The sequence below is a fragment of the Thermobia domestica genome, chromosome 10 (assembly GCF_964235325.1).
Source record: "Thermobia domestica chromosome 10, izTheDome1.hap1.1, whole genome shotgun sequence".
NCBI classification, from domain to species: domain Eukaryota; kingdom Metazoa; phylum Arthropoda; class Insecta; order Zygentoma; family Lepismatidae; genus Thermobia; species Thermobia domestica.
Window position 1 is genome coordinate 227,240,983 of NC_137463.1, and position 72,089 is coordinate 227,313,071.

The 72,089-nt window shown below is 35.8% G+C and overlaps 1 protein-coding gene across 6 annotated transcripts; it reads right to left on the minus strand.

Moving 5' to 3' along the window:
* Nucleotides 1-2,302: 2,302 nt before the first annotated feature.
* LOC145663024 (uncharacterized) lies at nucleotides 2,303-28,727 on the minus strand. 6 transcript variants are annotated; one of them, XR_014127133.1, is made up of 2 exons: nucleotides 14,211-14,322; nucleotides 2,303-2,641 (listed from the first exon to the last, which is right to left on the minus strand). XR_014127133.1 is itself a non-coding variant. In XM_081729157.1 (2 exons), exon 1 carries the CDS (start codon nucleotides 28,001-28,003, stop codon nucleotides 27,467-27,469), a length of 537 nt encoding a protein of 178 aa, XP_081585283.1. In that variant the 5' UTR covers nucleotides 28,004-28,727; the 3' UTR covers nucleotides 2,306-2,641; nucleotides 26,695-27,466. The 6 variants fall into 6 exon arrangements, 1 of the variants encoding a protein (XP_081585283.1); XR_014127135.1 differs by lacking the exon at nucleotides 14,211-14,322 and adding an exon at nucleotides 13,902-14,012; XR_014127134.1 differs by lacking the exon at nucleotides 14,211-14,322 and adding an exon at nucleotides 13,376-13,794.
* Nucleotides 28,728-72,089: the final 43,362 nt, after the last annotated feature.

Sequence of the window (72,089 nt, forward strand, 5' to 3'; positions counted from 1 at the left end):
TCTTCAAAACCTCAGATGAAACTCCATATACACTCTAAATACAGTACCCACTATTTCAGAGGTACAAAACGGCCGTTTTGTACCCACTAATTTAGCAGGTACATTGTACCCAAGAGTTAGCAGGTACAACGTACCTGTGATTTCTTAGGTACAAATAATTTCATGGGTACAAAAGCTCCTAATTTCATGGGTACATGTACAGTCAGAAACAATATTAAGTATAGGTTGGAGCTATCATTTCATATACCTCCAACCTATACTTAATATTGTTTCTGACTATACCTATCATATGAAGCCGCGGTGACTCAGTGGTAGAGCGTTCACCTCTGGTGCATGGGGTCCCTGGTTCGACCCTAGCTCTTGCCGAGTGAACTTTGTGGTGGACAAACACCGTGTGCATGGGTTTCCTCGGGGATTTCCCGTTTCCTCCCACTTTCTTTATTCCACCATTTCATTCATTTCTCATCATCACCGTCTTCTTTAGCCTAACCGGCATAATCGAGGAACGTAAAATTCAAAGATTTCATTTCATTTTCTACCTGTGTCATTGAGAAACACCAGTACATATCTAGATTACAACATTTGCTATTATAGCTCGTAATCTAAGCATTTCCCAGTCAACATTAAAAGTCACAACCATTCTGATTAACGTAAATGTGGTAAAAATGTGACGGTTCTGTATAAAACTTAGGTGGGCTCGGGAAAATTTTCTGGTGAGATAACGTGTTGTCCATTACACAAGTAGAAATATTGGTTTAATCTATTTTTTAAAAAAAAACTCTTAAATGGAAACAGGGGTCATCTGACGCATCATCTTAAGACGAGATTTCAATATAAATTCAAAGGCGAAGTCAGTTTCTCAGTATTTGTACCCTGTTACTTTTCAGCAATGACTTTATAAATGATACTAAAATTAAGAACAACATGCAATTGGTTACATAAACAGTAATAATGAAACACTCACTTCTTCAATGAACTTCTCACGAAATACTAGAACAAAATGAGATGGGCTCCTTTTTCCATCTAAGATTAGTTTTAGACAAATCTAACATGGCTGCCTCCAAAATAGCTTACAGAACACACTGCTAGAAATTTCCCGCATCCACGTAAACCCATTTACAGTTATACCTCTTTTACTTCAGAGTATACAGTAATCAGGGTGGCTCTAACTTTGACTTACCTAGCATCGTATCATATATGAATATGCCTTGTACTTTGAACATTAGTAACGATAATGATACCTCTAATGTCATACCTCTAATGATAATTGATGTTAAGGGCTTCACTCATTCCGACATCAATGTACTGTGTAATAATATTTTAAATAATACCTATACCATAATTAAACACAGAGATTGGAAGCCATGCTTCGCCCAATAGTGTACAAAAGGATAAAAAAAAAAAAAACTCAAATACATCAACCCTATATTTCTCCTTATTTTAAACACGGATATTTATTTGATTTGAAATACTTGAATACATTTTATATTAATTATAAAAGTACGGCCATTCGTCCTACGCGCCTTCTGATTGAAAAAAATATAGAGAATTTGTCCTTCCAGAAGAATGTGGACCTCCCATAAGAGTGAATATGGGTGTGATCTTATCCATGAAACATTACCTTTGGAAAGCATCTCACCTTTAGTCAACGAACATTTTTTTTTTTTAAAGATTGGATGCCATACAGAACTTAGTCTTCCTTTCTTCTTAGTGATGCTTTCTATGCTGCCACAAATATGCGAAGTCCTCTTAACTGTGGGCAAATATTGTAGGACCTTTCGGACATTCAGCCTCCCCTGAAGGATATTTAAGTTACAAGTTTTCTTATTAAAATAATGAAAATACATAAAAATACCATCGATGATATTTTCCATATCAAAGCTTTGCTTTTATGAACCCGAATAAAACAACATAATAGCTGAGCAATGCAAATACCTTTCATTAAAATCTAAGCTTTTAGTTTTCAATAATAAGTTTTCTTTGCTCAGCTATTATTTTAGTTTACGTGAGGCGAAATGTCACATATTCTTCTTCAAGCTGTGCAATGGGAATGAAGAAAAATACTTCAGTTTGCGCGTGAGGACTCACACCGAATAAAGTATAACAAATTGAATAAAGCAAATCTTGAAGCTAAGCGAAAAATTTCAAGAACAACCTCGGACCAAAAGGTTTTTTTTTGGGGGGGGGGGCGCTGGTAATGCAAATTTGATGTTTTAACAGATTATTGTTCACAATTTTTCTCTGCTACATTATATAATCTTATTAAATAATAAATAAACATTATTTTAAAATGAAGTGCTAAAATACGTGATATACAGGAACATAATTCGAGTGAAACAAAGTTAAGTTTATTGCTATTGTTTAATTGCTATTCTTACAATTGTTTTCGTTATAATTTATAGTATTTTATATGGTGTCTACAGTACGCTGCGTTTGATGTTTCGTTGTCACGTGTCAAAATACAGGAACAATCCAAACCAAGTTGGGTATATTAAATTTTTAACGTAATAAATACATAAGAGCAGCAAACAGGCCTCTTCGGTATCTCAGCTGTTTCTCCATTTCCTGTCCACAGAAGTTTGGACTCGGCAGTATAGAACAGGGTTGGTCCTTGAGGTTTCAAAGTTTCTTGAAACGATTCCTGTAATATATATATCCAAAAGGAATGAGTTCAGATATATTTAATAAAATATAAGGAATACAGTATTTACATAAAGAAATAAAATCACGAAATAACAGTGCTATGTAAAATATACAATAATTATCTTATCAAGTGTAGCTACATCAAAATTGAAAAGTTGTTTACATACTATCATTATGTAGACGACACGTTAATTATCTATAAAGACGACAAACAAATAGAGGTACTCCTTAGAATGCTAAACAATTAAAAAAAAAACAAATATATTTTTTATAAATATGTTATACTTTGGTACGCTTTATAGTGATAACATGCTACAAAAACTGATAATTTTATTTGGGATACGTTTGTTCTTGTTAAAATTCTGTATTTTCGGCAGGGTTTGCCCAAGTGGGCGCAGCCCAGCCAAAAAAACTGGTGTTTTTTTTCGGGTTTTACTCACCTGCAAAACCCCACCTGGGTTTTAAGCTTCTGGTGAGTGTATTAGTCATACAACTAAGCTGATCACATTGAAAGTTTTTTTTTTTTTTTAACGAAATTTAGACCTTTAGGCATACTATAACATTCAATATATATTAATTAACTCTTTTCTAGGACCTTTGTAAAGTACTGAATGTACTGATTGAATTAAAAAAACTCAGCTTGAGATAATTATATAATTAATTGAGATAATTATTCAAATTAATGTATAAATTATACTTATATTTGAAATAAATGAAATGAAGTCTTTGAGTTTTACGTCCCAGGGTTATAGTTTGTGGGCTAAAAATTAGGTGGTGATGAGAAACGAATGAAATAGTGGAATGAAGAGAGTGAAACGAAACGGGACAACCCCGAGAAAACCCATGCACACGGTATTTGTCCTCCACAAAGCCCACTTGGAGATAGCTGGTATCGAATTAGGAACCTCACGCACCAGAGGTGAACGTTCTACCACTGAGCAACACCGCGGCCCTATTTGAAGTAAAATATGCAATTTTATATTAAAAGTTTCGATGTACACTAAATTAAGTTGCGACTGGTCCCGGGCTCAATTCCCGGTGGGGGACACTTGATCGAAAAAGTGTAAAAGCTTTTCCAGGCCAGCCATCTTGAGTGAGGTTTCCTGGGTTTTTCTCATTCACACCAGGCAAATCCCGGGATGGTACTTGACATACAGGTCACAGGCCGCTTCCTTTCCTTTCCTTTCCTTGGATAGTGTGATCTCGAGAAACGTCGTCCTTCATGTTCATAGATGCCCACACCCAAGAACTCTAAATCCTAACCTAACTTAAATAAATTTGCATTATCGGAAATGAACCGTCTTGAAATAAGTTCTCGGGAATTTCCCGTAATTGAATGTACAAAGCATCGGAAGTGAATACTTCAACAATAAAATTATTTATTTTACATTGGAAGATATTTAATTTCATTTAAGACATTTTTAAACATTTAATTTAAAACAAAGATATAATTCATATTGTATAAATTAATATATTTCGTATTAATATTATTAGATACTCCTGTACACTTACCCCCTCAATCTTTTTTTTTTTAGATTGTACTTTTTATTGAGAAATTGGGATTTTAAAAAAAACTTTTAAATGTTAAGCGATTGGATACAATTTCCAGGATTTGGTACTTTATTGAATGCTTAATTCATTTTGGTTACCAGGTAGCATCAAAGTTAAAGTTGAACTCCCCGCTGGTCTAGTGGCTAGCATGGGCACTTTCGGTGTAGCGGGTTCCGGGTTCAATTCGCGGCGGGAAGTCTGGAAAAATTTGAACGATTCTGGTGGTTCAGATTTTACCTTAAACTGTAGGTCTACGTCCCATACAGGCCCGCTGCTGAATAGGGACACTAAACTTCAATAACCAACCAACCAAATTTAATGTCAACAGATAAATTTCAAAGTTAACAGATAGATAAAGAATAGTAATATTAAGGAGACGACGAGGCCTTTAGCTTCTTATTGCAGCATCTTAAAGAAAACATCTTTCACCGTTGGGACCAAAATTACGAACAGTATGTACTATTAGCTTCATAATACTTATTTCAATATAGGCCTAACTAATATTGGATTAGATTACAAGTTCCCAATGGTGGTTTCAGAATATTTCGCCCGAGACACTTTAAAAACACGAGAGGTGAAAAGAAATATTGCGAAAATATTGGTAACACATTGAGTACGAGCGGATTTATGACCCCAGGGAATTTTTTTCGAGTCGCCTCCTGAAACCATTACTGCAAGTTCGACTTAAGTTGGTTGGCTGTATTAGGAAAGGGGGTTCCATTGCCTCCCCCTCTCCTCTGCGTCGTCACTGTTCCTATTCTGAACGTGAGAGAAGCACGAAATTCAGTATCTAGAAAACAAAAATAGAAAATCTTGAAGAGATCTTTATGTAGCAGTAAGTAGAAAATTGTTGCAAATTGTGACAATGACAATCTTGAAATATAAATCACAATGTAACACTTTTACCCCACAGACATTTCGGTATTTCGAAAAATAAATAAATAAATAAATAAATCCGTGAAAACGCATATGAGCCCAGGTGGATTGGGTTTTTTCGAACCCTGAATTTTGGGCCCTAATTTTAGTAGCTCTTGACTTTGGCCGGGCACGGTACTCTTAGCTGTTAAGTTTCTAAAATCCACAAAAAAACATGCCCCAGTCAGAAGTCGAACCTGGAACAATGAAGTCGGCACTTGACACTTCAAAGTGTACGGCTACTGCGGTCTTACTGCGATACAAAACTTCTTTCAGAACTGCAAAAATGGTTTCAAAGTACTTTTAAATTTTCATCTGCAACAGATGTAATCTGTTGGTGGTAGAAGGATGTCAGAAGAAAAAGAAAAATTACACAATAAAATAAATATATATATATTATTAAAACTGCAGCAATTCCGTAGTAAAGCGCGGCAGATCGCGGAAAGATCTATGCAACTTTAGAAACGTATGGTTTAATGTGTTAAATTTAGCATTTCAATCAAAATACAATAAATTGTATATTGAGCATTTACTGACATAGTAATTAGAGCAATTTCTTCAAAGGTGTTGAGTGATTGGAAAACGAAACTGGTACATGTGATTAAGGGTATTGATACAGTAATTAACTAATTGGAAGTTTGCTAAATGTAATAAATGTATACACATACCTTTAATTATTACTGCTATTTAAAGATAGCAACATTTTCTCATTTTAATGGTAAGAGAACATTTACTTCATCTTCAAATATCAAAGCGAATATTTATTAAAACGGGCATTTTGCTACTATCTATGGCTCATAAAGTATGGGATTACTTATTGAAATCACAATGCAAAAGCGAAGAAAGGAAATTAATCAAATTGCGTTGTCCCAAGTCCTTTTATTCCAACGAAAAATAAAGAATTCCCTTCTGTGCCCTACTGCCATATAACCAGATTTTGCTAAAATACACGAATATTGCATAAACAGGTTATTGAAAATTCCTTTCTCAATTTACTATAATTACTGATGATGATCTTAGAAACAGCCGAAACATTGATGTTCCGATTTCTAATAAATGAATTTTCGAAATAATAAAATTTGCGGGGCCGCGGTGGCTCAGTGGTAGAGCGTTCACCTCTGGTGCATGGGGTATCGGGTTCAAACCCTGCTCCCGCCAAGTGAACTTTGTGGTGGACAAACACCGTGTGCGTGGGTTTTCTCGGGGCTCTCCTGTTTCCTCCCACTATCTTCATTCCAGCATTTCATTCATTTCTCATCTTCACCGTATCCTTTAGCCTAGCCGGAATAATCGTGGGACGTAAAACTAAAAGATTTAATTTCATGTTTTTAATTTGCAAAAGATAAAAATAAGAATAAATGGTTAAAGTGTCGTACATTACCTATGTTAAACGAGTTTTAAAAAGTCGACACTGGCCTTATTCAAGGCACCATTAGAGCATTTGCCTAGTATGACTGAGAGAAACCAGGGAAAGACTTCAGTCAGGATAGCAGTTGCTGAGCGCAATCCAGGACCTTCTCAATACGAAGCCAACGCTCTACTAACTGAGCTGCGGTTACTCGGTAATATAAAACAATACTTTAATATAATTACTTCTAACTCGAATAAATAGTCAGATACATTTTCTGTTGAATTTGCAGAGTTTAAGCTCTCATTAGGAACCGGCCAAGGGTTCATTTGGTACGACACAGGTTTGTTGTTTTTCTTTTGATTTCAGTTTTTGCCTTTTTCTTCGCTGTGCTAATCTTACGAAAATATCCTTCGAAGAAGCAGAGGAGAGAATTGTTACTTTTATTTTACCAATAATAAGCTAATTCATGATTATAAATGAAAATAAAAGTTACTGTGCCTTAAAGTTGAAGTAACACATTTGTATTATACTCCCGCTATTTATTTTTATTGCATCAGACAGCTACACATTTTCCTTGTAATCGATGTCTACTTTCGAAAAAAGGTATATTTTCTTATCACTGCGTTGCATAAGAACGTTAAGGCCAAATAAAATTATTTATATTCATATGTAATTTAAATAAATAAATAAATTTATTTAAACGAAAAGTCGGTTCAAATAAAAAAAAAACTGGTTTAAACCAAAAAATATTTTTTTTTAAAAAAGAAAGAAAAACCTTCTTACCAACCCTGTGTAGCAGACAGACACTGGTACCCAACAAAATATTTTCCACCAGTTGTATCGGGTAATATTAAATGTTATTAGCGTAAGTTATTTTGGGGTTCCTATAAACATAAATTACACACGGGTAGAACCACAGTACTTACAGACAAAATGTTGAACGGATCAGGAAAGCTTAATGAAGTGATATTTGCCTGTTTGTTTAGTTTGAGATATTGTAGTTTATATTTGAGTTTGCGATACTGAGCAAGGAATACTGAAATTTCGAAGCTACCGTATATTTATATTTTACTTACATATATATATATATATATATATATATATATATATATATATATATATATATATATATATATATATATATATATATATATATATATATATACCAATTTTAAGCTAGCACCGTTCACGAAAAGAAAAGAGAGCTGTTGTAGGTCCGGTTCCTAAATCTTTCTTTCGATCGTTTTTAAGTTTTTTTTTTTTTTTTTTTTACTTTGTACGAACTCTTGTGGAATATCAGTTAGGGCCAGCAGGTTATAAGTTAGGTGTAAGTCCTTTTAGTTTTCGTCGTTACTTTTCGTGATGTAAGAATATGAGATGGGGTATGATGGAGGGAGAACCCCTCCCCCATTATATTGCGAGTGTTATTGGCGCATTTTCATAAAAGTAGGCCTTTTCTGTGTTCACATTGTGAATGTTCTCTTTGCCATGTACTTGTATACGGACTTCGAGAGATCCGTAAAAGGTAGAAAGAGGGGCGGAACGTTATGATTGGTGTCTGAGGAAGAAGGGGGCATTTATGCTGTATTGAGGACCACACGAGATCGAAAAAGTACCAAAGTGTACTACTTCTTGGTTAGATTACATTACGTTACCTTAGGCTAGGCTAGGTTATGTTCAGTTACCTTCAAAACAGAGGCATGTAAACTTTTACAATTTAGCATAGAAAATTACTACGTTGGGCGTGATAAATTGTACCGAAATCATGGCGATCCGTCCTCTCATGGTTCGCCCTTTTAAAACTGAAACATGGCGTAAACTATGAGCGCTAGTTTACTGTACTTGATTTCTCATTGACCGTAATTTTATTTTTTATATCGGACTTCCGAAGAATAAATAAAATATCACGCCTTCAGTTTTTAAAATAAAGGAAGAAGAAAGAAGAAGAAGAAAGGGAAAATGAAAGAGGAGAAGAGGAAAAGAAGAAAAGAAATAGGGAAGGAAAATGAAAAGAGAGAAATACGGAATCATTACGGAAAAAAACTATAAAAGGTTATATTAATTGTTGAAGAATAACCAAATTTAATGAACTACTGACAGAGAATCCAATTTGAAGTGATTTAGAGTAGACACACGTTCCCACATACAACCCAGACCTGGATCCAGGTAAATACACAAGAGAGAGTTATCCGGACCCAGCCCCGGTGATGAGAAAATTTAATTAAATTAGTTGTTAATTATTTTGTAATGCCAAAAATCCAACTAATATTTAGCATTTGTTGATCACAGTGGAGATAGCCAGCACATTTGAGCTATGATATCATTATTTATTTAATTTAATAACTGTCCTTTCTTTTATAGATAAAATTCTGGACATTTGATGAGATCGGCGTTTATTTTAGTATGTCGTATCAATTTGGTTTAAAACTTAATTTAAAACTAAAGCCCGTCTCACACGGAACTGAACTAAGACCTCAACCCAGACTACAACTTAACAGTGTTGCCTAACTCAAACTTCTATGCAATTTCTTTTATCCTGAGGTGTTGTGGTCGCTTCTTCTTTTATCCTGAGGAGCCTCTCGTGGTCGCTTCATTAAAACAGACGAAAAACGCGTTACACACAAAGAAATCAACTGTCCTAATCGTAAATATTATTGTTTTTTTTTATTTCACGATATGAGTTCATCCGATGAGGATGAAATAGCCATAGCAGCGATATCTGCTCTGTTGCTGACACAAAATCCGCCCTCCCCTCCCCCCAAAAGAAACGTGAGAGAGAGAAAAAGTAAAGAGGGGCTGGTGGACCAGGGAGTGAATTCTTCGCCGCAATAATGCACAGGAAAGCACCGTATTTTCAATGGTGAATAATTAACTACTTACAGCAGATCCCGGTTCCTACAAAAAAAAAAAAAAAAAAATCTACAGAATGGATTATTCAGAATTTCATACGCTATTGAAATTAGTAACTCCGAAAATTCATCAGCAAGATACGAACATGGGGGAGTTTGTATCAGCTGAAAAATGGTCTGTAGATCCTTGGATCCACCAGATTGTAGAACTGAAAATCAAATGACTTGTCCAAATATGTAAATAAGGGAAGTTATCAGACGCGAAAAGCTAAAATAAAGAAGAAAAAGCAACTTTCTAGTATAGGTACTGAGTGCATCCGCTCAGCACAGTACACACAAAAAATGTCCACATAGCCCCTAAAGTAAACTTATACCGCGCCGGGAACCTATCTCATGCACTGCACCCGGAATTCTAGTATTGTGCCAGCATTGTGGACACTCTAAATTTATTACAAGTGCTTTACGACGGATAAAATAAGCGAGTTGATATGAAAGATGCCTGTATAAAAACTATTTTCCACCGGCGGTGAATTTCTGCACAGTTTACAGAAGTTGTATTTTGTTTACAAGTGAAACGCAACTAGTATAAAACCATGACAAATGCTATTGAAACTAGTATCATTGTTAAAACCCACTCGTTTTCACTACCCTCGCTTATGCGGATACCCACCTTTGCTGACGCGCCTGTTCCCTTCAGACGCACCTCCTCACAGCTTTGCTCTGCTACGACTCGGTTAGATAGCATTCGTGCTTTTTTGTGGCGACCTAGCGCAGGTTGTTTTGTGTTTTTGGGCTTTAATTTTTATGCATGCATCCGCACGCTGTATTTATACGTAAATCGTAAAAGAATTATAATTTTTACAACAATTGCTTATGATACCCCCTTGAATTTTAACTATGCCATGTGGATATTTTCATGTCGCCCAGCTTAAATCATTTAGAAAACAATAAGAAGGTAATTAGTGAAAGGATTCTAATTTTTGAACAATTATTTCCAGTGGTGCACCAAAAGTAAACCTGCACGCTTTTCTTAACATGTTACATTTTTTAGAATACAAATTACACAGTATAGCTACTTAAATCACCTATTTTTATTCTTTTAAAGGATGTAATTACATTTGTTCACACCAGCAGCGTTCGAGCGGATACCTTCACTGCATACCTCCTCTAAGGTCTTTTATAAATATTTTTATAAATAATATAAATCGTGCTACAAAAGATCATATTTTTCGTATGATTCTAATGTTGCCCTTGTCCAGGCAGCATTGTTTTGAAATTAGCGATAAACAAAGTTGAATGTCGTCAGGCGCTACTCTTTTCTGATTGGTAGTTGTATGCAAGTCCAGATGAAAATAGAAACTGTTTCTATTTCTTCCAAGTTAGGATCCAAATAAGGACAGCAGAAAATTTCAACCTGAACTAGGGGCAAGTTAGCTCTCACACGATCGTTAAGTAAGATCGTGAATTTTAGATCGTGAATCGCAGCCTTACTTCAGTCCCGTCTGAGACAGGCTTAAAAGATAATGAAAATGTGTGGCGGGGGAAAATTGACACCTGGGTACGGTATATCGAAAGTCTACTGTCTATTTTTATCTAATTTCTTGTTACCACCCAAATTATTTCCGCTTTGAGCAATATAAACAATAGTAAAATAGGCTTGTTGAGTGACGCGGAAAAAAAAATCTAAATTACAGAGTTACACTGAACCAAAATGCAGGGAGTTCATCAAACTATGTTTTCAGCTGGTCAATAAATTCCATGAATATTCTAAAAATGTTTTGTAATTCAACCATATAATACTATTTACAATGTCAGACCAAATTTTCAATGTTGTATGTCAATGTAAACAAATCTTCCCCCAAACTATGAAGTAGAAATGTAGCCTTCTGTATTTGCACAAACCTCTTCATACAGGACTCGGGTGTGAAAATCAATACCCGAAATAATCATAAGAATTCTAATAATCCCACATTACATCACATATATTTCTCGAAGTGCCTTCTTATTCGTAAATATTTACTTCACTATAATCAATAATCATATTTATCATTCATATTCATATGTACTCATAACTAATATGTCGTCGATTTACTAATAGGCACCCTATACTTCATATTACTGACTGTTCGGGGCAGTCACATTCATTTAATATACTTATATTCAACTAAAATTCAATAAAATCGTAGTATTGATTAACACACGGAAACCATGTATGAACTCAAGACCATTTAACTTCAATACCTAATACATTTCCCCTCACAGCCAGGGAAATTACATGTTTACACAGTTAAGAGAGAGAAATTATCAAAACTGATTCTTTATTTAATGCAATTTGCTTAAACTACAACAATGAACTTTCATTCTGCGGTTACGAATCAAAATAAAATTAATGTTATGGTCTGACTTGAAACACGAGTTTATATGGCTGAAATACTATTTAAGGAAATAAGTGAAGTTTATTAACGTTAATGTTTCAGTTGTTTGATTAGATAGAACGTCAAGATCTTCAGTAATGTTGTATCAAGGATCAATATAGCCATCAAATGGTTTATCTAAGCCAGGAGCGGTATAGAATTTTAAATAATAACTAATTTACCACGCATGTCGACGAACCTATTTCACTAATGAAGTACGAAATTTGGTCACAACGGCGCTGTACTCGCATGTGAATTCTCCTTGTACTCAGTCTATTAATTCGCTGCTAAAATTACTGAAATGCTTTGACATTCATATCCACGAACTATAATGGAAAATTTGGTAATGAACAACACACTGTCCAGTCCTGTACACTCATATCCCATACTCATCAACATACTACAATTAACTACCATTCACATCATTACACAATTACACCTACTAATACATATAGGTTAACTCGACACATACTACTCAAAATTAAATGCACACCAAAACCACAAATAAATCATCACTAAACCGGCTCTGAATTCAAAGAATAAACTGATCTAGGACCTGGTGGCCCTACTTATAATTACTACATCTTTACCAAAACAAGACAGAAGATGATTTGGAGATCCCCTTTCTGAAGAAAGTCTCCCGAAAACTGGTAATTCAACCCATTTTTTGGTGGGAAACGGTATTCATTCTAGAAATCTGAGCGGGAGCCTCTATCTAAATTTACTCAAACATAATCACTGAAATTACCCTAACAACATAAAATACTAGAGATACCGTCAACTTTATGTTTGACGAAGGGCTATAACAGTTTGACTTACCAGCACAGTATCCGATGCCAAAACACAGATCACATAGACCAAAATACGCAAGCAACCTCTTCATTACAAATAATCCCCAAATAAAATTGTATCAATCAAAGCAAGGAACTTGGTGTTAAGAAAATAAACCGAATAAATATTTACTAAAATTCTAAATATAACTGAATTTTAACATAATTAAAGTATATCAAACTAAGTGGAAGGGGATTTAAAATATTCTTTTAAATTCAGATTAGTGTTTAAAGCCAAAAATTTTACCCAATGGCGGATATATAATTTCAACTAGGAGTGAAACGGTACTACCCATAATTCTTTGTAATAAATGCGTCTGCTTCTAAAACTATCATATACTAATGTAAAATAAAAGTAATTTTCCCTCAAAATATAATTTCTACAGATTTATAGTTTAAATAAATACTAATTTGGAGAATAATAATAATCAAATAACTAAAATATACCGACCAAAAAGTATTTTAAAAATAGAGGTAAAAAGTGCGTTCCCTCCCAACAAAAATTCTGTACTATCAATGCTGTGACAGTATGTCATAAGTATTTGCTTATAAACACGGCGTCCGGATGTATACTACAGTGCAAAAAATCAAACCAACCTATGCTAGGTAGCTGCTAAAATGTAGGAATCCTATCTCACTGAGTCAGGGCAAGGCGAAGGTATTGAGCCCGTGCGGGGTGCATCCGATGGAAGCAGGCGTTTCAGTGATGATGGGTATGCGAGTGAGTAATGAAAACAGGTGGTTACTAGTTTTAATAGCACCACTTCATATTAGTAATCACTTAGTTTCAATAGCTCCACTTAAAAAAGCATTATACCGTACCTTTCATACAATTTCAACAACTGATGTTCGTTATTTTCGCATAATTCTATAAAACGCTAACACGATATGTTACAACCTTGACATACACACGTTATTTCCACACTGCCTTTTCCGACACTAAATCATAAGTGTGCTTCTCTGCCAAATAGCCTCTTTCGCCTTCACATACAGTATGCCTTGCATCAAACACAACCTACAGCAATCACTTTCTTAACTTCAACTATTCCCCTCGCCTCACTTTCACTCACTCTTCTTCACAAACCAAAATAAATGATTCAATTCACCCGGTAAATTTAAAAAAAATGGTCCGGCGATACAACACTTACTCCTCTCACACCTTCACTTATTTGCTCTTCAATCTACCTTCTATTGAATTCTCGAAGTCCTTGCACAAGTACAAGGTACAGGGATTTAGTAAACGTTCCCTTGAGCATAAGCACCAGAAGCCATATACACAATCTATGCAAACAAATGAAGTGCAGGGTGTACGTAAGCATGTGTGTGAAATCCAATTTCTAATACTTACCCTTGCACTCTATATTCAATAAATGATTCTTGATTTTTCTACGTACGTGAATGAACCACGGAAAAGTCGCAATACTATTCAGATAAAGTCACGAAAATTAGCATGTACTGCATGTTAAAAAAAAGGAAGAAAGAAAGAAAGAAAAGAAAAAGATAGGTTAAAATTTACATTTCGCAATAGGCTTAAGAATCGAATTGTTAATCGGCTTAAATTACTGTTTAACTACGAAATAATATAGTATACATTTTAGACAAGTTAATTCATTTACAATATCCAAATACAACTATAAATACAGAATATTCCACTTACTCTTATATATGAACCGTTTGATTGATTACTCGAATCTTCCCGATCTTAATTGAAATAATGTACACACAACACATCAACCGACAACACACAATATGGCGTATGTTTATGTTGGTATCATGTACCTTCTACTATTGTCATAGGTACATTCTTCGGTACGAATTTACTGTACCCATAAATCTTCCCTGTACCCACTAATTCATGGGTAAAAGGTTGGGATGTGGTGTGTACCCACTAAAGTCTTCGGTACATTGAATTTTCATAGGTACATCAGCGAAGTACCTTCTATTTCATGGGTACTTGTGCAAAATCATGGGTACTGTTTTTAGAGTGTACCAATAGAAGCAAATCTTCAGGTACAGGGTCGAGCAGGAAAAATCCGATTTTTTAAAAAAAAATCATAATACAAGGTTATTATTTGATATAAAAGAAAATTTATTGTTTTCAGTTATAGCAAATGAATGCCATTTATGAATTGTTTCTTTTAAAAAATTGAACGAAGAAAGTATATGGTTTGAAAATGGCCTCATCCAAGTGGGAACCCTTCTTTCGAACGCACTCTCGTAACCTGTTACCGAAATTCTGCACTGCACGTTAGACCATACCTTGCGGAATTTTCGCTGTTTCCCTACGTCTTTCAGTTCTTCTGCGTAGTTTGTTCATGGTTTGTTCCGTGGTTTGTCCATGAAAAGTTTCCTTTTGAGGCAACTCCATATCAAATGATCGCATGGAAGTATGCCCGGTAAGCGAGGAGGCCATGCATGTTACCTCGTTGAGAGATGAGATTTCCGGGTAACATTTATCTGGGAATAACTATCAGTATATTTCATGTATGAGCGGTCGCTCTATCTTGTTGAAACCGAATTTGTACGGGGTCATTTCGTTGACTGCATAGTTCTATCAAATCTTGCAACGTAGTAATGCGACCTTCAGAATTTACTCTCAGAAAATGTCCATTTTCTTCAAACATGTGATCCAATTACTCCGGAATAGGGTACCCCCACATCTAACGGTGACATCATTTTTGAACAGTAGATTCTGTTCATTCAGTTATCTTTGTTACGATCCATAAATGCCAGTAGTTAAACTTACCATATTAATACGCGGTTTCACTACATTTCGCTCTCAGAGTAACTCTGATGAGATTTGAAATGGAGTTATAGAGGTCATGAAATCAAGCAAGTGGAATGTTACACCATTTTTTCTCGACCATTGTTTCTCATGACCGATGTGGTTTAGCTGTGAGTTTTATACGCTGTCAATAACCTGGGACACTGTTCCTCGCGACATACCCAACTCCTTTGCCACTTTCGTCACATTTGCACAACATAACCGAACGCCAACGCCAAATATATGCAAAAAATGCTAATAGCCCTAGAATATGCACTGACTTTCAAAATATATATTTGCATAAGCACATACGTATATGCATTTTTAAAAGAAATCGGCCCTAGTAATTACACTTAACCTGGAAATAATAACACAGGTAGATTTCCTTGAATTGTCATATGTTCCTAACTTGAGTTTCATCCAGAGGTGCCCACCTTCCCGAAGTGCTTGGGCTCCATCTTTCCTATTGCCGCCCCAAAGGAAAGTAGTAGAACAGACTGGAGTTGTTGTGACAGAATCAAGGTAAACTGCTTTATAGTAGGGATAACCTTTTCCGAAAAATTTATTTTCTGATTTTCAGAGGTTTCATTTATTGATTTTTCGTTTCTTCGAAAAAAATTCGTTTATCGAAAAAGTTATAGTTTTTTTTGGATTTTTTTCGTTTTTTCGTAAAAATTTTTCGTTTACAAAAAAAATCATCTTTTGAAAAGGTAATTTTCGAAAAAATGTGGTCATCCCTACTTTACAGACTAAACTATATTCAATTTTGGATTTTTAGACCGCGGTGGGTCAGTGGTATAGCGTTCACCTCTGATGCATAGGGTCCTTGATTCGATCCCAGCTCGAGTCAAGTTAACTTTCTGGTGGACAAACACCGTGTGCGTGGGGTTTTTCGGGGTTCTCTGGGTTTCTCCCACTTTCTTCATTCCACCATTTGAAAATGAAATGAAATCTTTACGTCCCCCACGGTTATGCCGGTTAGGCTAAAGGAGAAGGTGATGATGAGAAATGAATGAAATGGTGGAATGAAGAAAGTGGGAGGAAACAGAAGAATCCCGAGAAAGCCCACGAGCACGGTGTTTGTCCACTACAAAGTCCACACGGCGCGAGCTGGAATCGAACCAGGGACCCCAAGCACCGGAGGTGAAATTCCACCATTTCATTCATTATTTCATCATCACCATCTCCTTTAGCCTAGCCGGCATAACTGTAACGCGTTAAAGATTTCAGTTCATTTCATTTTCAATATCGGATTTTCTTTTCGTTCGTAAAAGTATCATTATGGTATATTCAAAGTTCGATTGTGCCATTTTCAATGAAAAATTATGTCCCGGCCCCAAAGAAAAAATCTCACTGGCGCAACGTGTGCTGTAAAACCCACCTGCAAGCACCCCTGGTTTCATCTAAAATAAGGAAATGAAATTTCATATTACAGACATCTAAATTAAGATATTAGAAGCACACAGTCATCGTAAGGAAAATCTTTGGCGTCAACAAGTGGATGGGATGGTGTCTTGAGAATCTCCTGTCTGTCTGCCTACCCTTTAAATAAATCGGTGCTCTTCTTACATTTCCACATCTAACAACGAGAGAGATTCAACCCTTGGGTGACCTTCAAAGGGTTGTCTTCTCTTCTCTGGACTCCACCTACATTGTATAGAGGATAAGTATCTTTTCCAAATACCTTCGAGGGTTACCATCAGATAAAACAGACCTTCTATTCGTTACAGTGTAGCCTCTTTATTACGCCTTGGTCACTGCAGATCCAGTTGATCGCTGAACGAACACTTGGCGCTGCGTGGGAACACAATTTATTTGTTGAGAAAGGAAGGTGTTCATTCTTGTCTTGTTTGCCGCCTTCTCCTCCTTTCAGGCACGTATTCACTTACGCCCATAAAGTTCAATTATTCTTATCGAGTTCTTTTGAAACGTCATCAGATTTTGCCTTCATTATAAATCAGTTATTACTGATTGAAAGTTTCCTACATTTCCTCTTACCTTTGAAACGATCACAGAGGACAGCAAAAGGACATATTATCACAGTTTGTTTTCAACACTAGTCATGTCTGTTACTTGTCACTAGCTATAACAAGGAATTTTGATAAACGACCACCCTTACTGACGTTTTTTCACGGTTTTTCTTGTTCCATACCAGAATAGCCGTGGTAACTTTAGTTTTCCAAACCTCATTTGATGAATGGTTGTTCAATTATACAATTAAAGGTTGAAATGATACCTTGATAAAATTTCAAGGTCAGCAATGGCTATAGAGCTATCAGCAAGACGATGGATTGAAGAGTTGATAGCAGAAATTGGACAACTCCAAAAATGCAAATGTTCAGAAAATAATAAATAAATAATAAACTGCTGGTGTTCTACAATCTTTTTTGATGAAACTGAAACATTTCAAACATTATTTCAACCAATTGTTCCGACCTAGCCTTTGGCCCGCTGTACATTAAATTTTAAAATCATGCTTAATAAAAAGCTCTAATTGGTTACGTTGAACATATTTATTTATTTATTTTAACCTTACCCAGTAACCTCAAACTCCATTACTATGTTTATGAGGACGTCATTGCACACATGGTAAAATATTGTTGATGGACTTTAAATCATCATTATCCAGTTTGAAGTAGTAAATTGAACTGAAACAACACAGTTTTTGAGTCGAATCTAAATCGTCACAACAGTTTTAAATCAAGATATTGTCTGCAGAGTTTTAAACCCGATAGTACAGGTAGGGATGTCTATACTAATGCCACATTGACTTGATCCCTAGTCTTCCGTTGCAAGCGCTGCTATTGGCTGAAGGAATTCCACTCGCTTTCTCTCGCTTAGCAACAGCTGAACCCTTATTGGCTCAACGCGTGGGTGTGTGAGGGTGTGAGCTTTAGTTCGCATTTTTGCCACGGCTCAAGACATTTTGGCAGCACAATAGTAGCGTCAGAGAGATAAGCGATAACACAGGTAGCGATGTCTAGTAGCGTCAGACAGATAAGCGATAACTCAGGTAGCGATGTCTAGTAGCGTCAGACAGATAAGCGATAACGCAGGTAACGATGTCTAGTAGCGTCAGACAGATAAGCGATATCGCAGGTAGCGATGTCTAATAGCGTCAGACAGATAAGCGATAACGCAGGTAACGATGTCTAGTAGCGTCAGACAGATAAGCGATAACGCAGGTAGCGACACCTATTAGCGTGACTGTTCATTATTAGAATTTAGTATGACTTACAGAGCGAGACGTTTACCATTTGCTATTAGAATAGGATGGATTTTTTTTTTTTTTTTTTTTGTAGAAACGTTATACTTCATTAAATATTAACAAATAGAAACACAATATGTAATAATCACTGAATGTCAATCTCTGGACTTCGATTTTTATTCCAATCTTTCATTTATATCATTATAATCAATGTTCAACTATATCGGAACAGAGAATATCCGAACACTACAGTATCCCCAATGATTTTCTGTCTTCGTGTAAATACTACCGGACATTCTCTTTCATATTCTCCATCTTTTGTAATCATCTTAGTCTTTCCCGCTGGTGCATTAGTGCACGGGAGATTCTTGAAATTTGAAACCATGATGATGATTCGAAATCCACCTTCAACTATTATGTTGGGTTCACGTTCCATATAGCCCCGTTGTTAAAATGGGACGCTGAACTCCAAACAACTAACCGGAATCTTCTTCCTATAGACTCTTATTTGTTGTTAAATCAATAGGAATAATTGAATTTCAGGAGCTAGGATATATCCAATGATTGCAATCAATTGATCTTGACGAAAGAAATGCAATCTCTATGGGTATACCACGCCCAAAGAAAGTAAATTAGGTACTGTGTATGAAAAGTATTCAATATCAGTATTGATCGCTTTGTTACATTAGATTGAATTGATTAATATATACAAGGGTAAAATGCGCCCGCGGAAAGTAAGTTATTTCCAAAACGAGAACAATATAATACTTTTATGAACTTTTTCAGAATATTGTTTTTCTCAGTAAACAGATTATTTTGCTCTCTTTTTATTTTCATTCAAATATTCTTTTCACCCACATTTTCTCAAATATTTCTTATTGTTTATTTTTCATTCCGAGCAACTCATCTTCTTTCTCTGTTCTTCTCCATATTCATATTCTCGAAGGTCCACGTTTTTACCTCAGAAAAATTACATCATTATAAATATTTTATCTTGGTTGCGGTCGCTTGCCAAGGTGACCAGTACTTTTACTTTCAAAAACGGGACGCATACGAACCGGCGACCGCATGCCTGATTTCCACATTGCATTTTGGGACTCAGCAGTGTTTTCAATTTACAAAATATACAAGTAAGAATGATAATACACCGTTTCTAACTTAAGTATAACCCAACAATACTTTTAACTACTTGAACACTCAGAATTCCAACTCAATTTCCACTTGAACCACAGAACACTCAATTCTCATTTGATCATTCAGAAGTTCCAGACACGGCTGAACTTTCCCAATGAGTGTTGGTACGGAAGAGTGTAGAATTTGCATTGACCATTTATATTTTGAATAGTAATTACTTGACACTTGGGTCATTTTTGCTTAAAAACGGGACATTTAGGCGTCCCGTTTGAGAATAAGATAAAAACGGGACAACAGTGGAAAAAAGGGACTGTCCCGGCTAAAACGGGACGTCTGGTCACCTTGTCGCTTGCGGCAAATGAAGAAACTTTTAAGCACAGCATAACATGCTTCAGCTAACTTATTCGTCTTAGCATAGGAATTATCTTTTTAATATCCTCGATCAATAGCAATCTTTCTCCCCTTTCTCTTTTACTTTCACCATACCTTCTACAACGTTCTTCCGAATTTACAATAATCTTCTTCATAAACAATAATCTAACCAGTTGCTTTTCTCTGGATAGAAGTCTGGACAAGGATAGAAGTCTGTGATGGTTTCGAAACAATGAGCTAAAAATTGGGAAAATAATGTATGTAAGTTTACCTGTCAAAATAAAGAAAAAAAATATCCCGTTCATTTTAAGTCAGTGGCAACACTGATTCTGATAAACGAGCAGTCACGTGACCTGTCCAGCGCGAAGAGGACGTTAAGAAATTTTTTAAAACGATTTTTTTATTTCACTTTGATTTTTTTTCTGTTTTGCTAGAACTCGTGCTAGGGGGCGTGGGCATGCAGGTTGAAGGGCGCGGCCCCACAAACCCGGTTCCACCCCAAGTCAAGTTGTTCCCATGTAGGAGTGGAGCACAAGCCTGCCCTCTGGCCAAATGTCTTTTGAACTAAGGGTGGCGGTGTTGCCAAAATGAAGTCCTCCTATCACCATCGCGACCCTCTGGAGAACTTGACGCAGAAAACAAGTAGCTTTTTTATAAATGAAATCACTGCAGTTGATCCGTCTTTCACACCTTTTACAATAATAAACAGAAAGACGCACGTAATTCCGGCAAGTAAAATGAAATCCTTGTTTTTTCTGCGAGGTTTGCTTCTTGTTAAGATGATCTGTGAAGAAACATGAAGAGCAAGGTGCGGCGGCTAATTAGATTGGGCGTTGTGAAAAAAAAAAAAAAGTACTCTTCATTGGTTACCTTGGTGAAAGTAATAGCAGAGTATAATCGTACCATAAATAGAGAGAGGTAATACCTTCTATACCTGCCCCATTCAACTAATTCAGCGTTTGATTGATCATTTAACAAACGAAAAAAAAAGCGCCCACAGGTTCTTTTTAAATTGTCCAGGATGTCCTTCGAGCTGAGTTTGGAGCAACAATTTACGTAGTGCAAGCCCACACATTAAATGAACAACAACCTTAAAAAGTTACCTAATTTAGACGTAATAAGTATCGAGTTATCTCCACTATCTATCTTCATGATACATCCATCGTAAGCTTGAAAAAAAGGAATCCACATTTTTCAAACTTGATTTTTGTGCTTTATGTTGCGAAATTTGATGCTCAATTGTCTGTAATCTTTAAAACCTACATCGTGTCTTCTTCAGCCTTGATGAATGCGTTACAACATTGCGTGTGTAAGGAAAAGAGAAATTACATTAGGTAAAAGAAAACAAGTGTATTTTTTAAAATTCTTATTCCTTTAGTATCTAGATGGGGTTAGTTCTGTTCTTTGCTGCTTTTCGAATCTATTCGTACACACACCATAGTATATATATATATATATATATATATATATATATATATATATATATATATATATATATATATACTTTATCTGTAGATACATCCAGGCCCGTATCCACGGGGGTTTAGGAGGGCCTGGCCCCCATAAATTTTTACTGGTCTCCCTAACATTTTCACGGTAGGTTTGCAAATGAACTATAATATGGTTGGATCGGGCTCCCCCTAACTTCTACCGGGCCCTCTTACATTTTTGGGCTGGCTACGGGCCTAAAGTATATCTAAATTTATCTATCTATCTAGATATAGCTATAGACAGGTGCGGATTCAAGGGGAGGGCTATAGGGGCTGCAGCTTCTTCCCCCTTGACGCTCAGGTATTCACTGGAGAAATGGGCTTCAATCCTACTTTCTTTACACTGGATACAGCGGCAAACTATAGTTTAGTCCCTCTCTTGATCACATCATGGATCCGCGGCTGGCTATAGATATAGATATAGATATAGATATAGATATAGATATAGATATAGATATAGATATAGATATAGATATAGATAAAATTAGATATAGGGTCTACCCAGTGGCGGCGGTTGAACGTTAAAAGTGGGGGGGCAAGACATGATTTGAATATTTGCATATAAATGTTAGTTTTCCTGCTTGTTTCTAATATTTTGTTTGACGAAACGTTGTATAACTAATAGGATACTATATTTTTCAGTTAAAATACCGTATATAATATTTCACATTTTATTAAGTAAATTGACAAGAGCAACGCCAGTAGGTAATAGCCCTTTGTACTCTTCTGTCTGGAAAACTGTGTGATCATATTATTGAATAACAAATTTGCAAAACAAATAAATAGAAAGGATAATATTAATCATAGTAATAAATAATGATTAGGGGCACGAGTTTTTCGCACTAGGAATTTGAAAATTTCGCGTTTCGTTTTTTATATTTCGCGTTTTGTCGCATTTTCCAAATAACTTTGCATTCTTTAGCCCGACATTTTTATAATTGTTCCTTCTATTCATAGATCACTACAGAAATAAACCATTAATAACCTAAAAACAAAACACAGTGAATATTGCACTTGACATTGTAAATTTCAATTATAGAAAATTATATATATTTTTTTTTAAATCAAATGAAAGAAAATCAGTAACTAAACTTACTATGAGTAGGAAAGTTTTGCTGTCTTATGAAACACATAGGGACAAGTTACATTTAAGCATTAAACATAAGCATGTTACACATTTCCACATTTTCCTTCATTGCTGTACGTTTGCCACTTATCACCAGTCCATACTTGGGGAAAGAATACTCTCACAATGGACATTGCTTGTTGGAATCTACACATATGTAAGTGCGTTTACAACAAACTTCAAACAATCATCACTTCAGAACTTTTGTCCATTCAAAATATTCATTACACTGTACTTTCCAGACGAATCACTTGTCAGGAGTTCATAGGGTACTTTGTAAAACTCCAAATGTGGTACTTCATAATCAGATGCTTTCATTTTTTTAAATGAAGGCCAAGCTTAAAAAAAAAAAAAAAACTTCTTTAACGTAACAATGTCTGGTTCACTGCCGCAAGCAATTACAGAGGAATCAAATAGCTTTCCCAAAGCATCATATACTTCTATAGTTTTGGAGTCTTCTCTTTGCGAAGAAAGCTTCAAGGATGATCTTTATGCACATTTTTTAAAAGTCACATTCAACACTAGCCCCTTTTCACTGCGTAACAAACGTAAGCGTGCTTTAGTTTTTCAACCAAAAAGGTCCTGCAACATGTTCTCTATCCGAATTATCCAAAATGCACCGTTCATGCCACGTTCTACCGTTTCGACAGCGGAAAACTGGCGTTTCGAAATTAATGAAAACTTATGTTTATAATTTCGCATTATATCGCGAATTGTTAGAAATTTCACGCAAAACTGCTAATTTCGCGTTTAATCGCGCAACAGAAAACAATGAAAATACACATAGAATATCAAAACGTCAAGAAACTGAAAATTACTTAATTCTGATACATTTCATTTTGTCGCGCAATGCGAAAAACTCGTGCCTCTAATAATGGTTTGTTTTGCAAAAGTCATATTGAAACAGGGATTAATGAACAACTTAATTTTTAATTCCACACATGCTATTAAATGTATGTTATTACTCTTAGAAAATGAAAGACAGTAAATACTACAAGCATATGCTACGACATTTAAATAAATATTTGCTTTTGCAACTTCCCGAAACATGTTCGTTGCCATTAGGTGCAGTTTTAATTTTCTTGGGAGCACATCAAAACACAACAATACTTAGAATCACTCCATACTCCAGTTATACAAATTAACACTAAAACCTAGAATTATGTTGAATTCACTAAATTTAATTGTATATAGCTACACTCGTACACCTCTAACATATCACTTCATTCATACATTACACTACAAAACAATGGCAATGGTTGTTTCTTATTACGCTTTTTCCCCTTACTCTAGAAAGAAAAGACATTTTAGGAACTGTCAATTTTTGTGCAATTAAAAAATAATTTGTGAAAGACTCTTTTCTTTTGCGAATTGCTCTCTGAATTAGTTTCAAAGCGGCTGACTAATATATCGAGCCCTTGCAAGAAGTGGAAGTATGCTGAAATTGTTGTGCTCCAATAGGTTAATTTTGGGGTTATTTTCTGTGGCAATTAAAACGCATTTCCTGTAGTTTTCTTTACTACACGGGAAGAGAACCAATACCTACTCACGGAACGGCAAATATATGGCACCATTTTTTCTATGAACCAGTAATACATACAAAAACATTACATTTCTAAATGAAACTATATACATTAATGGGTTACTTCAAAAAAGTGGGGGGGGGCAACTACCCCCCTTTGCCCCCCCTAATCGCCGCCCATGGGTCTACCTATAGATATCAAGGGGAAAGACTGGGCAGAGGCAATCTTTTAAGTTTATAGTTACAATTACGAAACATTAAAATACTGATGAAATTAGCTGACACATAGAAGTAAGACATTCCTCATTTTGAGGTTTAAAAATAATAATATAGAAGTACACAGTTAACGGATCAACTCTAAGTTTCTAGAACAATATAGCAGAGTGAAAACATTTTTAAATAGAACTAACAGCACGTTTGTAGGTAACGCGGACGAATTTAGAAAAGTGAAAACAAAAACAATTCCAGTTCCGTGAAATGAAAGTATTATAAAAACCGTAGACAATTCAGTCTAGGGGTGCAGAAGAATCTATCAACCTCCTAGTTACCACTCTTGCTTCGTAGAAAAGTGACATTGGGAAGGAGTTGTTCTGTTACTGATGGCAATGGACGTAAAGACACTGTAAGTACGCTCGCATAGAGCTCTGTTAGTGACTCTGGTGAAAAATACACATAGACAGTCCTGACATGTAAGACGAGAATGTGAACCCTTCAATTATCTTGTAAATATCATTCATTTAATAAGCTCTTTTGGTAATGGTTTATCTTATATGCACTTTGTTATATATTGTTGTAATAAATTAGTTTTCTTCATGTAAAGCCTATAAAAGTGAATTTCTAACTCTATACTACCTGCCCTATGGCATGTCAATCAATCATACTATTTTTAAAGATTTGTTATGGCTCCCCGGCGGGGAATCGAAGCTCTCGTTGTTAAGACTGTCTTGTGTACATTTCACATACTTGTAAGGCAAGACTTTTATTTTCATATTTCATTATACTTATATTTTCTGTTATTGACAATTTCATTTCCTTCATTACTAATCAAATAATCATTCCCTTTGGTGTTCCTTCCTGTATTTATACTGACCGTCAGTCAAGCCACACTTCCACTTTATCCCTGAGCTTTCTCAAATCACTCAACATTACAGTTAAGTATGGATTACCATATCAGCACTTCACACTAGGAAAAGTTGAACAACGTTTGGGCACATTGCAAACTAGTCTTAAATTTCTGTGCCAATCTAACCAAAAACTCTGGCCAAAATATTTGCCTCACGCCACTTCCGCACTTAACAAGACTCCATTAACATCTTTAGGTGTCTCATCTCATGAATTGTTATATGGAGTACCTCCTCGCCTACCCATAGACAACTTGCTACATGTTGAGAAAGAACATCTAGATTTACAGGACCGCCTTTTGGCACTGAAAGACATGAGGGATTTAGTTGAATATAGGAAGCACCAAGCATTTCTTGACTTCAAGAAAAAAGTCGAATCAAGCAAACCGCCCACAGAGTTTATACCGGACTCTCAAGTTATGATTTTGGACACATCCACTCAGCCTGGTACTTGTAAACCACTGTCCAGAATTTATAAAGGACCTTATAGGCTCATATCAACTGTTTCTCCAAACGAAGTCCTCGTTGACATAGAGGGTAAACCCACCCTTATAGGAAAGACTCGTTTGAAACATTACGTACCACCAACAACACCTAATTCAGAGTTCGAAATGAAATATAAGCGTTTTTTGAAATCACCTAATTAAAGTTTAAGCTGGCAAAACTTCCGACTTTGTCTCTCGTTCTGCCATGGACTCATATTTCAAAAGGAACTTTATTTTCAAATTCCCTGTTAGGTAGGCAACACACTTCACACAAATCTTTCTCCCGTGCAATCATTTTCGGCCATACAATGCATTCATATCTCACCTCCCAAATCCTGATTTCATATTGAGGCATTGGTTCACTGCCCGACATACCACCTTAACCTCTTATCCCTTTTCCCCTTCCTTCCCTTCACGTACGTAACACGCCACTTAAACAATAGCGACACTGAATGTTCTCAACACACCTTTTCCTAAGCATGCAAGGAAAAGTACTTGTTTATATTCACGTATTTCCTTCCTGTATCTTAATCTTGAACAGCTGGTTCTGTTCAAAAACTTGAGCGCTCTAAGGATACATGAACGAAATCTGTTGAATACTTCATACAACTCACGCTCAATAGACATTGTTTATATCAGAATAGACACACCCACCCTTTACCATTTTCATAGCATCTTAATACAAAGCGACTAAAATTCCGTTTCTTTCGATTCAAATATACGGTTACGTCGTGACCCACCCCAACGAAATACTACTCCGCCACTATGTCCTTTCCTTTCCTACGACCCCTTTGCCTTCGGTACATCATAATCACTCACTAATTCAGCGTAACATACTGTTTATCTTTAAATTTAGGTGTTTACTTTATTTTCAACACACCAAAAAAAAAAAAAAAAAAGATTTCTAGGTAATACGTACCAAAATTCTTCTTCCGGACACTCACAACATCCTGTTCCAATATCACTTACACAAACACTACACTTTCACCCTTGAACCTTCCTTCTACTCGCACAAAATTACGGTACAAATCACCAAGAAAACACTTTCGCACAGGTCATTTACCCTGAATTCTCTATGATGCAGTATGACCTACTTATGCTAGTGGACAAAACCGCCTCTCCATACCGTTACTCTTCTACCAAAATATTTTGTTTCTGTTGAGGACCACAACAAAAGAACTACACCAGATTATAGGGACTACCATAATAATAATAATAATAATAATAATAATAATAATAATAATAATAATAATAATAATAATAATAATAATAATAATAATAATAATATAATAATAATAATTCACTCCTACTTCCATCCCTTTTCCTCCTTGCAGTTTATTGTGTTGTCCCTCGTTCCACAAATTCCTGCCTTCGACTCCCGATTAGCTCCAATACTTGCAATAATTATTGCCTCCTACAAACATCTTGCACTATTTTCTGTCTGTCGCCGATTACATTTTTTTCACCCGTGACCTTTGTCAACAGTAATTTTGTGGTGCATACATGGTATCAGACATGTCTTCTCATTATTTTTCTTTTCACCTTTCTTTCCATTTTTTTCTTCTTCTTTTCATATACTGAAATTTGATTATAAACAGCCTTGCCTACAACCTAACAGAGATACTCGTACACAGGCGTACTTTCATTTTTTTGATCCACGTCCTTTTTTTTGAGTTCCTTTCATTTACGTCCTATTTCCTGGACCCGTGCTCCACCCGCCCTGGGACAGCCATTTCCAGAACCCAGAGGGATGCAGCCAGAAATGTCTCCAGAGATTTCCTGTTCCTGAGAGATGCAAACAGCCCTGTTCCTGAGAAATGCAGCCAGAAATGTCTCCAGAGATTTCCTGTTCCTGAGAGATGCAAACAGCCCTGTTCTTGAGAAATGCAGCCAGCATGCCTCCAGAGAATTCCTGTTCCTGAGAGATGCAAACAGCCCTGTTCCTGAGAAATGCAGCCAGAAATGTCTCCAGAGATTTCCTGTTCCTGGGTATGCAAACAGCTCTGTTCTTGAGAAATGCAGCCAGCATGCCTCCAGAGAATACCTGTTCCTGAGAGATGCAAACAGTCTTGTTCCTGAGAAATGAAGCCAGCAATGTCTCCAGAGATTTCCTGTTCCTGAGAGATCCAAACAGCCCTGTCTCCAGAGACTTCTAGCTTCAGAGCGACGCAGCCAGCCCTGCTCCTAGTGCTCCGGTACGATATGCAACCAGCACTTCTCCACGGCATTCCAGTTTGCAGCCTTCTGCATTTTCACATGGACCTTCTTCGCATGTCAGTGTTTTTTTTTTCATCCCATGTGTTCACACCCTTTAGTGTTTTATTTTGAGGTTTAAAAGTCACTAGTTCATAAGAACAGATGACAGACATTTTTTTGAGCCGAGGATTAAGACATTCCTCATTTTGAGGTTTAAAAATAATAATATAGAAGTACACAGTTAACGGATCAACTCTAAGTTTCTAGAACAATATAGCAGAGTGAAAACATTTTTAAATAGAACTAACAGCACGTTTGTAGGTAACGCGGACGAATTTAGAAAAGTGAAAACAAAAACAATTCCAGTTCCGTGAAATGAAAGTATTATAAAAACCGTAGACAATTCAGTCTAGGGGTGCAGAAGAATCTATCAACCTCCTAGTTACCACTCTTGCTTCGTAGAAAAGTGACATTGGGAAGGAGTTGTTCTGTTACTGATGGCAATGGACGTAAAGACACTGTAAGTACGCTCGCATAGAGCTCTGTTAGTGACTCTGGTGAAAAATACACATAGACAGTCCTGACATGTAAGACGAGAATGTGAACCCTTCAATTATCTTGTAAATATCATTCATTTAATAAGCTCTTTTGGTAATGGTTTATCTTATATGCACTTTGTTATATATTGTTGTAATAAATTAGTTTTCTTCATGTAAAGCCTATAAAAGTGAATTTCTAACTCTATACTACCTGCCCTATGGCATGTCAATCAATCATACTATTTTTAAAGATTTGTTAGAAGGAACCATTAAACTGAACTTCTTTTCGCTACAATTTATGAAGGACTATGGGCGGCCGATGGGACTGGTTCAACTGGGTAATGTGTGGTCAGCGTACTGGCTCGCAGTCGCCTCAACGGGATATATTTTTTTCCACCTGAATCCGATATCTTGTAATTCAGATAATAGCTCCGCAGTTGCCTCATGACGCTGGCTTAATATCGGAAAATTTTAGTGGTCCCACCGGGAGTAGAGCCATGTTTGCTATGCCCTCTATAACTGACAGAACCCCAATGATCATTGTTTTCATCTTTTTCATATTCATTTTCGTCACAAATTCTTTTGACAACTTTTCCTCATATTTTCTAATATTTTAATTTTTCAATTCAGATTCCCGTGCTGCAAGACTATCAATGTTTTTGTTTCCTCTTCGCTACTGTTTTATCAACGTTAGGTTGCTCGTATTGCTCCTTGTGAAAAATGAAATCTTTAAGTTTTACGTAACACGGTTATGGCAGTTTGGCTAAAGGAGACGGTGATGATGAGAGATGAGTGAAATGGTGGAATGAAGAAAGTGGGAGGAAACGGGAGAACCCCGAGAAAACCCGAGCACGGTGTTTGTCCACCACAAAGTCCACACGGCGTTGGCTGGGATTGAACCAGGGACCCCAAGCACCGGAGGTGAACGCTCTACCACTGAGCCACCGCGCCCCCGGATTGCTCCTTGTGTCTGTCTGTCTGGATTACAAAGAATGAAAAGAAAAAAAAAAACTACGGGGAATCCAGTTGGAAATAATTGCTATAGGTCATAATTGTGAGAGACTAAATATTTCAGTTCCAGTTTCCTCGGAGAACTACTTATAATTTCCAGCAGAAACGTTGTTAAGTCTGTATTAAGCCAATAGATCATAGCATGTTTATCCTTATCTTTCCTATGTATTTTGTGTGGAGTGATAAATTCGAAATAATGCAATGATATTCAAGAGATCAATTTTCAAATTTTGTCCCAAAATTGAATCATTAATCAGGAAATAATCCGTCCACTTTTTCGGTATATTGTTTCTTTCATTGTTAATTTATTATTATTATTATTGAAAGCAGTTTCTGAAAGGTAAAATTAAGTGCTCTCAACAATGAATAGAACAAAATAATTAAACATTGGTCAGATAATTCTTTGATTACTGATTTGTTTCTGGACAAAGTTTGAATATCAGTCTCTTGAATTGGATTGAATTATTTTGAATACTGTCGCTCCTGACAAAATACATGCAACAGATAGGGGAAATCGTGCTACCATCTGTTGGTGATAGTCAAGTCTTTACACTCACCTTAAGAGATTGTGAAATGAAATAAAATATTAAAGGCTCCATGTTAATATTCTGTAGGATACAAAAGATGGAAGCAAATGAATGATAATGAAAAACTTGACAACATGCAAAAGGAAATGAAACAGGAAAATCCAGAGGAAACTTACGAACATTATGCACGCTGTCAATTATTTCAATTTTCCTTTCTTTATTTTTACAAGTAGTATAAGCGTTACTGTTAGAAGTATGTGTGTCACCGTTAGGAGGAGAAAAAGTAACAAAGAGATACAAAAAGCTACTAAAGGATAGTGTGAAGCCACAAAAAAAAAAAGTTTCCGTAGTAAGAGATGGCGTTGCTTTCACCCTATTTTTTCAACGTAAATTAACATGTGCGAGAAATGACTAATAACTTCTATGAATACTGAGATATGTCCTCGCTCTCAGCCTATTTGAACATAATGACTGTACGCAACAATATTGTCCCGTACAGATTTTCGAAGTGTTGACTCGTTTAATCAGGGATTTTTTAAAAACACATAAAGTAAATAAATAATTAAACAATCTCTTCCTCCAGAATAAAAACTATTCCGATTCCCATTATTACTGGCATTGAACGACGGACTTTCAACGCTATAAGAATTCATTTTCAACGAACTTAAAAAAAGTTCGATAGACCCTACTGAATTCTCTATGTCTATGTGTCCGTCTATATGCCTGTCTGTCCGTTTGTTTGTTATTTGTGATTTTTTTCAATTTTGAACCCTGCATTCGATAGAGCATCAAAAACTATCAGAGAAACTGATTCAATTTTTCGCGTCACTCTTACCGTTCCCGAGATATTGGCCAAAAAATAGTCGATTTTCAGAGATTTAAGGAGCCATACCTCGGGAACCCTAAGTCATAGAGAGATGTGTTGATCTATATCTAAAAGGATAATAAATATTTCGGTACCAAATAGTAACTGGTGGCCACTGTCCAACTGGCCACGGGTTGGGCAATGGCCAGTTGGCCAGTGGCCACCAATTAACACCGGTACCAAAATGTTTACCATCCTCTTAGGTATTGATTAACACCAATATAATCTCTCTATGACTTACCGTTCCCGTGATATTGGCCAAAAAATGGTCAATTTCTAGATATTTAAGAAGCCATAGCTCGGGAACCTTAAGTTGTAGAGAGATGATATTGGTGTTGATCAATACCTAAGAGAATGGTAAATATTGTGGTACCAAATAATAACCGGTGGCCACTGTCCAACTGGCCACCGTTCCCCATATATTGCCCAAAAAAGTTCGAAATTCTAGGTATGTAAGCAGCCATATCTCGAGAACTGTAAGTCATAGAGAGATGATATTTTGCTATTTTTTGCGAAAAAGAGAAGAAAGTGCGGATAAAAAGATTTACTTTTACATCTAGGAACAATGACAGTTATCTTTCCCGCACCATCTCTCCATTCTTTATAAGTTCGTTCTGGCAATGCTATTTCCTTAAAAGCTATGAAGGAGGATTTACTCTCAAACATTACATTTTGTTTAGTTGTCATCTAACGATTGATATACGAGGGGTAATCAGAAAGTAAAATACAAAGTCTGCAGTGAAACGTGTATATATTATTCCATAAACCAACAGATATTAAAAACATGTTTTTTCGACACAGTCTCCATATTTGTCGTTGAGGCATTTACCGCATCGTGGCATGAATTTGAAGATTCCTTCCAGGTAAAAATCCTATTCTTCGGTGCTCAACCACGTTGTCAAGAAATGTATATCACCTCCTCCTCTGAAGATAAGCGACGGCCTCCTAAGTGCTCTTTTAAGTGCGGGAACAGATGGAAGTTGGTCGGAGCGAGGTCCTGGCTGTAGGGAGGGTGGTCGATGATGTCCTAACGAAACTTTTTCAACTGCATCAACAGTTCCTCCTTATATTGGTTGGACAGATTGTGTAGAACCCATCGGGAAAGAGACTTTCCGGTACTGCAGAATATAGTGCACAATGCGACGAACGCTTCCGTACTACATTTCCAATTCTGCCATCAGATTCCGTAATGTGACCTCCGCCCACCCCTGTTGTCTTGAGTTGATTGAGTTTTACGTCCCGTTCAGCAGCGAGGCTGTATGAGACGTGGACCTACTGATTAACGTGGAATCCGAACCATATGCTTGTTGTCCTGAATCAGCTCCTCCACGCGAACTGTGTTTAAATCTGTTGATGCCGTGCTGAGTCGTCCACTGCGCTCCTCGTCGGTTACGTTTCCTATACCAACCGCAAACTTTCGACATCATTCTGCGACATGCTGACGAGATATTCCAGTCTATCCGTAAACCTCTACCAGCTGCAGGTGAATTTCAGCCGCGGTTTCATGTTTCGCCCACAAGAATGGAATAACTGAGCGTACTTCTCAGCTAGACCAGTTTTCCAAACGAGTCGCCATCTGTGTTCACATAGAACTAGCGCTGTAGGTGGTGGGTGGCTGGAATTCTGCAAAGTTGCCAACTCCATGTATTCAAATCACCGCACACTCCTCATTCCCCTATAACAGACGAAACGCTAGAAATTTCGGCCTGGTAACCTTAGTTTCTGATCCTCCCTCATATGCCTCTACCGTTAGTGGATTCAGAAGAATCGTTTGGAGAGGATGGAACTCCTGCTAGACGTTGATAATAAATATGATGTGTTAGAATAATTGTAATGTGCGTATTTCAAGCACTTAGCACCTGAACGTTACATCAACTACTATGATAGCGCACTTAAATAACAGGAGTACATGTCAGTTTAAAACATTAAAAAATAGCGTCAACATCTTGCCATTGCAGGTTAGTTTATTAAACAAGTGGTTGGGAGGAGGACATAGGACTCTACGTTTTGCAAAACTAACCATGGTTAGAAGAAAAAGGTAGCCTCGACCCAACCGCCCTCTTCCTGGTCTTACCTTTGGATAATATTAGGACGGCCGCACATTGACCAGAGAAATGTCAGCCAAGCCGAGGAAAAGGGTGGAAGGAGAGAGTGCAGAGAGAGAACTAACTCTAAGTTCATTGGCTGCGTCTTGAGTCAAACGTTGGAGAGACCTTTGTCTAGAAGGTGATCGAGCGAATGTGTGGTGGGAGGCTTTGTCGCATTGCTGGTGGTACTGAACTTCAGCTCAGCTGCCCTTTTCTCTGGTCAATATACGGCCAGCCTCATAGTTGAACAAAATTTAAAGTTTTAGACTTAATGATAATTTTGGGTTATAACTCATTAACCAATAACCATGTTTTGATTTTATTGATTTAAGTTTAGCGTTCCTTTCAGCAGCGAGGCTATATGAGACGCGGACCTATAGCTCAACATGAGCTCCCGCTAGGAATCGAACCCGAGTCTCCCAACCCAAAAGTGTGTACGCTAACCGCTTAGCCACGAGGGAGCTCTAATAAGCATGTTTGTTGCATTGCTAATTTCATAAGGAAAAGCATACTGAGCACGTACTTCAGTGTTACTTTTAATTTATAGGTGACATGGTAAGAGTACGTCAAGTTGTCGTGCAGTGTACAACTAACCGATAATAATTTCTCAGGTGTATTCAAAAAATTGATTAAATGTTTTATCATATGATATGATTTATTGATTTATTTCGGTTTAATTTTATTTTTTAGTTTGACGTCCCATGATTTCGCACCAAGGCTAAGGAAGATGGGAAAGTGGAGAAAAACGGGAGAAAACACGCGCACATTTTGTTTATCCACAACAAAGTCCATTTATCGGGAGCTAACATCGAATCAAGATCCCCACGCACCAGAGGTAAACGCTCTACCACTGAGACACCACGACGCCATAGTTAGTTATATCATTGTTTTTTTTTAAAAAAAACTAATATTCCTTAAAGCAGTGCTACTCAACCGGGGACACATGTACCTCTGGGGGTACGCGAAGATGTTTCTGGGGGTACATAATGCTGCTTCTGGGGGTCTGCTGGAAATGTCTGTTGACAGTTCACTGCAAATGAAATTCAATAATTTGTCAATTTGTGACTTTTGGATTTATGCTTGAAAAGAGTACAATGAAATTAGTGACAGTGCTATTTCACAACTTCTTCCATTTCCATCAACATATTTATGTGAACAGGGTTTCTCTGCACTAACATCAATAGAAATGAAACACAGAAATTGCTTGAATCCAGAATCAGCTCTGATTCTCACACTTTCGAAGATTCGACCAAGAATCGAGGAGTTGGCGTCCCAGGAATAAGCTCAGTCACATTATTATCAGGTTAATTCTAAAGTTACTTTTAGTTTTTGAATTTTTAACATTGTCCTCAGTGTACGAATTATCATGGAGGGTGGGGGAAAAAGTTCTCCTCAGTAGAACTGGATGTCTCCCATATGTTTTGAAATTTCCCTTGTTAATTTTTTTCGGATGTATACTTTATAATCCTGTAAATAGTCTTTTAATTGACACACTGATTGTCCTTTTGTTGGGCCTCTATTTGCCCCCTTTTTAATTAACAGAACATGTATATTAAGCTTAATAGGCTAATTTCGATTTAATTTCTTTTAAACAGCTTTATTGGTTGTTAGGATGAAATGCAATAAATAGATGGTTCATCAAAATGTTTCGTAAGTAAATGTATTATCTATGCTGGTGAAGATTAGAAGAAGAAGTGTAACAACACGCTGTGGTTATATCTATGGCTACAATGAGAAAATCTTATTTGTGAAGTAATTGTCATAATTTATATATGTATTCGTTTATATTTCTATATGGTTTTTACTTATAAAATATAATAATTATAATGTAACAAGAATACGTAAGTTTTTATGTATATTATGCTGCGACTGTACATTATATTTTACATAAATATATATGGTAAATCAAATAATGGTTGTTATGCCAAACACTTCATAAATGGAGCAAATCTTCATTGGCACAGTTCAATTTTAAATAAACCTAATATTGGTACACATTTGTACACACTCTCAATGAAACTATGCTTCTTTAACAGAAAATGATTCATGTAGCATGAAAATTTGATCTTACACTTCATCTGTAGGCTACTGTTTCTCTTATAAAAACAATCTAGTTCTATCATTTTTTTTTTCTGAAAATATAGATAGAAGTATTTTAGACTTACTTATCGTCTTTTCGGGGGCAGAATAATACTCATTCAATACTACATAGACGTAGTGGCTTATTATTGGACCCCTACCCCCTCCGCAAAGTTTGGACGCCTCCAAAGAAAATTTCTGGGTGTGGGCCTGTAATTTTGGTATTCTCGTTAAAACTAAATTATATAAATTCTATAAATAGAACAAAATCGTTAGTCCGGTACGGCCGTGGTCCCAAACGCCGGATTTAAAGAGTTCTTATTGTAATGTGGTTTAGATTCTACGTCGAAATAAAAAAATGTATATACAAACTTGCCTAAAATATTTGTGAGCATGAAGAACATTCACTACTGTCAGTTAAAAAGAAAAAAGTTTTTGTATGTAAAAATGTAAAAGTCTCAAGATATACGTGTTTATCTTTGGGATCACTAACATAATTTTGATAAATCTTTAGTAGAATTGTACACAATATCCTATATATAAGGGATTGATTATGAATTATAATTCATGATAATTCGAATAATTATTCAAATCCTTTGCTTGTATGTTAAATATGATTACTGAAAGTTATGCAACCAACAAGACGGTTTTCAATTTTGGGTTGTATAACCTTCCAGGAGGGAAAGTTACGGCGTGTGTGTTTTTAGGCGAATCTTCATTAAACATTAAAAATATATTTTGTAATCAATCTAATCAACAGCCATTTTGTAATTAACACTATGGCCACCTGACCTCGACAGACACGAATGTATATCAAACTTTATTGTAACAAGACGACTAACTGCAAACACCTTTAAATTTAGCGTAATTCAAGTGAACAATGTGCATGTCGTCTTCTGAAGGATATGACACTTAATAGTGTGTCAGTGTTTTATGTGCTTATTGGTTGAATATGGTTCTCGTTAATAATGCAGCTCATACGAAGAATTAATTTAGTTTGGAGCATTATATATAAATACTTACTTGGATGGTATTTTTTTCAACTTTAAAATCGAGTGCACGTGTAAAATACAGTAGAAGTATTGTATATCTAGCTAAGGCACTACCTACAAGCTTAACGCCACCGAAACGAAAGACCGCAAATGGATTATAAATGCCAATTCGATTAATTCAAAATAATTGGTACTACCCATCTCCCCAAGACCCTTTTTTATATAATGAATGTTTATAAAATAAATTGTAACGTCCTGATTGGAATATAATCTAGAAAAAAAGCTTTTTATTTTAAATTTGAAATAAAATTTTCACTTATTTAAGATTAAATTGTATCGAGTGATCTGAAACATATATAAGTGTAACTGAAACTTCTGGATTATATGCTTTAATTTTGTGTATAAGTCTACGAGGTTTGGATTCTATATTAAACTGTATATTTACATCAAATCTCGTGTAAGTCTCGTTGATGGAATGAGACGTTAATCTCAAATCAATAAATTATTTCAGTGTTACACATATTTATTTGCAAAATTTCGTATCTTCAACTAAGTCCAATAGAAACTTGTAAACACTGAAATCACATAACCCATTAGGAATTTTTAAATTTAAGTGAATTACGTCGAACTCTTGACAAAGTACAGGCCAGACGAAGGATTCACCGAAAAAGGTATTCATTTAACTGAATTTCACAAAATGTATTTATCAATTGGATAACACAGTATGTTGTTATATTCAATTTTCTGTACTAAGGGTTCTTCTTTCCAGAAATTATCCCTACGGTTTGTTGTTTTTTCTGGGATCGGCTCTGATATTCAGGCTATAAAGAAACTACATATTTTCATATAATTTATCAGCTTCCGTTTCCGAGCCTGACATACTAAAAGTAATACAAAATTTATCATTTTTTCGTTTGCTTGTTTTTCATAAGTGAAAGGAGATAATGAAATACAAGTTACCAGAATCATAGATAATGTTATTCTACAACAGAAAATATGAACCTGAAGAATTTTCAATGTTGCCATCCATACAAATTACAGTGTTGCCACAATAACATTTCCCTAAAAATCTAAGTTAAGGTAGAGACTAGAGGAAAGGAGTCAACCTGTCCTGTGAACTACTTTTTAAACAACGTTATTATTTATTTTTAATAACTGTATGTTAAAACTATTTTGTTCATTACAAACTAAATACAACTATTATTTAAAAAATAATTAACAGGATTCCAAGATAACATAATAGTGATCAAACACAGTTGAGTTCGTTTTTCTAGTCGCTGCTTTAACTTCTCTTACAAATGTTAATCTCACAACACTGTAATTTCTATGGATAGCAACATTGAAAATTCTTCATATTCATATGTTTTTGTTGTAGAATAACATTATCTATGATTGTGGTAAGTTGTATTTCATTATCTCCTTTCACTTATGAAAAATAAGCAAAAGAAAAATGGTAAATTTTGTATTATTTTTAGTATGTCAGGCTCTTAAGCATAACTTAAGTAGCCCTATAATAGCCTTAACTGTCTGTTATTCTGCTACTTTGAAACTTTCTGAGAGTCCCGTACATACGGGATTATACAGCTAGGCACTGAATCATGAATAAAATTATGCACTTAACTGGCTACATTGATACTTTTTGCTGCTGTATCAGTCTTTCAATACCTGGTATTTTAGTACCGCAAAGCATGTGAAAGAAGACGAATATTTCATTATAAAGATCTAATCGCCAATAATAGAAAACTCCCTTAGATATCAATACGGAGTATATATACACGTGTCGTATCCTTGTAGCCTCTAATTTTCCAAGAATACCGGCAACCGTTGCGTATTTGTCTGCCTTAAAAAAATCATTTAACTTTAAATACACATATTTAGGTTTCCATGTAATACGTTATTATCCGTTTACAACTCTTCATCTCCTGCTATCTTCCACATCTCTGGAAAAAAAAGGTAAGCGATAACTGACCTTATACATTAGTCTCAACAACTCTTGACAGAAACAGATACGCTTTCCCCACATTATAAACAACGGAAAAGTACTTATTTGGTCACGGTGCTGTATTAACTTTCTTCGAATTCAAGTGAACATTTAAAAACACAGTATAACGTTTTGTTTAGCTTTTGGCTAAAACATGAAATAGAAGTACATATACAACACCTATTATTACATGATATTAAATCTTACTACTTCTTGGAGATATTGCAAGTCCCAAACAATGACACGACTGAAATATTAAAGCGTGACTGCTCCAGGTTAGAAGCACAGTAAAATAAGGGAAACTGTGTATGTAGTGCGGTGATCTACATTAGAAAAATATGTGTCTCATAAAGAAAGAATAGAAATCATTCTTTGTGTATGGAAATAGATTATTAATTCTCTTTCTCTTTGGAAACGTATATATGTATCTTGAACGTCCTAATCTTGGTTCCGCAAAACACAAAAATCATACGGTTAGCCACATCTTTTTAAGCAAAGCAAATTATAGATAAAGGCGCAGTATCTACGATTGTATGTTAATATGGCTGTCCTGCTTATACCACCATATGGTGTCGTGTTTCATACTTGAATACGGTACTTACATTTCCTTATATGTCCTGTTTCTACTTATTGTGTACATTTACCAGTGCTCTTTTCCTGATTTATAGGCCTAAGTGACTACATTTCTCCTTTATAAGACTACCTATATGTAAAACTTACATATTTGTGTTTAAAATGTCAAGGTTTCTTATACTTACGTACAACAGAACAATATAGTTGCAGTACTGACCATTCCCATCTCATTTTACTGAATTTGTTTTATGAAAAACATTTCACTACAGACTAAAAGGGTTATTGAAATATATTCAATCGCTAATATGATTCAATGTCTTTATTCAGTTACCTCGGAAAGTCTAAAAAAGAATAGCCTACACAGTAATGGAAACCAAAAATTCCTCGAAAATACTTCCAACAATTTTTTTTATATTTCATATACAGTACATATCAATTGCATATTTTTGTGTGTCGCTATATCCTGTTTTTTGCAAATGAAATTAAATGTTTTATTTAACGTCCTACGACCGCGGACTTCAGGCTACATGTGACGGATTCCTGAAAGTAAATGATCATAAAATAATTTTGGAGTGAGAATGTGGGAAGAAACGGGAGAATCTGGAAAAATCCCATGGACACGATGTTGTCTACCACAAACTCGCATGATACGGGATAGAACAAAGCAACTCTTACCCCAGAGACACAACAGCTGTACCACGTAGCCACTGTACCCCTACATCCTGCTATTGTTTTTGTATTAGTGAAGAAAAGTATAGTCAGCTAATGAACAAATATGACAGTAGTTCTAGTTATACAAGTACAGTAGAATTAGTACAACGAAATAGCATATTTTACTATAATTAGTAATTTGTTTCTTTGTTGTTTCGAGTTTCCACGCCTCTCATGAGCTCAAAGGTAGTTTAAGAGACGTAGCCCTACTCATGTCGGTCCCAGCGTCCTCCACAGAGGTCATAAAATATGACGACATTATTATTTCTTTACAACTTTAAAATCAGACTGGCAACATTGAAAACTGTTTACAAGGGATGATCTATCTATCCCCTGTAAACAGTTTTCAATGTTACCAGTCTGATTTTAAAGTTGTAAACAAATTACAATGTCGTCATATTTTATGACCCTTGTAGGGGACGCCGGGACCGACATGGCTACAGTTTAAAGGATTTTATTGAGCTGAGCGAAGCGAAGCTCTTATACTCGGGTTAGCCGTTTGGTTGTCCGCGAACTCCTCCTAGACCGTTTGGCCGATCTCAACCAAACTTAGCACACTGATAGAGTATGTCGTGCTGAGTGAGAACATAGGTCGAAATCAAAAATCCGATGTACCATCGAGGAATAATCACCGAAAAACGCTTCCTGATTACGTAGTTTAAGCTCGCTCAGCTCATTTCATTGCAATCGGATATATCCATTGCATTCCTAGTACATTCTGTAAACATTGTATACAACATTTCCAATACTATCCTGTGATGTCCCGATTAATCTGATTTTGCAAGCTATTTGTGTCGAGTAGTGTCACAGATAGTGGTACCCACGAGACGAAAAGGTTCCTCGCCTGGTGTCGATTCTCGTCTCAAAAGATTCTTGAGTAGACACGAGAAGTACATATTCGAATTTGAGGCGAGAGGATAAACGTGACACTTCTTCTCGCGTTTTAAGACAAGAAATTTCTTGAGTCTCTTTGACAACACTAAGTCACTCATGTCTTGGACCTCAAACGTTGCTTTAGTGTTACATGATTCATAGTAAAAAAAAAAAAAAAAAAAACTTCAAATTCAAAAAGTGATTGTGCGAACCCAATGAATAGCATTTATTAACGTTTAAAGATAAGAAAATCATTACACAATAATTCCAATAATAAATTTGGTATGAATGTTGTTATATCACATTTTTCCTGAATCTTTCGTGACGCAAAAGGATAACTTCTAGATGAAATTAAGAAAATAGTCAGGGTATTGATTTTGTACATAAAGAGTGCAGCGAACAAAGCATTAGCTTTTAGACCCAATTTAATCTCCTCACGAATTTGCTCGAACTTTGAGTGCAAGCGATAGCACCGATGCATAGAACACGACTCTGAAGGAACCAGAGTGGTCAGATGCACCATTCCTACGTTACGGCGTTCCAAAGTGTGAGATGCCACAAGATGGCGCAGCTGAGAGTAAGATGGCGCAGTATCGAGGCGCAGCTGCGAGATCGGCTGTTAACGCCTCGAGGGTATTTGTATAAAGTGTGAAGCTATCACGTTATAGTGGTCACAGATATTATCCGTATCGTATTAAACTCGTTAATCGAGCTCGTTGTTGCGAGTCTGTAGCACGTACAGTAGGATGTTGTTCACACGTGGCCATCTTTATTTGGTATTTCTCTTACGGCCACAATGATGAGTTTGTTGTGCCCGGTCATCGATAGTCCAACGTTTCTCTTTGCATTGAAATTGCTTCCGATCATGAAGATGTTTCTGATTGAATTTCATAAACTAAAGTGCCACGTCGACCTCAGCCTCGATGCTGGCGCCATATCGTGGCATCCAACAATTTTGGAATGCGATACCTCAGAAACAGTGCATCTAAACACTCTGGTTCCTTCACATTCGTGTTCTACACATCGGAAGTTATCGATTGCAATCACGTTCAGGTAAATTCGTGGGGAGACGAAATTGGGGCTAAACCTGGACGCACTCTTTACAAGATGACCCGAGAAAAGCTTTCCGAGAAACAAGACGATAAGGTTTTCACGTCTCGTCTCGTATGCAAAAACTAGTCACAGAAAGGTTCCTCTATGATAGTATTCATATGTCCATATTTGATGCAATTTAACATCAAAAAGTGCATAGTGTATAAATGCCTTAAACTGTAATCCAATTCTACGTGTATCCATCGCAGATTGAATTTGAAAGATACCAAAAACTCATAATCTTTCAGCTACTCATACGACTAATAGATATCTTGTTTTCTTGAATTTATATCCAATAAATTATGTGCTTATTCGTTCAAAGGTGATAAGTGAGGTCTATCATAAACATAGTGTTCGTTAAAGAGAAATGATACGAACCGGTTAGTATAACAAAATGCGTTTAGTTTCCTCGAAATTGCGAAGCAAATGTGTACAGTATTTAAAATTCTTTTCAATAAAGAATATAATAGAAATCGAGTGGTATCAGGGCATAGCTAGAGAAATGGTGTCCCTAGCAACAATTTTTTTAGCCAAGCACTCATCCATACCTACCCTTTACTTCTTTTCTAGTCGATATACAATAAACTATATAGTAATCATGTGCATCTATATATCACTATATTGACCTATACTTTATTTTATCGTGCATTGCTTAGCCTGTCATTGCATCATAGTAAAATTATGAGCCTCTCTCGTTGTATTCATCATAAACTACGGAATAAATTGGTTTTGCGCCCCTGGTGCACTTCACAACGCCTTCAGTGGCATTGACAAGGTGTCCCATAAACGCAACTTTTGAAATGCCCGCCATTTCTGTTCTAGTAAGTTGGCAGCACTGAACGTTACATGATTTCCATCTGTTGTGCTTGTGGTTAGTAGTCACGGACGACCGAATAGCACATGATCGTCATCTGTTTTTTGTAAGGGTAGAAACTGAGCGTTCCACGACGGAACAGAGTGTTGTCATCGTGAAAACTTATTACAAATGTGGTGAGCGCCCCATTCCTACTCGTATAGAAAACAGATGAAGATCATGCAGTATTCTGCGTTCCGTGACTACTAACCACAAAGACAACAGATGAAAATTGTGTAACGTTCAGTGCTGCCAACTTACGAGAACAGAAATGGCGGGCATTTCAAAAGTTGCCTTCTTTATGGGATACCTTTTTTTTTTTTTTTTTTTTTTTTTACATAAACTTAGCACCATTGATCAATTATGAAGTTATTAACACTTACTTGAAATGAAACTTTCAATCAAACAAGTGAATTTCGTTTCACGTTGTGAAGCTACGGTACATCTATAAAATTACAGGGATCCAATATTAAAGCAGTAAGTGAAAAATATACCACTTCCGGCTTTAATAGAGGCATAAAAGCAAAGATGGTACTTACTATCGGGAGTTGCAACTATATTAAATAAGTATTTGTCGCTTTTCCTCATCGTTTTTGGCCAATGAGTTTCCAATATTGAAACAGGAAATATTATATCTCTACCACTTCCGGTTTCAATATATAGAGAGATAAGGGCGAAAGTGAAACCTATTCTTGGTATTCTGAATTTATATATTTAAAAATAGCAATTTTACCGTTATTATTATTATTATTATTATTATTATTATTATTATTATTATTATTATTATTATTATTATTATTATTATTATTATTTTATTTGGTTACTTTTCTGTTTGTTTGTTAGAATCAAACCTGACAACTTAAATTTCACACAATTCCATTCCAACAAGAACTCTGACATTTTGTAGAGATACCTAAATTGGATAACAATTACAATATTTTCACATAAATTTTATGGAATTAATTGTTTTACTGAAACATTAATTATTTAGAACTAATTTTGAACGCCTTCTGCTTATACAACCCAAAACGCCGCGAAAGGTTGGCTGGTTGCAGACAACTAGATGTTCAGTTGACTCCATATCAACAAAATTATTATTATTATTATTATTATTATTATTATTATTATTATTATTATTATTATTATTATTATTATTATTATTATTATTATTATTATTATTATTTCGTCTTTTCGTAATGAGAGGAAAGAGATTATTACTTTTTGCAATGCAATTGAAGATACTGAATATAGATTTAAACGTAAAAGTAATAACCGTTGGATAAAAAAGTAAACTTTTAAAAACAAACTCTTCATAATATGCATTGAAAGCGAGATTTTCGGAAGGAGTAATTATGTGTTATTCCATTATTAACAAATATTTTTTTAAAAAATGTCCTAAAAAGCAGAAAATATTTTTGCGTGGTTGAAATGAAGAAACGGAACTAGAGTAAAAGCAGTAGCAGCAAGGGCGCCACTTTCCTAATGATATTCATATAATTTTCAGCATTGGGCGCCATTTAATATTTAAGTGACGTTTTTATTATCGACCATCAGCCCTAATAACCATAAAAGCTTTAGCCGTCAACCTTAGAAAGAGTACCCAGTGCTCTTTGCTTTACATTGTTAGTATAATTTCTTCATTAGTAAAGCTAAAATCATTGGGTGCGATTTAATGTTTAAGTACCGTCTCCTTTAGCCTAACTGGCATAACCGTGGGACGTTAAACTTAAAGATTTCATTTTTTTTAATGTTTAAGTGACGTTTGTATTACCGACATTCAACCCTAATAACCACAAAAACTTCAGTCCTCAACCTTACATTAGGAAGAGCACCTAATGCTTATAATTTTAGTAATTTTTTTCATTAGTAAGACTATAAGCATTGGACGTGATTTAGTATTTAAGTGACGTTTCTACTATCGACATTCGTCTCTAGTAACCATAAAAACTTCAGCCCTCAATCTTAGGAAGACCGTCCAATGCTTTTAGTCTCAGTGTCATTTCTTCAATATTAAGACTAAAAGCAATGAGCATGATTTAATGTTTGTAACGTTTCTATTATCGATATTTATCCCTAATAACCATAAAAAAAACTTTAGCTGTCAATCGTAGAAAGCGTGTCCAATGCTCTTACAAATTAGTACAATTTCTTCATTAGTAAGACTATAAGCATTGGGCGTGATTTAGTATTTAGACGTTTCTATTATCGACATTCGTCCCTAATAGCCAGTGTGCGAATTAGATAATCTATATTGGGGGGGGGGAATTAGGCCAACCATAAAGTTTGAAGATGCAATAATTCAAAATGAGACAATAATGCCTTATCCCCCCATACACATATATAAATATGACATCTGTAATAAATAAGAGATTTATTAATTCAATAAATCTAGACAATAACTATGTACGTATATATTGTCTGACATGCACACACCACACCTAACCTCTCTGAACGTCTTTAAATGTTGTAGTCGCTCCTGGTGCCTGTAGCTCTCTAAGGTTTATTTACTTAATAATTCGGCCCGAGCGATAGCCATGATCAGAAGCATATGTTAATTTTTCCACTTATATTGAAATCTTCCACTTCGCGTTATTACACACAATTTGCAAAAGAAAACCTACTTCAGCATTATGAATACCACTAAAATTATCAGTACAGTTAAACCGGACTTACTTAAAAAAAAAAAAAAAAAAGTCTAGGTATTAGCCTATCATATGAGAAATGGATTGTTGCTGGTCCCGATTTCTTGCATCAAGGTCAAATCGAAGGCCAAATATTAAAAATAAAAATCTCAATTCAAATTTCGAGCTTGCGCTTCTACTCCTACCAAAGCTGCGATCTTTATGCTTTTTTTTTTTTTTCAAATATTGATTACGTGACGGAGCTCAGGAAGTCAACACTTACCATTACTTTACTGTTAGGTTACAGATGAGTTGATTTACTATGTGCTAATAACTAACTAACTAACTCTATGGCCTATGGAACTCGGAGGTTCAATGCAGCGTTCACAAAAGCTCTCCACTGACTTCTATCCTTAGCTAACTGCATCCAGTTTTTACTTTGTATCCCAATCTCTGCGAGATCCATCTTAATATTGTCCTCGCATCTGCGCCTAGGTCTTCCTAATGGTCGTTTTCCGATTGGTCTTCCAGTCAAGACTTTGAAAGCGTTTCTACTTTCTTCCATTCTAGCTACATGACCCGCCCACCTAAGCCTCCTAGACTTGACGACCCTAACAATGTTGGGTAGACCATATAAATTATGTAGTTCCTCGTTATGAAGCTTCCGCCATTCCCCATTCCCGTTCCTCTTGGGTCCGAATATTCGTCTCAGGATCTTGTTCTCAAATACTTTCAGTCTATGTTCTTCCCTCAGAGTAAGTGACCATGTTTCGCAGCCATACAGAACAACAGGCATGATTATCGTTTTGTATAGTTTAAGCTTCAAATTCCTCGACAGAATTCGCGACGACAAGAGATTTTGAACCGAATAGTAACACGAATTCCCTGCTTTCAGTCGACATTTAATTTCTTCGTGAATATGATTTTCCTCTGTTAATATTGATCCTAAATATTTGAAAGTATCCACTTTATCAAAAGCATTATTTAATATTTTAACGCCTCCACAATTTGCCGTATTACGGTCCCGACGCACTTCCATGTATTTAGTTTTCTCTGCATTTACTTCTAAACCCATATCCCTGCAAGCGTTTAATAAGATCTCTGCATTTCTTTCTATTGTTCTCCTATCATCCCCTATTAAATTTACATCATCAGCATATGCCATAACCTGGTGAATACCGTTCAACTGTAGGCCCTGGTTGCTATCTTTGATTTTCCTTATAGCGTATTCCAGAACGAAGTTAAATAATAATGGCGACAACGCATCTCCTTGTTTCAGGCCATTTTCGACGTGAAAACTTGTGGACAAAAATTTTCCTACCCGGACTTTACTTTGGGATTCATTTAAACATACCTTAATTAATCTAATTAGCTTTCTCGGTATTCCAAGTTCTGTAAGAACGTTGTATAATGTTTCTCTCCTAACCGAGTCGTACGAATTTCTAAAATCAATAAATAATTGATGCACCGGGGTATTGTATTCCCACTTTTTTTCGAGTATTTGGCGAATAGTAAATATTTGGTCGATAGTTGATCGATTTCGTCTAAATCCGCGCTGATAATCTCCAATTATTTCATCTGCGTATGGGGTCAGTCTTACTAACAGAATATTTGAAAGGATTTTATAGGATGTTGACAGAAGAGAAATGCCTCGATAATTATCACAGTCAGTTTTGTCGCCTTTCTTGTGAATTGGAACAATGATTGATTCTTTCCACTCTTGTATCAATTCTTCCTTGTTCCAGATAAGGAGGATGAGTTTGTGTATCTTGTTCCACAATTTTTCGCCTCCAGCTAAAATTAACTCAGCCGGAATTTCATCTACACCCGGAGATTTGTGTTTCTTTAATTTCTTTATAGCGGTTTCTACTTCTATTCGGTTGGGTTCTGGAATATACGGTTCTGCGGTGTGTATCACCTTTTCTCCACGCACACTAGTTTTTGGTTGCGTGTTAAGCAAATCGTCAAAGAAATCTTTCCATCTATTTAAGATGCTATCCGTGTCAATGAGAACTGTACCGTCAGATTTCTTTAATATATAAGCACGAGGTTGATAGCCTTTCTTAAATTCGTTGATTCCCTTATACATGTCCCGGATGTTTTTATTTTTACTATTATCTTCAAGTTCCTTAATTTTAGCTTTCAAAAAATCGCGTTTCTTTGTTCTAAAAGTTTTGGAAGTTTCCCGCCTGATGTCTGCGAACTTTTGTGTAGTTATTTCATTCGGATTTTGTAGCCAGCGTAATTTTGCCTGTTTTCTCTTCTCTGCTAGTTTTATGCATTCCTGGTCGAACCATGGTTTGTTCCTACGTATTTCCACGTGTCCCAATTTTTCTTTTGCTGAAATTTTAATGCTATCTCTAATTTCAACCCAGGTATCCTCAACACTAGTGCAATCCGAATCTTCTAAAGCCGAGAATCTATTCGAAACTTCAATCTGGTATTTCTCTCTTACCTGGCTCTCTTCTAATTTATTTAAATTGAATCTCTCCGTTTTCGGACAATGAATATTACCTTTATTCAACGATAACCTCTCTCGTATTATCGCTGCTACCAGATAGTGGTCAGTGTCACAATCAGCCCCTCTAAACGACCGGACATCAATTATGCTAGATTGCCTTCTTCTATCTACTAAATCGTGATCAATTTGATTGTGTGTTTTTCCGTCTGGTGATGTCCAAGTGTATTTATGAACGTCGCGATGTGGGAATTTTGTACTCTTCACGATTAGGTTTTTGGATGTTGCAAAGTTCACGAGTCTAACACCGTTGTCATTACTTTCCTTATGCAGACTTTCGTTCCCTATAATCGGTTTGAAAATATCTTCTCGTCCTACCTTCGCATTGAAATCCCCTAATAGAATCTTCATATGGTATCACGGAAGTTGGTCAAATATCCGTTCCACTTCTTCGTAAAAACTGTCTTTTATATCGTCATCTTTATCTTCAGTTGGGGCATGTACATTTAAAACAATAATATCACACCACCGTCCCTTAAGAGTAATAAAAGAAAGTCTATCAGTAACAAATTCAATCCGTTTAATTGCTGGTAATATACGTTTATGAACTAAAAAGCCTGTTCCTAACTGGTGATTTTTATTTCCTTCCCCGTAAAAGAACGTAAAATTTCCGGAATTCTCAGATCCATTTCCTTCCCACCTAACTTCCTAAACTCCTACTACGTCCATCCTGTATTTCTCTAACTCACTCGTTACGGATTTTAACGCGCCTGCCCTATAAAGACTCCTAATATTCCATGTTCCAAATCTCATGTCCATTTTCTTTTGCTGAGGTCGTGCCAAGTTATCAGTCCTTGTCCGAGGCTTTTGTGAATATTTCTGAACAAGTGCTTTTTTTTTTTTTTTTTTTTTTACAGGATGAGGTTATTAGCCCTACCCAAACCCCCAAGCTGGAGGACCACTCCTAGTCGGCTGTCCGCGACTGCTTATTCAGTATATTCGCAGCTAACCTCTATATCTAGAGGCCTTCTCCTCGATCCGCAACCTGAGGACGCGCCTTGCCGTGGTGACAGGAACCCACGTTACACGGATTTACTATGTGCTATGTTATTTAAGTAAAGTATAAACAGTACATTGATATTTTCCAGACAACATTATTGGTGTGGACAGCAAACTGTGCAGCGAAAAGAAAGATGGAAAAATGAAAGCTTAACTTTAAAAAGCCCGCTCCAGTTGAAATGCTTATACAGACACAGACAGACAATAACATGGAGAACCAGTCGTATTAGCAAATGCTGAAGCAAATCTTCAATTATGCGCTTACTCACCTTCACTAACATGTCTGCTCACTAAGGGCGCATCCCCACCGTGTACGTTAACATGTAGCCACGAAAGAATATATCTCAGATTTTGAGTACAGTTTCAAAAGTTCATTTCCGTAAACTTTAAAAGGCAGTGACTACTATCCTAATTACCACAAATTAAACGCAACTTTTGAGTTGCATACACGCAAACTACTAGGGAATTAGGACCATACGCTAACAAAGAATATACTGGAAAATGAAATACGACAAAAATAAAAGCGGAATGATAATCAATACAAATGTAGAGGATGAATATGACATGTCCGACCTTCGCCAAGTATGGTGGAAGAAGTTATTCGCTTACTTCCTCTTGGCCATCCGCTAAGAGCATTTATAAATCCATATATGTTATGTTGTGACTTTGTAATGCGCAATTAGTATATTCAAATTCACGAACGACGACGAACTGAAGGGTATGAGGATACAGTTGCAAGTAACAACCGTAGTCATAATAATATAGTTCAACTAAGCAACGATGAAAATAGTGGGGAAATTAGAAATGACCAAAAGTGAATACTTTACATCGCTCATTTCGAAACACAGCTAGAAGTTTAAACTTACAAGAAACGACAAAAATGAGTGAAATTTGGCGTTATACTAAGCATAGTTTTTTGGGGGAAAGTGAGCATCCCCGGTGGGGATACTTCAGCTGACTTCTTTGGGGGGAACAAAATATGATTGAGGGGGAAATTCCCCTCATCCCCCCGGTAATTCGCACCCTGCTAATAGCCATAAACACTTCAGCCCTCAATCTTAGGAAGAACGCCCAATGCTTTTAGTCTCAGTGTCATTTCTTCAATATTAAAACTAAAAGCATTGAGCGTGATTTAATGTTTAAGTAACGTTTCTATTATCGACATTAATTCCTAAACCATAAAAACTTTAGCTCTAAATCGTAGAAAGCGTGTTCAATGCTCTTAGTACAATTTCTTCATTAGTAAAACTAAAACCATTGAGTGCGATTTAATGTTTAAGTGACGTTTCTATTATCTATTATCATCTCTAATAGTATAATCATAAAAACTGTAGTCCTCAACCTTAGGAAGAGCGCCCAATGCTCTTAGTCCTATTTTATTTCACCCAACTAATTAACTAATCAATTAAAATCATTTTAGTGTATTTTATAGAAGTATTACTTTTAATTTTTGGTTATTATATTACTCTGATAACTGTCGACGGGCAAGCTTGGAAGCCTTATAATAGGACTAAGTAATAGATATTGCTAGTTTTAACATTCGAAGAATACAATTTAGCTTGATCATTTCCCACCATACTTTATTGTAGGGATAAAAAAAAAATGTGATGAATTAAATAATGAAGTCACTGTTGTCCAATTGACTCTTCCGCATTACAATGGAAATAAATCATCTGCATTACCTTCGACCCTTCCCACAATTTACAAAGAGAAGATTACAGTTGATGAGGAAACATTTTTTTAGATGTAAACAACACTTTACTTACTGTACAGAAAGGATAAACAAAGTACGTGTTCAAACATAATAATGATGATGTAATGAATTAAATACATTGCTTACACTTTTTTGTCCCTGAAATATAAAACAAACGCAAAAATACTTAAACGAAATTATTGTTGATATCTACACGGGAGAAATAATAATAATAATAATAATAATAATAATAATAATAATAATAATAATAATAATAATAATAATAATAATAATAATAATAATAATAATAATAACGGATTATCCGTACTAAGTTTTCTGTTTGGGTGTAATTTTACTAGCATTCGATAATGGAATAGACAACTTATCCAAAATCAGTAAACTACACTTTTCTGGAGTTTTTGTAGAGCATATACAAGCTATTATCGAAGTGTTTGTTTTGAAATAAGAATGTTCTCCCATTGGTCTTAGTGCATTTGGTCCCGGGTTCGATTACCGGTGAGAGAGTATTAGAATTTTTTCGCATTACAGTGACTCACTTTCCGTCTTCAGTTGTAGGTAAACGCCTCATGTAGCCTTGGTGATCAAAAGGGACCCAAAGCGTCAACCGCTCAACAATTGAAATGAGAGAAATACAATTATAGTCGTTATAAGACAATAATCTCAACAAAACTCATTCTACCAGTAAACTATACACTGTAAAAAATGAGGTGTTGAAACAACACAAAATGATTACCACTTTAGCGTGTTACTTGTATGTTAATTCAGCACCAAGCTCATCGCCTTCCGAGCATATCAGAAATAACTCGTTACTACCTGGAAGTATTCGCATTGGTATTTAATATGAGCAAAGCTTTAAGAAATATATTTGGCACTTATGCCAAATAACGAATAATGTTCTATGTTTTCTGTAATCAGTCACAATAATATTGTTGTAAACCTGTGAATTGTCTGACAACAGTTCTGCCGTGCATCTTCTGCCGTGCAGTTCTGCCGTGCTAAGACACAAGAATAACAGATAAAGAAAATAGATGAAAGCACTGCTATCTGTGTAACTGTTGTCAGATGATTCACAGGTTTACAACAATATTATTCTGATCGATTACAGAAAACGTAGAATGTTATTAGTTACTTGCCATAAGTGCGAAATATATTTCGCAAAGCTTTGCTCATACTAAACAATTAAGAAAAACAATGCAAATACTCACACCCAGTAAGGAGGTATTTCTGATATGCTCTGAAGGCAATGTGCTTGGTAACCATCATCTTTACCTTTGAGCAGAACCCAGCCTCTCTTATAACTGTTAATCTGTTAGCGAAGATCAGGTGTAGCATACGCACTTGTGAGCATCCCAGATATACGTTATTTAGAGTATTGACGAAGTTGACACTTCGGATGGTCGCTTTTATTTTTGGAATATCATCATCATAATCTTCATTATTATTTTCGTCAGTCAATCTTGTCAAATCACACGGATAGGTTGTGCTGGTCATTCGACCAATGCACTGGAACCTATCCCAGTTTGTGAGGCCACCGACTCCTAGTTCTTCTGCAGTAGACCGTGAAAATGTACCTCGCTCCGGTCGTACCAGACACCTTTCATGGGACAGTCAACCCAATTTGCGGACAACTAGACCCAGAAATCGTAATGATTCTGGTGATTCTGTTTAATCAAGTGAACGACCTCGTGATAGATCTCGGTCTCCTGTTCTGACTACTAACTTGGACTCTGCTATGGACACTGGTTCTGGCTCTTCATCTTTTTATACAGCCAAACAACTAATATATTCTTTTCTGTTCACCGATTTCGATACCAAGTATACTCATCATAAAATGGTGTTCTTACAAATAATCAAGTATCTGCCTCGAGCTAGTATGGAAAACATTGTTAAAACTAGAAATGGATTTATAATTCGCTCTTTAAAAACCCGAATTTCGGTATAACACTCCGAAAGAAAGCGTCTTACGAAATCTTTGGTAAAACAACTAAATTAACGAAACAAGCAGATCGGAAGACGAAACAACCTCCTCCTCCTCGAAAACCACCATGTTTTTTGTTGTTATCCGGGGAGTGAAACCTGAAATCAGCGATGAAGAAGTTCTTGAAGAACTCAAACAAGAAGGAATTGTTAACAAATGCATTCGCATTAAAAATAGCAATTGCGACAAAACGCATTAATAATACTTAAATGGTATGCGTTTTGTCGCAAAATCAGACCTCTCTTGACTACCTGTTAGCTCATGGTGCTCCTATTTATAAGAAACTTTATCATGTCGAGCCTTCCAAGACACCAGGCCGTTGCAACTTCGGTGTGAGAAATGCCAAACTTATAACGCTCATTTTACACACCAATGCCCTAATCCATCTAAATGTGGCTATTGCGGACAACCTCACGACACAAAATCATGTAAAATTCAGCAACAACAGCCAAACTATTCTACCTGTAACGAAAATCACCCAACATACAACTACCGCTGTAAGGGAAAACCTCGCGTACAACCGGAACGGCCAGAACTAACAGTGCTAGTACAAAGTTTTGACAAAGTAACCCCACCCTCACAGTCTTTCACACAACCTCTCTCTGTCGAAGATCTTCGTTACATCACAATTGTATTTCAAAATGTTTTTCCTTTCCTGCGTGAGCACATTCTTCGTGTTGCCATTTCATCAGCCAAATATCTCTTTAACCACAACTTTACTGCAACATATTCAAGGTCCATTCGTTCACTTACACATAGCAACTCTAGAAACAGCAGTCTAAAACCAATATAGCAACACAGTCTAAAGCCAATATGGCTCTGAGTTTACTTTTTCTTAACATCAGATCTTTCCATCAACATAAAGTACTTCTAGAACCTCTTCTGTTAGAAGAACAAACCGATATCCTAGCCCTTAATGAAATAGCTTTAAAACCAGGCTCTTCAGCACGACTTTCTGGCTACCAACTTCAACAATGCGATTACTACGATATACACGCACGTGCTCAAGAAGGAGTGTTGATTGTTTTTTCTCCCAAACGCCCTTATCGACAGTACAATCCTACTACATTTGCACACCTTCCTGAACACCTCTTATTCTCCATATATTATCCTTCTCTTACAATTAATGTAGCCACTATATATATACGCCCTGGTCATCCAATACCATTTACTTTCTTCGATTATATAGACCATAATTTAAAAAATATAATCATCATGGCTGACATAAATATTCATAGCAGAAGCGCTAGAGAAAAACATTTTACGGACTTTCTTTCAAGTACACTACAACTACACATTCAAAATCTTCCTGGTCCTACTCGACCAGCTAGCCAAACAACCCCAGATGTAGTAATCGCATCCCTCATGCTTATGAACGACTGTGAGGTGAAGATTCTTGACACGATCGGGAGCTATCACTATCCCATCAAACTCACCATCAAAAAGATTCGTCCATCTCTACAAAAATTAGAACCACATATTATCCACCGATATGATAAAGCTGATTGGCCTCAATTTCTACACGCTGTCAATATTCGTGTCTCCACTTTTCAACCACTGACTTCAGAAACTGAAATGTACAATGTTGTCAACCATATCACAAACGCCGTACGTAGCGGTGCTCAACAAGCTATTCTGTAGAGAAAATTTATCCGTCGAAGCCAAAATTGCCTCCACACTACCTCTCTCTAATACAGAAATCACGACAACAGTTTCGAGAATATAAACGAACGGGCAACGAAGAATGTCTTCATCAACACAGACAATGGCAACGCACTGTTACAAATTATCTTACAACATACAAATGTCGCACTTAGATCAGCGCCTGTAATAAACTCAACGATGAAGCTTCAGCAAGCCGTTATTGGAAAACTTTCCATAGACTAACGGCCAAAAGCACTAAAATATCGTACCCTCTCTTGGACAATGCTGTTCCTCTACTTACAGACCAAGGTAAGGCTAATGCTTTTGCAACACAATTACAGTCAGTCTTTACGCCTGCAATATCATATAATCCTAGTCAACACACAGACCTGTCTTCTATTCCAGCTTTACAACCATCACTCTCACACGTCATAAATATCAACCATCCTCTTACAGTACCTATCACTACCCATAAGCTTCAATGTGCACTTCATAAGAAACGAAATTCTGCACCAGGCATCGATCATATTTCGTACCGGCTAATTAAAGAAGCTCCTCTCTCTTTACTTGCACTATTTGTTGTATTCTACAATTTTATCCTCCGTACAGGCTTTTACCCTGTGGATCGAAAAGTACCCAAAATATGCATGTTTCTTAAGCCTCATAAGCCTGCACACGCCGTGACGTCTTACCGCCCAATACAACTGACAACAGTCTTCAGTAAACTGTTTGAGAAAATTCTTGACCAGCGGCTCCATTTACATATCCAAGAGCATAAATTACTGCCTATACACCAAGCAGGTTTTCGACCAGCCTTTTCCATGAAAGATCAGCTACTTCGGCTCTCTACAATAATCATAAATCAATATAACAAGGCTTTTCCATCTTGCCTCGTCTTAATGGATCTTGAAAAGGCTTTCGATAAAGTATGGCATTATGGCCTTATTCAAAAGTTACAGAAGCTGAACCTCCCGATCTGCTATTTACGCTTTATATATTCCTTTTTAACTAATCATATAGGATATGTTTACATAGGATCTGCTATTTTACACTTTATATTTCCATATTGTGACGTTCCACAGGGTTCCGCCCTCAGTCCGCTCTTATATATACTGTATGCCTCTGATATACCTAAACCAATGCAAAACGTGTTTTTATTTCAATATGCCGATGACACGGCCTTTCTAGCTCTCGGCTAGACTATGCATCAGATCAGCATGATATTGCAATCCATTCTCAGCGAATTGATGCAGTGGTGCAAAACTTGGAAGCTTACTGTCAATAGCAAAAAAACATAAGCATTGGTCTTCTTATCCCCGAAACGCGCCATTGCTACTAAATACATATAAAATGTTCCTTCGGCCCATCTTAACTTTTGGACACAACTTGGTGCAACGCTCCCACGAAATTCTATGACCGGTTGTCAATACTCGAACGCCAAGCCATTCGACTTGCGCATCGCATAAGACTGCCATATCCCAATTTTCTCACTTATGAGCACATCGATTTTTCTCAACTGACTCAACATCCCGCCGATATCCGTTTAAAATATATACTCTCTCGTCTGCCAGTCTCACACCCATTTTTGCTTGATACTTTACAGGCTGATGCTAAAACTGACGCCCCGTATAAGTATTTGTACACACTATTAAATGTTCTTCTTAAGTTGTATCTCAATACTGAGCATCCTACCGCCGACGAGCGCGATATTTTCCATATTTATCACATACCAGATCATCTTCCTCATTTGTTTCCATCTTTGCACCTATATAATTTCAGCACTAACACTGGACTTTCCCCATGTCACCATCAGTCTCGAGCCACCCCGAGACAGAAGAACTAATCTGCATTTACCTTCTTAACACTGTGTCTGTGATTATGGCGTGCATGCACTGCACTTCATCTTTCATCTGCATTATATTTATTCCTAAAAACACATCTCTATGTTTATACACTCTTTTCTCTAAATAGCCACACTAAAAAAAAAAAAGTGTTCCTACTTGCACCACCTATATATGTATGTTTATTGTATATATGTACATTCTTTTTCTCTGCACTCATATTTAATGTCTTTCTACACGATTTCATGTTTAGATATATTTTTCAATTCTTTGATTTCACAATTGCACATAGTCCATCACCCAATGCAATAAAACTAATGTGTAATAACACCTGTGTCAAAGAGAGGGCGTAACCCTCTAATGGCTAGGGTTAGGAATATTATCCCCATGACAACAAATGATGAATAAAAAATTCCGAAATTCCCTAACCCTTTACTATTAAAAATATGCTTGGTGTTAACTTTTATACATTCTCTTCGTAGCTGATCTTCCACATCTCCCTCCCGACGTGCATCTTTTCCAATATGCCGTTGATACGGCATTTCTCACACTTGGAAACACCATTTCATACATCAACATCATCTTACAGGACACAATTGACAGCTTTGTTAACTGGTGTACTAAATGGCATCTCAAAAGCAATGCAGCGAGAACTCAAGCGATAGTTTTCATACTTCCACGTAAGCGCACTAAAGTTCATAGAAATTTTTCTCTGTTGTCATTGCTTGTGCAAGATACACCAATTCTGGTCACTAAATCAGTCACGTACTAAGGCATCACCTTTGATCATCACCTAACTTGGAAGCAATACCTGAAACATGTCACAACTAAAGCCTATAACCGACTCAATCTATTAAAACGTTTAACAAGCAGAACCTGGGGATTTAAACCTCATACTATTAATATATATATAAAGTCTTTCTTCGACCTGTTTTGACCTACGGTTTTATCGCCTGGATTTCAGCACCTCCTTCGTACTATTCTAAATTAGCAATTTTAGAACGACATGCCTTTCGCATTGCTTTCCAGATTTCCCTTCCAAGACATACCTGAAAACTCTACTCCCGCAGGGGTCCCGGCTTCAAATCCTGCTCCCGCCAAGTGAACTTTGTTGTGGATAAACACCGTGTGCGTGGGTTTCCTCGGGGTTCTCCCTTTTCCAGCCACTTTCTTCATTCCACCATTTCATTCATTTCTCATAAGCACCGTCTCCTTTAGCCTAGCTAGCATAACCGTGTGACATAAAACTCAAAAATAAAAAGATAAAAATATAATAAAATCTTTTCCCGTTCTTTACTTTCATCTGGAAGCTCTTCGTCTAAAATTTATCACTGGTCGCTACACAACTCATCAACCTCTTCTTCTTGAGACCATGCATCATATTGCTCTTCAGTCATCACCACCACGTTATCACTTTACCCCACTCCATCTACTTTTCACGTTATATTATTATACAATTCCCCCAGATCATTTGGACCACTTTCTTCTTCAAGATTATCGTTTGCATGCCCATCTTCCTCATATCTACCCATCTTTTGCACAGTGATCTCATCTTGACTAACAGGGCTCATTTCGTCAACATCAGCCTAGAGCAGCCCCTAGACAGAAGATAACTACATTCGTTCTGCTAACCAGCTGCCATTCTGTGTTGTGGCGTGTTTGCACTTCACTTTATCCCCCATTCTCATTCTATTTTCTAATTTCAACGTATAGTTATATTAAGAGTATTATATGTATATATTTCACATTGTACTTATTTTACTATTTACTTCAACACTTCTTTACATGTACTTAATATCACTATTATTTTGTTTCACTATTTGTTAGATTTACTCATCTATCCGTTCTTGTTTTGTTGATCACCCATACCTTAATTATGATTATGATCGCAAAGATCGCAATAACCCAAATATGTATTATTTGTATTATTAATGAAATAAAGTTATAAAGTAATTTCTAGGGATGTGCACGAGACAAGATGTGTGGCTGTCTCGTCTCGAAAATGTGCTGTAAAAGAGATGTCTCGACTCGAAAAATGCATATTTCTCTATTGGAAGAGCCGTGTCTCGACTCGAATTTTGTCAGGAAAATCCTGTCTCGACTCGTCTCGTGCGCATCCCTAGTAATTTCCCTTAGTTTAACCCCCTATGTCTTACATCCTACTTTCTATTCATATCCCGTCTTGAAAGAGGGTGTAGCCCTCTAAATGGTGGCTAGCTTCTGGCTAGCATTAAAAAAAAAAACTTGGTGTTGAATTGACACACAAGTAACGCGCTAAAGTAGTAGTCATTTGGTATTGTTTCAACACCTCATTTTTTGCTGTGTACATTTGAACTTCCTGTGAGCGAATTATGTCTTTGGCTTCTTAAGAAACAAGAATTGAGGCTGTCTCGTCTAGGAAAGGTATCTAGGAGGTGAAAGTGATGTCTCCTCGGTGTATCTACTTCTGTTGAAAGAGTTCTCGTCCCGTGTCTCCTCATAAAAATTATATCTTGTCTCATTTCATTGACAATTCTATTGTGCCATATTGAATGGTTGTTAATGAAAATAATGCTGATATTTTTAAAATGAAATATCTGATTATGAATAAGTTATTAGAGTTGTTTTCTAGAAAAAATCGTCCGGACAAAAACCATATCAGCAAGAAAACTATCTTTTTAGATTATACAAGATAAATGAATTATGTCATATTGTGTAGTTGTTATTGAAATATTTGTTTATGAAATATCAATAAAATTGTTACAGCCATTTTGGAGAGAAGTGTATGAAAAAAAAAAACTTAGAACCACCAAGAATCACAACCCTTTCGGGTTTTCCGAGATAAACCAGTTATCCCATATTGTATGGTTGTTAATGAAATTCGAATTTATTTCTCACTTGTAAAGTACACTTTGAAAATTTTCCGAAATAAATGAATAGTGTCATATGCTGTTGACTTTGCCTAACTAACAAAAAACATACACATAAATATAAACAAAAATCGTAAGAGCTATTTTCAACCAAGTCCTTCAAACAAACTTATCCCGACAGAAAAACTTTCTTCGCCTTTTCCGAGCAAAACAAATAGTACCACACTGCAGGAGTATTAATATTAGTTATGTACTTATTTGTGATACGCGTATGAACAATTGGAAATGTTTCGGAGAAGACAAGTATTTTCAATCATAGAATATATCAGTCAGTGGCGGATGTAGAAGTTGAAAACTGAGGGACCAGCTAGAACTCAGACTATGACAGGTATATCATGAGTTTACTATAAACTTTCAAAAATATATAAATGATAGATCCAATTATTTCTGTGTCAAAAAAACTGGAGGGCTAACCCCCGGGCCCAGGCTAGGTCCGCCACTGGCATCAGTAAACTATTATTACTTTAATGTGTAGGGTGGAATGTAGAAAAGGAGCTCACGAAACGCATGGACATTCAAAAAGCCTCGGTAAATGTTAAAAGTTGCACAATTTAGTTCGACTAAAATATTTGTCTGATCGAAAAATATTAACTCCAGTGCTCGGTAGAAATAACAAAATATTTGGCAATCGGTAACATGACTTCGTGTGAATCAATGTTTCAATATCCTATTCATTCAAAGTTAATAAAGCATTTTCTTTATTGTTTCACTTCTAATCGCAAAGAAAATCGTAAATACATGATTTTTTTATGTAGACAAAAGAAAAGAACGTATAATTTTACGTTCGATTCCCCATACGGAAATAAAACTTCCCGTGTAGAACTGTAAGACAATATCAGAATTATTTCCGTAAAGAAGCATTGAAATCCGCTCTGAAAAGCCAGCCGTAACAGTAATGATAAGCAATGTGGTGACCACACACCCAATCTAATTTAAGGCCATTTGGACTGGTAGCGAACAGTCCTTGTGGTATTTGGGTTTTCTTACTTTTTCTTAACAAGTCACCCTGAAATAACATTTAAAAACAAGAATTTAAAAAATGTAAAATTGTTATGCTCATTACAACAAAAACAGGGCATGACGGTAAATTCAATGCGTGACGCTTAATTGAGAATGTGGTTTATTGGTCCAGTGGATAACGTCTGCAGCTCTCATTCAGTTAAGCGATGCCCATAATCTTCTGCCGGCAATAAATGACAGAAAAAGGCACGAAAAGAAACCAAATAAAATTGAGGTAAAAAAAAAAAGAAAGAAAGAAAGCCAAACAGTTAAAGTGTTAAAGTCAATACGTGTAGAACAAAGTCTTTTGTTCCCTCGGCCGAGATGAAATGCTTCAATATGTTCTCAAATTTGCAGTCTTAATTAAACTGTTTTTGTTATTTTAGCTAAAATATGATCGTGGTAGGTGGAATACTTAATTGTGCATATAATGATCATAATTTACTCAATTCAATCATTTTAGTGCGAATAATCAATTTATAAAATACTTATAATAAAAGCGAAATACTTTACAATTTTCACTAAAAAAATTACCAGGCTATTGGTGGAGCTAATTAATGATATCAGAAATATTGTAAGTGTGTGTAGAAAACGTCACACTTTCTGTTCTAGCCTTGGTTATATGTTTAGATTTTGTTTTGTCTAGGTAGTTTTATGGTGATATAAGTTTATAATGAAGTGGTTTTGAGAATCTACTCAAAGAAGTTCTATATTGTTACATGCATTAAGAGTTTAACGGAAAAATTTGTGTCCAAACATGAAACACATATCAATGGATAACTACAAACAAAATACTTTCTAGCACCATAAAACTTGGTTTTCTTGTGAAAAAGAATAAAGTTTTAGACTTGATCATAATTTTGGATTAATCATTGGGTTATATTTTTTAACAATTGGATTATATCTCATTAAGCGTTGGGTTGTATAATCATTGGACTATATCTTACCCATTTGATTATGTCTCATTAAGCATTAAATTATATCACATTAACTATTGGATTATATTTTATTATCCATTGGATTATATCTCATTAACCATTGCATTATATCTTATTAACCACTGGATCATAGCTCATTAACCATTGGATTATATCTTATTAACCATTGGATTATATCTTATTAACCATTTGATTATATCTTATTAAGCATTAGATTATATCACATTAACCATTGGATTATATCACATTAACCATTGGATTATATCTCATTAACCATTGGATTATATATTAGTATCCATTGGGTTATATTTCGTTAACCATTGGATTATATCTTATTAACCACTGGATCATATCTCATTAACCATTGGATTATATCTTATTAACCATTGGATTATATCTTATTAACCATTGGATTTTATCTTAACCATTTGATTATGTCTCATTAAGCATTAAATTATATCATATTAACCATTGAATTATATCACATTAACCATTGGATTATATTTTATTATCCATTGGATTATATCTCATTAACCATAGGATTATATCTTATTAACCACTGGATCATATCTCATTAACCATTGGATTATATCTTATTAACCATTGGATTATATCTTAACCATTTGATTATACCTTATTAAGCATTACATTATATCACATTAACCATTGGATTATATTTTATTATCCATTGGTTTTTATTTCGTTAACCATTGGATTATATCTTATTAACCATTGGATCATATCTCATTAACCATTGGATTATATCTTATTAACCATTGGATTTTATCTTAACTATTTCATTATGTCTCATTAAGCATTAAATTATATCACATTAACCATTGGATTATATTTTATTATCCATTGGATAATATCTCATTAACCATTGGATTATATCTTATTAACCATTGGATCATATCTTAACCATTTAATTATATATCATTAAGCATTAGATTATATCACATTAACCATTGGATTATATCACATTAGCCATTGGATTACACCTCATTAACCATTGAATTATATCTCATTAATTATATTAAGTACTGTCGCCTTGCTAGAGTCTTAATGAAAAGGTTATTGAGGACACTACTTCTTTATCAGTTTCATCTTAATAGATAGCGTCAATTTTTAAGTTTAGAAAAAATAGTTTTCCTTGATTTTCGAAAACTACAGAGAATTTAAATTCACTCACATCATTTTGTTCAGCTTGGTAAGATCTATAGATTGATTTATATTTCATCTTTGGATCTTCTTCATCAAACGTTAAGAATATTATTTGATTAAGAGTATTCGTTTTCTTAACTGTGTACCGTTTTTCAACAAAATATATTTTTTTTTACTTAGTATTCATGAAAAAAGTTACAAAACAAAACAAAAAAACTTCCATAAACTCTATAATTCTTCGGATGCTACTAGTACTCATGTTTCGTTATAACTTGCTGTTTGGAACCGGATTACCTTCAACTTTTCTTCTAATGTGTAAACTTTTCCAGTAAATACACCCATAAATATTCTTCCAAGAACATTCATATAATATTTCATCACTTTATCGTCTCTTATTATATTGGACATCAAAATTACATCATATACTGTTTTCTTATAAATGAGGCAATAAATCGCAGTTTTTAAGAAAGTATTAATGGAATATTTTAAACGTTTTATCACGTCGTTAATATTTTACTGTTACACAATATTTACTTGCATTTTTGATTCATTTTTTTTATAGTTGAATATTTTTGTGACCTTTGACCCTTAGCTGGTTTACAGTCCATTTTACATTTCAAGTTAAAGGGAAAAAAAGTTATGTGAAAGAGAACAAATACAGGCTGGTAGAAACTTTCTAACTAAGCAAACATTTTTTTCAGGTGAATTAAAGTTGTCGAATATTGAGTTATGGAAAAATTATTTCCCAAAAGCTCAATATTTAACCCTACATAAGATTTCAACATATAAGTTATACGCACTATTCTTTACCTTTTTTTTTTTTTCTCTGTCGCATATGTATCAAAATTAATCAAATGTGGTTGTGAACAGAAAACATATACGAATTACTACGCGTGTATCTTCGGCATGCAGAGTCCGTTACTGGGCTACTTAGATATTGCAGAATAAATTGATTTATTGTGTAGAAATTTCCGATGTTGACGGTTTTAAATATGTAGTATAATACACTTTTCTTCTTTCGAGTGATCCTGCTGTATAAACGTACGTTCAAAAAAGATTTCGTGTAGCGGTGACATAATACTGAATTCATTGTCAAAGACACTTTGGTTACTGTAATTTACAACACATAAACTAAATTTTCTTTGAAGGGGAGGAGGATCCTGAAGTATACCCTTGAGCGCCAGACTGTTAGTAGGTATTCCAGTATATAATTATATTAATTAACAAACCATGCTTATCTGATTTACGAGTTCATGATTCGACAAAATAATCTTTTTTCTTTTATTATTGCATTGTGCAAGACAAGAGCATCTTTCATCTTTTTACGAAAAGAGAAATTAACAAACTTGAAAAATCTCTTCGGAATGTTTAAATTTGTTCACTGAAGTAAACAGAACACCTAGTTGACTGCAACCAACCACACTGTTCAACGTTTGTATTGCATATGCAGTAGGCGCCAGATAATTATTTCTATTATATAAATAATTTTACATACAAAACGAAAATCCACAGCAAAAATTATGCATTGTCAACAGATTAACGTATCTGTACGAAAAGCTCAAAGCAATAGTTAATGTGGAAGTCATAAATTTAAGTTGCAAGATTTAATTCTAATAAACAGTAAAGTAGCCTAATAAAAGCACTATGAATGCTGCTTACTCAATATAGCTTTGGAACTATGTGTAACTTAAATAAAAAATAAAAGTAAACCAAGGATTTACTGCTAATCAGTGTTACAGTTTCAGCAATATATACGTCTGTTAAAGGCAATGATATATTGTCGAATCTATAACGCTTGTTAATACGAGTAATAAGTTTTTGGTCTGGTCAGATTTTGTATTATAAGATATTAAGAAAAAGCATTCATTAATTTCATCTACATAAATGTCTGAGGATTTGAAGGCAAACCACACTGTTATGCGACAACGTTATGACCTCTGCATGATCCGCAAAATGTTTCATCATCTTTGGGGAAAGAAAGCAATCGGAAGGAGCTAACTTGGTTGAATATTGTAAAATTATCTAGTTAGATAGAAAGTAGAGTAATATACACGGGATTCGATTTTCTCCCACAATCTTTTTTTGTATATAAAAGTTCCTGTTATAAAACAATATAATATTCATTCACTAAGATCAATACAAAATCTAGTAATTAGGGTAAATAGGTGTACCAAGGCTCAGGCAGCCAAAGGAAGGATCCCACAATGCTTCAGGCAAGCAGAGTTGACAGTAGGTCTAAGAGTTCCAGGCAAGTTGGGAGGCTTGGATTAAGTTAGAATCTCTCAGAGCTCCAGGCAAGCTAAGAGAAGGGAATTGACCTGCTGAAACTGATGTCATTTGAGGTGGTGCAAGGTATGGAGTTTTATACCTTCTTCTAAGTAGCAATGGAATTGATCTTCCTCTTCCACCACATGACCAAATAGTGACGATGATTCCTGTCGTCTGCTTCATGTAGTAACTTCTATTGGAAGAACGCGTGGTCTTGTTTATAAATAAAAGCACATATAGGATATGTTTACAAATATAACCACGTGTAGGATATTACAATACAGTGAGTGAGCAAAGGTTCGCATCTCATTGGCACAGAAAAATGAGTGTTTCTGCTATTTGGTGTGCCAGTGCATTGTCCTCTACCAAAAACACATCGTTCGAGAGCAAACCTCGTCTCTTTGCTTTGATAGCATCCCAAAATTTTACAGCAGGATTAAATATGTTCCTTTCATTGTAATCCTTGTATGTAGGAATCAGTAAAGATAACATTCTTATAGTTCGAAAATACGATCATCCTTTCTCATCACACTTGGGTCTGTAGCCATTGAGGAACGACTTTCTTATGAGACATATTATAGACTTGTGTGACTACATTTGAATTTCCTCTTTAAGCCGTTCACTATGTCATAAGATGGACATTCCTCACGATACACTTGCTTTCTCTTTATGTACTGTTTGTGTCAATTTTCCTTGAAAATAGAGGAATCTAATCACTTTTGAATACGGAATTTGATTTTGTCCAACATGCTGCCGCCACCTAGCTTTCTGACTGTAACATCAATTCAACAAAGACTCAAATCACTACGTACATTAGTAAGATACCAGTCTATTATTGTGTAAATTTTTACATTACTAACACATTTCTATGTCGGTGAGAGTAAGAACTTTCTTACCTCTCATCTTATATTTTTTTAAAAATCATTACTTTTTTGGTTGAATTACAGTAGGATACTTATAATGATGATATTGATAGTGCTAGATATCAATATTTCAATATTTGACAACAACTGATGCATCGAACTATCACAAAACCCCTTCTTCGGAAACTAATTACATAACAGTAGCCTTACATTATAAAAAATATGTATGTGATTTAAAATAAAATTACATGGAAGATAGCTGAATACTGATTATTTTAGCTATAGCACAAGGTATAACTTAAATAGAAATAAAAGTGCATATGTTTTAATAACCTGCGTTACATTTTAAGCAATATAACATTGCCCTTATCAGATAATGTGTAAGATAAGACAATGACAAATTCCCGGAACTGTAGCACAGGCTATTACAAAATAAAATGAAATTTCTAGTATTATGCTCCATTATTCTGCCTTTGGACCAGGGATGTCCAACGCGTCGAAAGACAAATGGTTAGAGGTAGTCTGCGGAGATCTATATTGTATTATCTGTATCGGTCATTGTAATCCTTTCATGATTTCCTCTAATAGGTAAGTAGACGTAGACCGCCACTAATTTCTAAAGTGAAAGACTCAATCCCAAAATGTTGGCTACCCCTGTTTTAGGATATAGTAGACGGATGATTAATGTTAACTCTTCCGGGATTTATGATATATATACCACACTGTGTACTCTTCTAAAACACTCATTTAATATGTATTACTGCTGAATTTTCTTATTGTTCAGTCTTACAGTCCGAAGCAGGTTACATGTGTTTTGAGAAGAAGCTCATCTAGTTGGCAGGGGTCATAACGTCATCTACTTGGCCCTCAATAGTACAACGCAAAAAGGCTTATTTTGTTCTCTCGCAAATGCTGTCCAAAAGGTTTTATTGGATACAAGAACACATATATATGTCGTCAACTTGACCATCAGAGAGAGTACACGTGTTATGGCTTTTTGACTTCTTTCCTTCTTCTCTCCCCTTCCCGCTTAATATTTTTCAAGTGATTTTGAGATATGTGCGTTAACACAGGGCTGCTTCAGAGGGGCTTAAATTTTAGAAAAAAGGATTTTTCAGAAAAAAAAAACATTTTTCTTAAATTTTTCTTTTCAGGTATATGATACGGACAAATGAATGGTACATTTGGAAGGTGAACTTATTCTGTACAGAATAAGGAACTAACCAAAATTCCAGGATAAATAGTGATGATGCAGTAGCTGCTTCACTGAAAGTTTAAAATTTACCTTTAAAGTTCCAAAATTCTAAAAGAGTTAAGAGAATAATTATGAAATAATAGGTAGAATGGTAATGTGCATGGAAATGGGAGATTCCAGGGGAAATCCACGGACACAATGAAGTCTATCACAAACTAAATTGACCTCAGATTGAACCAGGGACCCATCGCACTAGAGGAGAGTCCTCTATCACGGAGACATCGTGCCTCTAGAGGTTATTAAAATATAAGTGTTTTGATTTGCCAGATTTTATTTTTATTTAAGGATGATAGCACTAGGATAGGATAGGATAGGATGATAGATGCACACAGACGTAGGGATACATTTTAACGTTGTTAGAATCAACCGCAATAAGTTGCATTTTAAATAGAAGCCATGCCAACAAAAAGATGATATCAAATTTCCTTGGATTTCCGGAAAGAAGGAAACAAAGATGGAGGTGTGCCAATAAAACCAGCTGTTGTTTGCCTTGTGAAGAGATTTTTCAATTTGTCATGGTCTCGTGGCGCTGAAGGCATCAAAACCCGGTGAATTAACCAACCAGCTGTGATGAGCGGCCATACTACTTTGTGGCGCAGTGAGTAATGACGAAGATAGGCCAGGAAGGGATTAATGATTCAGCTGGAATCACGGAAGAGGCATCCGTCAAAACAAATACGTCACCGCACGCACGGAAGCTGATCATTAAGTGGCAATTTAACGGACACTTCTGTGTTCCAAACACTCATTTATACACTCTCTTGTCTTCTTCGCTACACGGTGGATCACAGAGAAAGAGACTCAAATATCTGATGAAGTCATGTCACTCAGGGCACTTGATATATGCTAGAAAAAATAAATAAACGAATATCATTTACTCATATTTACGTAACTTTTACTTACAAGCTACAATAAGTACAGGAAGGAAATGTTTTGTATTAGGTAAGCAAAGAAACAAACAAACAACAATGAATAACAGAGAGGAGGCACGGCGAGAGAGTGGGCGTTCGGCTTCGGATCATAAGGCGCAATCCGTAGTCGGTTCGAATTAGGATTAAGTATTAGATTTCTGGGCTTTCGGCATCTATAGCCGTGCAAGGATAACGTCCCTCGGCGATCACACTGTCCGAGGAAAGTGAAGGAAGGAAGCGGCCTGGGACCTGTATGTTAGGTATCATCTCGGCATTTAGCTGGTGTGAATGAGAAAAATCCAGGAAAACCTCTTAGGATGGCTGGCCTGGAAAAGCTCTTACACTTTTCCGATCGAGTGCTCACACCAGGAATCGTACCCGGGACCACTCACACCAAAAACGAGTGTGTTAGCAACTACGCTACTCGGGATCACCGTTGTCGATTCGAGTACTTCTGGAAAACATGAACAGTTGTATCAGTTCTCGAAGTTTCTGCGTTCCTATTGGATTGAGTAGAATATTAAATAACATCCATTAAAAACATCACATGGAGACAAGTGTCCCAGTTGGGACGATTTTTAAACAAGTAAGAGTGTCAAGTGTACACCATGTAAAGGAGTTTGGTTTGTATAGCGTGATATTTTCTTAACTAATGTTAAAACCAAGAGTGGTAGAAAATTTCTACCACTTCCGGTTTTAGTAGAGAGATTACAGTGGAGATGGAATATGTTCTTGAGACGCTTCTCACTATATGTTAAAATTTTTACCCTATAGTAATCTACATTAAAACAAACCGTTTCGGTAGAGTGTTAAGGATGGAGTGAAATGTAGTTTTAAGACGAATAATCGACTGCTTCGCGGTATCTATTACTGTTTCTTCTATAGTGATCAAAGCAGTGTTCGAAGAGGGGAAAAAAAGCAGAGACGATGTGTTTTATTACGATTTTGACTCGACATAACATCTATCTAAATGTTGAAATACAGTGATGGTAATTTGCCTAAAAGATTGCATTTCTATTCATTTGCATTTCTATTGCATTTCTGAAAACCACTGAAGAGCTTCTCTTTAGTTACAGGGGGGAAGGGGGGCGAGATGCAGAGACTTTGATCCTAGGACAACAACTTCAGTTGTATTATACCTAGGTAGAGAATTATACATAAAAATGCTCAAAAGCCGGCCTTTTATATTAACAATTTCTTGCGGGAAAACTCTCGGACTCCCTACTCGACTGAAGGGTATTCGAAACCCCCGGAAGATCCGCCCCTCACAGCAGACAACCTCTAAATGCCCCCATGCTTAAAACGCGACATTTATATGCATGAAGGCAAGAAGACAGACACACACAGATACATACTAAAGAAACAATTCAATATGACACAGCAAAATATAAACTAGATGAACTTCTTTGAAGACACCTCATTAGGAAACAAAATTTAGGGAAAAGATAACAAAATGTCGGTGTTGTCAACTTAGAAATTATTTCTACATAAGAAATAAAATCTTTCTACTTGTAAAAGCTATTCGTCAATTACTGTGTATACGGTAAAAATGGATTTATTAAAGGTACATTTTCCAGTGACGGTATGTGTGGATCACTGGAAAACCAGAGGGGGTATGGCATACCACCGCATACCGTCTCACTTCGACCACTGGATCAAAATAAAAACCGCAAGTTACTGATTTTTATTACTTCCGGCTTTTAAATTACCTCCGTTAACGAACTCTAGTATTCCTAACTTTTAATCCTCTACATTTTGGTCAAAATCGATGGTGATCCATCAAGTAAATTGTTGAGGTTCTTTTGTCCCCGCATTGATGAATTCAGGGACAGACAAGTAAAATCACTCTCCTTAAGAATTAAATAAAAATAAACTTGTAAATCACCTCTGGTATTGGTGGTCAACATTCTTCCTAAGTATAAAACTATATGAACTGACAAAATAACGGATACTTCTGGTTAACGTGGAAAGTTGAAATTTGGCATAATTTAGTTTTTCGGAACTAACCCACAGGAAAATTACCGAAAGCGAATATTTTTTTAATTTTTAAAGGGTTTAAAGGGGGGGATGAAAAAATTCCCCATGTTGTTTAAATTGGCATTTTTTTTTGGGACCTAATCTCATGTTTTATGTACTTGAAATTGAAACAAACACTTGAAATTCGGTATGCTTGTACGTTTTTTTAAGAGGATTATTTAACAAAATCACTAAAAACAAATATTTCCAACTTCAGAATGTTTTTTTATGGGGAACTGAAAAATCTTTCCCATGTTATTTATTTAGGACATCTTCTACACCCCAAGATGTTTAAGCAATTCTGTAGGGTTACAATGATGAAATTTGGCATGATTATAGCTTTTCGGAACTACGACAGGAAAATTGCCGAAAGTGAATATTTTTAGTTTTTAGGGGGTCTAAAGGGATAACGAAAAATCTCCATGTTATTTAAACGGGCATTTTCTTGAGACAAAATCTTATCTATTAGGTAGTTGAAATACGAAAAGAAGCTTGAAGTTTAGTAGAATTATGAGTTTAAGAGGTGCGAGGCCGTAGACCGAGGAAAAGAGGGGATGTGGGAGCGGAGTCCCCAGTTAGCCAAAGGCTATAGTCACGTTTACGATTCTCCAGTTTCCTTCCACATTCTCATTCTTACCAATTCTTTCCTAATCATTCACTTCATTAAGGGTCTTCACTACAGCGAAATTAAACTACCGCTAATTTTAGAGTTTTTCTGTAATATCTTCAAAACAAATAAAAATATTCGAAAAGCAGAAATGTAGTGAACTAGACAATATGATTTTGCATGTGATACAGTTATCACAACTCATCTATCTGCTTTCGATTTGCAACTGTAGATAGATTTAGCGTTTTTTGCGGGTTCTGTAAATAGCGGTATATCAAAAACAGATAGGCGAATTGTGGTAAAGGTATCACATGCAAAATCGTATTGTCTAGTTCAATACGTCCCTGCTTTTCGAATATTTTTTATTTGTTTTGGAGATATTACAGAAAAATTCTAAAATTAGCGGTAGTTTAAATTCGCTGCAGTGAAGATCGTTAATCACCTGTCTCTTTTAATCTGTAAATGTCATAAATGTGGGAAGAAAGACAAAAAAATGAAAGATTTCATTGAATTTCATTGACAACAAAAATGTATTTCAATGAATTTTCTATTGTATTTTATAAGCCTCACACACGGAACGGAAGCTTTAAATTTATTTATTTATTTATTGGTTTATTTATTGAACAAACAAAACTCCCAGATACAGCATAATCTTGCCATTTTACACAGGGAAATGTTATCAAACAGGAAAAAAAGAAGAAAAAACAATATATATATATATATATATATATATATATATATATATATATATATATATATATATATATATATATATATATATATATATATATATATATATATATATGTATATATGTATATATAATAACAATAATGTCAACAACGAGTGTAAAAGTAATATTATTTGGCCAGCATGTATTTAATTGATCTGTCAAATAGGAAATACCGGATAACTAAATAAAAATGTCCACATCAGTTGTTAGATGATTATAATAGTTCGGTGATTGTGAGAAATTAAAAAAAAAATAACTAATGAATACTCAGATATAAGAAGAAATATGTACAGAAGAAATTTAAACAATAGAGAGAATTAAAGTGATGAATGAAAGAAAATGAACGAATGTGAGACTTGTTCCTGGACCGGAGAAAAGACTCCAGGAGAGGAAACACATGAAATCCGTGTCTTCCACCGGGAACAAATTGAATGAATGTATGCACCTCCAGCCAAGGGACTGGAAGAGGAATTCCGGTGCAAGAGTGTGTGAAGAAGAGTGCGTGAAGTGGAGAGTGGTGGTGGGTTCACGGGAGGGAATAGGGTAATGGCAAGAAAGGACAAAATGGAAAACACCGAATTTACCGTTTCGGGCGCCAGGTGAAGTTGGTGAGGATAGCACTGGGATACAACGGACCGGGGTCCACACTAAGTGCTCCGAGTGGACCCCGGACCCAGTCTATAAGAACCAGCCAAGATACCAAGGAACGCAAAATGAGCGCTTAAAAGAAATAAATAAATAATGAATACAGTATTAGAGTTAAATGAAAAGATAAATTTTTAGTATGTGGAAGAGAGAAAGTAGACAATAAATGGAAAAACATACAGGCTGAAAAACTAAAAGCTTAAGTTAAGCCAGAAATTCGTGTGGTGCAAGGTGAAGTTAAATATATATATATACGAGTAGTGCTCTCAACGGGTCGGGTTGAAGACCGACCCGACCCGACCCGTGACCCGAATTGACTGACCCGACCTGATGACCCGACCCGACCCGACTGACCCGAACCGTGATCCGATCTGATTGACCTGACCCGATAACCCGACCCGAGCTGACCCGGTTGACCCGACCCGAATAACCCGACCCGACAACCCGACCCGAGCTGACCCGATTGACCCGACCCGACAACCCGACCCGAATAACCCGATCCGACAACCCGACCCAAGCTGACCCGATTGACCCGACCCGACAACCCGACCCGAATAACCCGACCCGAACTGACCCGACCCGAGTAGCCTGACCCGACAACCCGACCCGACAACCCGACCCGTTTGAGAGCACTACGGTCACGACACTGGGTGAACGCCAAAATGCACTCACATTGGGAAACTAGTTTTAAAAGCATAATTTTAGAAAATAAAGCATAAAGCATAATTTAAAATATATAGCACAATTCTTGGAAAATTCTCTTTAACTGAAAGTTTAACATACTGTGTTAATATTTTTTAAAGCCAATATTTACAATGCAAAATCACTGAGAACATAACAATGCAACAATGAAAAGCTTATTTTCATTTCTGTAAACTTTTCGGTGAAATCCTTTGATGTGGAGAAAAGAAAAAAGTAAAAGAAGAAATTTTTCTGCCAACAATGAATAGTATGCAAGAACTCCATACTATATTGTTACAGTGACGACGCCAGCTTTAAGTTCTTAGGGGGGCAAAGGAGGGGCAGATACATTTTCGGGGGGGGGGGCTATTTGTCATACCAAAAATGTCATATTTATTACGTTTGACTTATTTTACATTACATTGTGTATTTCGTTGCTGTTTTTGTTAGATCTATATGATTATAAATTAAACTTATTTCAAATAAAATTTGTAACTAACAAATAAGTAACGTCTGCACATGAAATATTTTTCAATGAAACTTTTGAAGCCTAAACATAAATTGAATTACTTTCGCGTATGCTACAAGTAACACATTCGTCTATATGCTACGTATCTCTCTCTCTCTCTCTCT

Bases quoted from the DNA above. Each gene is read 5' to 3' on its own strand.
- LOC145663024 (XM_081729157.1), bottom strand. From the start codon at position 28,003: ATGCCGTGGAGAAGTGCTGGTTGCATATCGTACCGGAGCACTAGGAGC.